This window comes from Lethenteron reissneri, chromosome 41 (assembly GCF_015708825.2).
Source record: "Lethenteron reissneri isolate LAM-NWPU_2019-01 chromosome 41, ASM1570882v1, whole genome shotgun sequence".
Classification (NCBI taxonomy): domain Eukaryota; kingdom Metazoa; phylum Chordata; class Hyperoartia; order Petromyzontiformes; family Petromyzontidae; genus Lethenteron; species Lethenteron reissneri.
Window position 1 is genome coordinate 5,371,604 of NC_083819.1, and position 72,089 is coordinate 5,443,692.

The following is a 72,089-nucleotide window of genomic DNA, read 5'->3' on the forward strand; positions in this document are numbered from 1 at the left end:
GCTCACAGGAGCATAGCAACACAGACTGGAAGGGGGACACGTAAACACCCACGCACAAAACAAACAGATGTACACCCTGACACTTGTTGTGTATTTGGCCATGGCAGCCTCACTGAGTCGCAAGACTGGTCAAGGGGAGGGTCCTGCTGCATGGGGATGTTTGACCATGGGAGGGCGACCAGAGAACCCGGGTAAAACCCACCACCGCATGGACACACGAGGCGAGCGACAATCAAAGCACCACGCCCGGCCGCCTTTGTCTCCCTAGTGGCAATGTTTACGCACCGCACCAGGTACTCGTTTCGAGGCTGAGTCCACCTAGGGGAGGCGCAGGAGCGGTTCAGATAAATCGTCGCTGGTGTCGGTCCGCGAGCGTGAATAGAACTCGGGTCGCCGGGTTCGTAGCGCAGCGCGCTCGCCTCTGCACCGCAGCTCCGCGTGGGGTGGACACACGCGTAGGTGATGGTTTGGAGTTGGCGCCGCAGGATTTGATGCATCATCCACCACTCACCCGCCCATCTATCGACCCACCTACCCACCGACTCTATCACCACCCACCGACCCGTCGATTCACCCACCCACCTACCCCCCTCCCATCGCCAACTACCACCCACACCCAAACACATTCACAACCCCTCCCCCCGCTGCCATATATACAGGACGAACACGTCCTATAACAAGGAAGAGCAACTACGCGACTCTCCGCGGGAGGTCCATGGTCGTTTGTAAAGACGCGTAGAGTGGACGGGGAGGGGATTCCCATCTCGAGCGAAAAGACGAAAAAAATAACTTTAAACGAGGGAGCCGGAGGAGGAGAAGACGACGACAACGTTGGAGGAGGAGGTGGAAGAGGAGGAAGAGGAGTGAAGTGAGCAGGGACCGGGATGAGCAAAGGCGCGATGCCCACTGGGGGACGTGACTAGAGTCATCCACGAGCAGCAGCATCATCATCAGCAGCAGCATCAGCAGCAGCAGCAACATCGGCGGCATCGGCGCTAGATTTATCATCGGCATCAGCAGAAGCATTTGCGTCGTCGTCGTCATCATCATCAGCAGCAGAAGCAGCAGCAACACATTATGCACGCGCCGTGCGTGGGAGTCGCGTCCGTGAAGATGGAGGGAGGACACGAGCCCGACTGGAGCTCCTACTACGCCGACCCGAGCGAGGTGAGGTTACCACGGCGAGGTGAAGGTGCACCTAGCTTGGCACCGACACCCCCTCGTACGCCGGAGAAAGAAAACAAATCTGAATAAACGCCCGGTTGGGAGAAGTTTTGCTGTGCGCATAAACTGCGAGCAGTGGGAGCAATTCGGAGCGGTGGCTCAGCGCACTTGTTCCCACGTGCACGGCCACCCGAGTTCGATTCCCGTAAATGGCCTGACAGCATCAGTGAGAAGTGGCAACCGAATCTTTGTTCGATCTCTCCTAGGTCGACTTAGCCTTAAACGAGTTAGGCTAGCTAGGTGTGGAGCGTGTATGCCTGAGCGCCGGGGATACAAATGCGGTCGGGCGTCGTACCTGTCCACCCGAAGCGACACTTGCGATTGGTCGCTTAATATGCGCTCGCTGACGGCACGTGCTCCAACGTTTAACTGGACTGGGCTACACGGGGAATATTTATCGTTGTATTTGTTTTACACACACACACATATATATACACGCACATATACAGCATACGTTGCCTACAGTTTATATGTGTGTATATGTAACAGCAACGTAGTGTGGAGCGGTGGCGCAGTGGTTAGCGCTCCGCGCTGTGAACCCGTGCACTTAAGTTCAATTCCCGTCCACGGCGAGCATCAGCGGGCGAGCGATATATGAACTATCAACGAGTCTTTTTAAATCTTTTATATTAAGTTCACTTGCTTGCTTGCTTGCGCGCTTACGACCGTGCAAATCTTTCGGTCGTTTTTTAACCCACTTCCCGTGATCCAATCGAGCTGATATTTTGCACACAGACTCGTTGTGCGTGACAATTTATTTTCGTGAAATTTTTTTCCATAACTTTACACTTTTTAGGAATTTTTTTTTTCATATTTCATTTAAAATACCAATGTGATAAAAATGAAACTCTTACTCAAGAAAAACAGAAATTAATAATAAAATAAAACCGATGCCACGCATATAAAGGATTTATAGTGAAAAACTTTGTTTTTACGGGTTAATTTTTTCTCTATTCACAAACCCGCATTGACCAGCGTGGTGAAGTATGGTCAAACAACCCCCCCCCCCGTACAGGGTTTAGGGCGGCCTTCATCCAGCAGTGAATTGACAGATGAGCTGTGAACTCGGGCTACTAACAGAGCGCTTGAGTTTTAATATCAATCTCAAGACGTAGTCGAAAGTAGTTGCAGCAGTGTTGACGCAGAACATAAATGATCCTTCATAATGAATATGTATACGAAGCATTGTGTAAAAACACACGCAAAACTTTGTTTCACGTGTTTAACTCGGCACCATAGTATGTGTGTGTGTATATATATATACAGAATATAATATATGTAAGTCAATGTAAAAACCCGTACATCGAGACGTGGGATTGGCCGAACATCCCCGTGCAGGACCCTCCTGTTAGTGAGGTTTTTTCCTGGATAAACGGAGATGACAGCGATATTGTCGGAGCATCCAGTCCAAATGCGTCGATCGACTAAACTCAAAGCGCACGTCGCTTTTGCTCGACTCGCGGCTGTGAGTCACGGGAAACTTCTTGGTTCACTCATAATCAACGTTTTTGGGTTTAGATCGCGTTATTTATAAATGTGTCGTAACCCTCCACCACCCGACACGGCCAATCAGCAAAAAAGTGTCACGTTGACAAAAGACAAATAGTTCACTGCTTTAGCCCACCGGTGTGTTGAAGCGTGAAACCACAACATTTACAATTTGAGTAGTACGACGTTTCGCTGGTAATTGCATCCAGCATCATCAGGCAATTCGCCAGAATGTGGGCTAAAGCAGTGAACCATTTGTCTTTTGTCAATGTGACACTTTTTTTATTGATTGGCCGTGTCGGGTGGTGGAGGGTTACGACACATTTATAAATAACGCGATCTAAACCCAAAAACGTTTATTATGAATAATATTGGTCGCGAAAGCCTACGTGTTCTTGGTTCCCTCTCTCGCGCGTTTTATCCGACGAGACGCGGAGCCAGATGACGACGATGACTCCGTTGTGAGCGTTTCTCAAAGCTGTGTTCGACGCGCGGACCACTCGTTTATAGTTTAGTTTATTCTCACACTCAGGTGAGGCGGGGCAGGCGACAGGGCCGCGGCTGCGTAGATAATTTCATAAATAAACAAAATATGTAGAGAAAAATAACAAAAAATATATAGAGTAGAGGTGGTAAGGGGCTACAGCACATTGCCAGTGCCAGAAAGGGCATCGATCCTTTGGTCATCCCGGTCCATGCTCGCTCTTACTCAGCCGATTCAAACATTCTCCCCCTCCTCCATCCCTGGTTACAAAACGAATGAACGTATCTTTCTAAATACCAGGAATATAAAATTATTCATATTCCCGAAACGTATTTTTTTTGTTTAAACACAGCTATAATATTCGTGTTTTTTTTTTTCGGTAAAGTCACGTAGAAGGGAAACAATAAAATAATAAAAATATAAAACAATACATTTTTTATTACTTTATTGTTTCCCTTCTACGTGACTTTACCGAAAGAAGCAAGAATATGAATCACTGCAGTCACGAAAGCTTTAAATCGCAGCAATAATGTTTATTTTAGGGGGAGGGTGTGGTATTTCGATCTTAGGGTTGGGGTAGTTTAATCATGGTGGTTTACCTAACTTATTTTTTTTTATTAAACATCATAAGTTAAACATTACTTTAATGTCCGAAACAAAGTTTATAAATCCATAATAGAGTTTTTTTTGGGTTAGATCGCCTACGTGTTGTTAAAACCGCAACAACCGGATACGGCCAATCAGTAAAAATACTAAATGTTGTGTGTTTACTCTCCAACACACCGGTGTTCTGAATCCGCACAAATTGGCACGTATGTTTACGTGGCAACCCTTACGAATTGTCTGTGTGCGGGTGGTGGCTGGATTAACGACACATTTACATGGACGCGATCTAACCCCCCAAAAAAAACCTCTTGTGGAAAATATTGTTCGCGAAAGCCTACAACTACTACTACTACGTGTCGTGTTAAAAAGCAATAAACATCGTGATTATTTCCGGATCAACCTGCAAATGCATCACAGCATCGCGGACCACCTGGAGGAGCGTTGCGGTCAGTGTTGGCAGTGCTACAGACAAAGCACGAACTATACGGGGTGGTGGCCGCACAAAAGTCAGGACACATAGGGTTCATCTTCTTGGTTATTTTGGGGTATCTATAAATGAATGTGTGTGTGTGTGTATATATATAGTGGGGAGCGGTAGTGTAGCGGTTAGCGCGCTGCGCTACGAACCCGGCGACACGAGTTCGATTCCCGCTCACGGCCAACACCAACACCAACAGTGACGATTATCTGAACCGGTCCCGGGCCTCCCCTAGGTCGACTCAGCCTCAATTGAGTACCTGGTGCGGTGTGTAAACATTGCCACTAGGGAGACAAAGGCGGTCGGGCGTGGTGCTGGCCACCCACCCCCTCGTGTACCGTTCCAGCCTTCATAGGTGCTCGCTTACAACACTTGCCCCAACAGTCTGTTAAAGGCTATACGGGGGATCTTTGTCTTTGTATATATGTGTATTGTTTAACTTAACCAACTCACACTGATCAGCGTGGTGGTGTATGGTCAAGTAAACTCCCACGACCCGCAACAGCGTGCAAAGGCTCTCTCATCCAGCAGTGGATTGGGCAAAAATGGTTCTAAATGTGCATTATATTTACAAATATATTTTGTTCACTGAACTATTGTTCTTTGTTTATATTCTGCCGTCTGAACGTCCGTGTCATTTATTAAGTGAACCATTGCTAATATATGTAATTAAACTAGAACCCATGTTAATAATTCTAATAATCCATTGACACTGCTGGATGAAGCATTATTTGTGCCCGTATTGGTCTTAGGGGTCGTTTAGCCATACTTCACCACGCTGGTCAATACGGGTTGGTTACATCGGTGAGGGAGGTAGGGATGAAGCAGCACGTATTTGAATATCACTCGCTAATGATGTTAGCCGTGACTGGGAATCGAACTCATAATCAGATCGCCGCTGAGTTTAAAGCGCAGTTGCGCTAACCGCTGCGCCACCGCTCCACAGCAGCAGCATCTGAGAAGTGCGTTAGGGTTGAATTGGTATTGTTTCTGGAGAGTGAATGGTGATTAAATTATAATTGTTTATAGTTCTGTAACAATACATTTTAAGAAAGAGTACCGTTAAATTCGCAAAGTGTATTAATTAACGTGGTATGCATTCGACTCATTTGAGTTGTTAAATGTTCCGTCCATTAAAGCCGTTTGATAGGTCAGGGGCGTACAATTGTAATTAGCGTGCAACATTCCTCAAATAAATGAACAGGCCTCCGTTGGTACGCCGTCTACGTGTCTGATGAGACCCGTAAACGACGAAACCGGACCAAAGGTTCCGGTGTTTAATAACAGACGCAGCAAAACAATGTTTAACACATTCTAGATTTGAAGTTTTCGTGACTGCAAGGATTCATACCATTAGTTCATTCGGTAAAGTCACGTAGGTAAAAAATTTAATTAAAATTGATAAAAATAAAATAATAAAATCACGACGTTTCGGAGGCAACACAAGTCTCCGTCATCAGGTGGGACCGTCACAGCCATATTTGCTGCATCAGATGCGTTGCCTCCGAAACGTCGTGATTTTATTATTTTATTTGTATTAATTTTATTTTCATTTTTTTACCTACATGACTTTACCGAAAGAACTAAGAGTATGAATGTTTAACGCGTCTGAGGATTTGCAACAACACCACCTGGAGAAGATTCCAGGCACGCGTTGACAACGATGGCAAACAAGTGGGAGACTCTTTGACTTTTTGAAGCTATTAACATTACATTTGTTATCATGTTACGGTGGATTATCCGTTATTTTCCATTAAAAAACGATCGTCCCAAATAAGTGTTAAAAACATTTGAATCACCCTGTATAACATCGGTGGTGCTGCTGCAGCATCGGCAGTGTTACAAAAGCACAATTAACAACAACAACCATCAATGCATTCGTCAATAACACTGGATGTGTGGTCTTAACATGGAAAATATGTAACAGGCGACGTTTCGGACAATGCCCCTTCTTCAGCAGGCCAGATAGAGCGGATAAGAGTTTTGAGACTGCACTTTACATCATGGATCCTGTTTGGTCATGTGCTATGAAGGGTTATTGCCCGAAACGTCGCCTATGGTTTATATTTCCTTTAATGGCCACACACTGTTATTGACGGATATGGCGAGTTTTTTTGCTCTGTAATATTGGTTCGAAGGGTGAATTAGGGGGATGGACTGAAACTAAACGTTCGATTTATTTCATAATTATGGGAATGATTCCTGTATATTATATTCTGTTTATCGGTCGGCGTGCATAGAAACTCATGCGTACAACTCGAATACTGCGTACAAAATGTATACTTAATTGTACATATATATATGTAACACACGTACAATACATATACGATAGGAAACAATATTTTCACAAGCCGGGAATAATAGTTGTACACCGTGCGTATGAAAATGTTACTCTCGAGCAAACGTTAAACCAAATCAAGCACAACTTAATTGTATCCTTAATTCGCTGTTAATAAAATTGTTAAGTAGCTAAAGAAGGTAATTACCAAAGGGCTCGTTAGTGTTACACATACCGTACATATGTGTGTGTGTATCCATTCCCGTTCCTAATTATTTAAAACCTAAGACCGTCACCACCATCGAGTGCGCATGGAAACTGTTGGGGCGAGGGCCGATAGGGTTAGGAACGAGTGACGTGGCCGGCGCAACGAGTACCAGCGACTCGTTTCAGGTTAAGTCGATCTAGAGGAGTGGTTCTTCTTCTTCTTAACCTTGGGGTGCGAGATGCCCTTTCTGGGGGTGCGAGACATGGGCCAGATTTTTTTTTCGAAGGTAAATAATCGAAAACAAAAGTTAGGCACGGTTACGCAATCACAACTACATTGTTTCATCAAACCCGTGAGTGTTTATTAACATTCTACATGTCGTTAACAATTGAGTACCAAAGGGGTGGCGGCTGCAGTAAAGATTAAGAACCACTGGTCTAGAGGTTCGCCTGTCTGCCACTGATGTTGTTCGTGGGAGGCAAATCGAACCCCGGTCTTCAGTAACGAAGCGTAGTGCACAAACCACTGCACCACCGCTCCCTACATACAAATACAAAGATCCTCGTGTAACCATGCAGACCATCGGACTTCAGTAACGTAGCGTAGTGCACAAACCACTGCACCACCGCTCCCTACATACAAATACAAAGATCCTCGTGTAACCATGCAGACCATCGGACTTCAGTAACGAAGCGTAATGCACAAACCACTGCACCACCGCTCCCTACATACAAATACAAAGATCCCCGTGTAACCATGCAGACCATCGGAGCAAGTACTATGATAGAGCGCCTATTATTAATAACGCACCTTTTATCGTGCAGGGGGAGCTTCATTGGGACTCAAAACTTATGTTCAAGAGAGACCTGCGTTTCTTACGCTTGGATTCCTCCAGTATTAATAAATATTCTGATTCCGATATGAGATGGAAAAACTCCGTCAACCCCACGCATACAAAGGGGAAACCGCTCAAATCTCCGCAACAGACTAACTCAAGAATACTGGCCGTCTTAAACGAAACTATACTGAACTATGTTTAAATTTTACCATCACGTGGAAATGTTTCGCAGCCAAACACTCGAAACGCGTCATGTTGATTCCGAATGTGGAGTCAAAACTCGGAGGATCCGGAGAAAAATCCACGCGACCACGGGGAGAGACATGGAAACACCAAATTTACAGCAGCAGGCGTCAGTGTCGGAATCTAACCCACAACCTCCTGTATACCAAGAGAGGTAGTTAACATCTGCGTACCGTGGTGCCAATCTTAAGGCCACCTCGCAGCCCAAGCCTGGCATGCCCAGGCAGCCTCCCGATACAAGTGATAAACATCGATTTAAAGCTTTCGTGACTGCAGGGATTCATCTTCTTGGTTCTTTCGGTAAAGTCACTTAGAATGGAAATAATAAATTAATGAAAATCAAACATAATCCACCTGAGGTCGGCTGCTTGCGTTGTGGCCGAAACGTCGTGAGAATTATTTTATTATGTTTTATTTTTATTATTTTATTATTTCCATTCTACGTGACTTTACCGAAAGAACCAAGAAGAAGTGATAAACAATCTTGATTTGAAGCTTTCGTGACTGCAGGAATCTATACTCTCTGGTTGTTTGCGGTAAAGTCACGTAGAGACGTCGTGTTTTCCTTCATTATTATTATTTCTACCTACGTGACTTTACCGAAAGAACCACAGAGTAAGTTATAAACAGGCTTGATTCTCCTGCTTATCATCATATTCTCCGACGAGATCGTGGCGCGCGTTCCAGATCATTTGATCGTTTTGGCAAATAGGTTCTCGCTAACAGGCACTTACCCCGACATTCTACGTAAGGGTACACGGTGAACGGTTGCCTTTGTGTGTTAATTATTAAGAGCGGCACGGCACGCGGGGGGGGGGGGGGGTAACACGCCATAAGCATACGCAGACAAAGATCCCCCGCGTAGCCTTATATAGACTCTGATGAGTAAGTGCTATTAGCGAGCACTTTTTGCCACACGACCAAATCGTTCCATCGCTTCGAGCCCGGCGTCCTGAGTTAGATTCCCGACCGCGCAAACCGCTTTCTGAACGAGTCCCGTGCCTCCCCTAGATAAACTCAACCTTAAATTAAGTACATTATGGGACCTCCTTTGCCAGTACCAAAATATGAGAAGAGGTTTTCCCCTTTTTTCTGGCAACAAAACAGGTGTTAAGATGTTAAAACACCAAACTGAAACCTTTTACAAGGAATCATGTCTGCATTAACCGCAATACTGGTGGTCAGATGCAAACAAAAACACACTCTGATAATATATGCATTGTCCTTGAAACTGATTGGTCCACACCAGAGACAGCTTTCTTTTGAGCCTCGTCTCAAACGGTGTTAGACCAGATGACGCCAAAAGGCGAACAGCTCAAAGACAATGCCACTCTCAGAGTAATGAGAGCTCGGGGTGAGCATCTACATCATAGGACCTCCTTTGCCAGTACCAAAATATGGCAACAAATGAAGTGCCAGGTGCACGGCGTGTACACATCAGCACTGGGGAGACAAAGGCGGCCGGACGTGGCGTTCAGCTTAGCGGGGGAGGTGGAGAATTTGGTCAGACATCACTTGCCGCTGAGGGCTGTGGGTTGGTAGCGCAGTGCGTCAACTGCTACGCCACCTCTCCCCCAAAAACGACACACAGCCATGTACTCACATATGCTAAACTCACAACGCACGATGACATAGATACCCCATAGAGCCGACACAGATTGTTTGAAGCAATCGGTTTAGCGAAGTCTCATGAAGGCCGGCACAGCACACGAGGGGTGGGTGACCAAGCACCAACGCGCACCAGGGACTCGTTTGAGGCTGAGTTGACACAAAGACAAAGATCCCCCGTATAGCCTTAACAGACTGTAGGGCCAAGTGCTGTTAGCGAGCACCTATGAAGGCACACGAGGGCATGGGGTGGCCAGAACCACACCCGCCCGGCCGCCTTTGTCACCCCAGTGACGGTGTTTACACACCGCACCAGGAACTCATTTGTGGCTGAGTTGATACACACACGCACAAAGACAAAAATGACCCGTATAGCCTTTAACAGACCGTTGGAGCAAGTGCTGTTAGTGAGCCCCTATGCCACACACGCGCACGCAGACACACACAGACACACGCGCCTCACCTGCCCGCCCGTGTCTCGCTGTTCCGTGGGGACTTGCAGGCCTACAGCACCTCCGCCGCCATGAACGCGGGTCTGGGCGGCCTCGTCTCCATGAACGGCTACCACATGGGCCACATGCACGGGGCCTTGCAGACACCGTCCTCCGTGGCGCTCCCCACATACGGCTCCCTGCAACAACAGCAGCAACAGCAGCATCATCATCATCAGCAGCAGCATCATCATCAGAGCTCCACCACGACATCCCCGCAGCTGTGCGGGGTGATGCAGCAGAGCGGTACGGCGCCCGGCGCCCTGCAAGGAGGCGGCTACGGGGGTCTCATGGGCGGCAGTGGCGTCGGCGTCGGCGGCGGCGGCGGAAGCCCCCTCGGAGGTGACCCCTACGGCGGCGAGGATTTCCTGCTGCAGGGCGCCGGCGGCGGCGCGGCGGGGGACGCGCGCGGCCCGGCGCAGGACGCGGCGTTCAAGGGCTACCGGCGGAGCTACACGCACGCCAAGCCGCCGTACTCGTACATCTCGCTCATCACCATGGCCATCCAGCAGTCGAGCGGCAAGATGCTGACGCTCAACGAGATCTACTCGTGGATCACCGACCTCTTCCCCTTCTACCGGCAGAACCAGCAGCGCTGGCAGAACTCCATCCGCCACTCGCTCTCGTTCAACGACTGCTTCGTCAAGGTGCCGCGCTCGCCCGACAAGCCGGGCAAGGGCTCCTTCTGGGCGCTCCACCCGGACTCGGGGAACATGTTCGAAAACGGCTGCTACCTGCGTCGGCAGAAGCGCTTCAAGTGCGACAAGAAAGGGACGGCGAAGACGGCCAGGAGCGCTTGCGGTGAGCAGCAGCAGCAGCAGCAAGGAGGTGAACTGCAGAGTAGCCGTGCGGAGGAGATGGAGCAACAGCAGCAGCAGCCTCGGCCAAGCTCGGCCTCAGCTCTGCACCATCACGAGGACTCGCCGCCAGCCGAGGCCATGGTCTCGTCTTCTAGCCGCCAGGACGGCGCGCTGGTCCTGCCGCCGCTACTCCAGAGCCTCCACCATCAGCAGCAGCAGCAGCATCCGCAGCAGCAGCATCATCATCATCATCAGCAGAATCATCAACAGCAACAGCAGCAGCACAGCGCAACCGATCCGGCCTCTCTGCACCTTAAGATGGACCCCAACTACTTTAGCCACCCGTTCTCAATCACCAGCCTCATTTCTTCTGGACAGCTGCATCAGCAACAGCAGCAGCAGCTGCTGCAGCAGCAACAACAGCAGCAGCAGCATCAGCAGAGGATGGATTACAAGGGCTATGAGCAGGTAGTGCATGGATTGTCCGGGTACGAGTCTGAGATGCACGCGGCCATACACGGGAAGACACTGATGGAACACACGTCCATCGGCACCACTGACCCAGCAGTCTACAGAGGTCTGTATGCCCGGCCACTCATGAATTCGTGATTATATCAGACCTCTCATCGGTGAGCGTGCATGTGTGTGTGTGCGTGATGTATCTAGCAGGGTGTCCATGAAGGTATCATCCATTTCTAAAGGTATTATCCATTCATAAAGGTGTCATCCATTTATAAAGGTGTCATCCATTCATAGAGGTATCCATTCATGAAGGTGAATCAACACCCTGCACCACCCCAATTCAAACGAGGTGTTCCATCTCAAGGGATAGTCCAGGAGAAATATTTTAAAAGGTTAATAGGATATGAACACGGCCTTTTAGTCCATCCGCTGCTGGATAAATGTCTCCCCACCCCATCATCTGTCATGGGGGGCGACGTGCGAACATACTTCACCACGCTGGTCAGTGCGGCTTGGTGAATGGGGGAGAGGGGAGGGGCGGCCGGGGTATCCCTCGTGAGTCTTGGCTGTGGCCTGGAATCGAACTCAGGTTTGCAGAGTAGAGGTTTAGAGGGAAGTTTTGGTATAGTTTTATCTACACCCACACATTTGCCTTATAGTCACTATAAAATAATGGGTGACATTTTTACGGACAGCACAATGCATACAGCACTATGAGAAACAGCCACAACTCGCACACAATAAACAGAATTCGAACGAATATTATTGATTCGTGCATGCGCAAAGATGATGAACATTGAGCCCATGATGAGCGGTGTCACGATGACTCTATCTGTGCATCAATTCACATCAATAAGCAAGGTTCCACGATAAGTGGCATGAAAAACGCGTGCGTACAACATCGAGGTGAATTCAAAGTATACCCCGAACAAGGCTACATATATAGACGAGAATAGGTGAATAGGTTGAATCGATTCATAAGCTAAAACGACGACGACGCACACACACGATCGCCATGTTCGCATGTCAAAAACGAAATCCGTGTTTCCGATCCGCACGCGCTGAACGAGACATCGACATCGGGCGGTCATGGAAGACTTAGGTCGACTGGCGGCACGGGCACATTCACGATGGCGAGGGAATGGTCGAGGCGCAGGAGAGCGATGGACGAGCCCGCCGACACGCGGTGACCACTCGCGGTGACCACTCGCGGAGACGGAGCGACGCGATGGGTCATCTCACGCGGTTAGGAAATGTGACATCACGAGAGATGGCGACGACGGCGAAGAGAGAGGCTTCCATCCAACAGTGGACAAGAATCAAGGCTGTGGTGGCTGATGGATGATGATGCGGAAGGATCCTTGCAGCCGCTAGAGGCCGCTACATTCACCGCAATGTGCACAACAACAACAAAAACCGTCAGGAACAATAATTGCGAACGAAGATTTTAATGCCGCGTTAATTCCAAGAACGTGAAACCCAGGCCGTGCAGTGTCACATAATCCCAGCCGATTGCACCCTACACGCCTCGCGTCGACAACAGCTGCCACCATTCACCACTAAGTTGTGGTGATGTCACCACGGCGCTTGTGCCAGGCTAGGTGCACTTTGAAGGCCACGTGAAGTGTTGTCGAAGGCTCGCCGGCAACGAGGTCACGGGACAGACCCAGGCGCCACGGGTTGATACACACACACACACAGATGTCAATTCGTTGTGAAATATGACGAATGCTGTCGGCAAATATTAATATACAGGACAAGCTTGCACAGAGACAGGATTTTGTTTGGTTTATTTGGTGATGCTGTTGCGTTGGTAATGGTGCACAAGCACAAACAACAACAACAACAAAAACTCAACACGTTCGGTTTCAATAACACTGAATTAAATTAATAATACGGTTATGATAGGCGACGTTTCGGGCAATGACGCTTCTTCACAGCACATAATTACAGAAGCCCCGTTGTATGAGGTGCGGTCTCCAAGTCGTATGCACTTTATCACTCCGGTCTCTGAGTATGTCCTATGACGAAGGGCCATTTCCCGAAACGTCAGACATTCTACATATTTGTTTTCCTTTCAAGGTCACATACAGTGCTGTTGACGAATGTGTGTGTGTTGATTCTCCTGTAATCTGGTGAGAGATGTTCCTGTTGATGTATGTTCGCAGGATCTGGTGGATTGTGTAATATTTGGTGACTGGTGTATTTGGTTTACGTGTATTAACACTTTGGTCCGATGGTGTTTGATGGTGTATATGTAAGTTCTGATGTATGTACACGTGTGTTGTTTAATATCAAACATACAATGATCCCCTTTATAGCCTTAACAGACTGTTGGGGCAAGTGCTGTTAGCTCGGAGCACATATGAAGGCCGGCACAACACATGAGGGGGTGGGTGGCCGACACCACGTCCGACCGCCTTTGTCTCTCTCGTGGCGATGTTTACACACCGCACCAGGTACTCATTTGAGGCTTGCGTTGACCTAGGGGAGGCCCAGTACCAGTTAAGATAATCGTCACCGGTTCGTCACCGGTGTTGGCCGTGAGTGGGAATGAAACTCTGTACACCAGGCGAGGGAGTTAACATCTGGCCAACCTTAAGGCCACCTCGCGGCCCAAGCCTATCACAGCGCGCTAACCACTCCGCTCTCTCTCGCTCCGCCACTAGGGAGACAAAGGCGGCCGGGCGTGATGCTTGCCACCCCCACCACCGCTTGTGTGCCGTTCCGGCCTTCATAGGCGCTCGCTTATAGCAACTTGCACTAACAGCAGGGTCAAGGCAAAACGGGGGGGGGGGGGGGGGTCTTTGTGTCGGAAAATGATGACGTGTCTACAAAGTGTTGGGAACGTTGTTTTGTGATGTCTTGCGTAATATGTCCGCGTGTGTTTACTGTCTGTAAATTAATGTTTCTGATTTAGGACGTATGTGTGTGTGTATGGTTACGATTTTTTGTAACTGGTGTGTTTTAATATTTATGTGAGCGTGTGTGTGTATGTTCAACACGTTTAGCGTTCATGTGCGATGCAATATATGCGTGTGATGGCATATATAAGTGGCGTGTGTCCGATTTACACGTGATTTTCTTGATGTAACTCGCACGTGTGTCTGGTGAGGCATATCCTATGACGTATCTCTGACGTATCTCTTTGCGTCACGTGTGTTGAGTGACCCATGTCTCTGCTGACCGAACGCACGCGTGCACGTGTTGTTAATATTCATTCAGTCGTGCCTCTCTGTATTATAATTCTAGGCGGGCGAGTGTGTGCGTTGTCTGTATTAACTTCAACAATGGCAAATATACAGTCCGTGTACATACATATATACAGCATTAAGACAACGTGTACATAGGCTACATACAAAACGGGCAGGGCTGCACGCGTGGTTAATTAGTGGCGTTAAAAAATGTTGGTTTCACGGGTAAGAGGGAATAATGGAGTTTGCTTCGACTTAAAAAAAAAATGCGAGTCGGGGAGAGGGCGTCACGCGACATATTTTCCAGAACTCAGCCCCGGACAGCTCCAATCGAAATTCAGCCCCGCGCACACTGATACCATAGCCTCATAGCCTCGGAGACTTTTTGGGGCAAGTGCTGTTAGCCAGTATTTGTTGAAGGCCGGGACGGCACACGAGCAGGTGGGTTGGCCAGCAGCAAGCTCGGCCGTCTTTGTCTCCCCAGTGGCGATGCTTACACATCACAGTAGATCACTCGTTTGAGGCCGAGTCGACCTAGGTGATGTTGGCCGTAAGCGAACTCGGGTCGCTCGGTTCCTAGCGCACTGTGCTGACCACTGCGCCACTGCTCCCCTATATCCAGGGCAGTCCATGGGAGGGGGGGTGCGGGTCCCAGGGTAAACCGCACCCTGTGTGCCCCCCCACCCCCAAAGCGCGGGGCCCAGGGCGGTCACCCAGATTCGCCGTACGAGAGTGACGGCTCTGCCTCTGCACACATTCCGTGTGGCTGCGAATCGCGTTTTGCGCAACAGATCTTCTGCTTCAGTTATCCACCACCACCAACCATGGGATCGTTGGTTGATGACAAGACGACCTAAAAATATTGTCGAGTTTCAATCAATCAACAATTGGCCGACGATTGAAGCGGACTAGCCAAACACGACTTGTGAATTCGGCCTTGTGCATGGATAATAAAAACGAACCAGGGCTTAAATACCCAGCCGGGTCGAGGTCGTCAGGGTTGGGCTGCCCCCGGAAAACTTTCCTTGAGAAGATGAAGCCCCGGATATTGGACACAACACAGAGAGACAACGTGTGTGCATATTCTTGATTTTTTCGGTAAAGTCAAGTAAAGAGAACCAAAAAATGAAAATAAAATATAAATAAGGATACAATTAAAATAAGAAATAGAAAGACCGCTTGTGTTGCGATCGAAACGTCGTTGGTTTTTTGCTTTAATTTTTTTCAATTTATTATTTGATTATTTTTATTTTCTCATTTTTATTTTATTTTCATTTTTTACGTCTTCTATCAACGTGACTTTACCGAAAGAACCAAGAAATATGAATTCCTGCAGTCACGAAAGTTTTCAGTCTAAAATTGAACGTGTGTGCACTTTTCTTTTGCAAGCAAGACACCGCGGTGTTGTTTTGATGCAGTCGTCGTTTCAACCCACGTGTTCCTAAAATGTAAATTATTGTTTTAAATAAAGTTATAAATGTTCACTACGTATGCATGGACACGCGCCGGCGTTATGAACGCGTGTTGTGTGAACTGACGACTCGATCCGTCACGATGAGTAACGTCATCTTCTGAAGCCGAGGGATAGGAACGCGTGCGTTACGCGAGCACACAGACACACAGGAGACGGAGCGGTGAACTTCAGCTCGTGTTGTTGTGCACGTGGCTTGGTGGATCGTTACATCGTAGGATCGTGACAGATGACGACGGCGGTGGATCGATCCATGGCTGTTGCTGTTGATCTTAGACACCAGAATTTCTGCGTGCTCAAGATCGTCGGAAGTTCTCATCAACGCTCCGCGCCTCGCCCGTCGCCCCCACTGATGTCCTCTTCTTTGAGGTGGGGGTGGTGTGGTGGGGAGTGAAAAAAATCTAGGGGGGGAGGGGGGTCTACAATTTTTTTTTAAACTGTTGGATCAACTTTTTTCCCCCAAACGTGGGGAGTGGGTCCACTTTCTCTACCTTTTTGATTCGGACCTTCTGGAAGGCTCTCACAATTTAGTTGATGGACAAACGGAACGCCGGGCTTTTATAAGAGAAAGAGCGGAGTATTGATTGGTTTCACTCAGACACAGACGTGTACCAGACATTCACACATTGACAAGGTACAGACCCCAATACACAAAAGTGAACAGACGAACACAGACACCGATCTGCAGACACACACACAGATACAGGCTCAGACGCAAACACAGACATGTGGCAGCGAACCACGGCACAAACTTGAAAACTCGGCAATAGTTTATTGCAGGTTAGCAATCACGACAAAATAAATACTGAAGTCTACAACCGACTGATTTTATGACACACACTCGCCATGTGACTGAAGACATCGATACGTACGTCACAATTAAGACGGGCGCGTGCACACCCCATGTGACCGTCAATTAAATTCGATATCATAAAATGAATACTTTTAGAGCGGTTTTCATCATCGGTCGCGATCATTGTCTGCCCTCGCTGGACTTTGATAAAAAAGCTGTTTAAATAAACATTGTGTACATATATATAAAGTATAAAAAAAACACGTGAATCGCAAACTAATGTGGACGTACAATTGGTGGTGATTAAATACATGTTTCCGGCACCTCCGATTAGCACGGTTGGCTATGTACGGTGCAAAAGAAGTTCAACATACAATGTTTTGGTTGCGGAGTGGTGGCACAGTGGTTAGCGCACTGCGCTCTGGATTCGGTGAAACCCCGAGTTTGATTCCCGCCCACGACTATCAGCAGTGGGGAGTCAAATCTGAGCCTGTCCTGGTCCTCGCCCCCCCCCTCCCCCCACACTTGCCTGCACCAACCGACACTGACCAGCGTGGTGAAGTATGGTCAAACCAATCGCATGTCACCGACATGGACAGGCCTTAATCCAGCAGTGGATGAAACAAAGGGGGCTTCACCAATAATAATTTTTTATTCATAATTAAACACTTTTTTTATCACTGGCCACCCAGCCTCCCGAGTGTTTACAATTAAATACTGTTTGACTTTACTCTTTTTGTAAAGTGTACAAAAAATTTCTGAAATAAAACATTTGCATCGTACGCTTGTAACAACACTCGAATACAGCAAATTCAACATCATCGACCCTTTTAACTCGAAGGCAAGCCCCCCCTCTCTCGCTTCACAAACATCGAATCGACCGCCAACAGCGGTGAAACGACAATTAGCCACCGCCACTTGTCGCTGTTCGGCGTCGCGGTTCGATTCGAGAAACATTCCTTTACATTCTTGCGAACTTAGCTGAAGCGGGGGTGACGTTAAATCCGCTACGTACACGCGCCGCGCAACGGATAGAAAAACACCAAATTCTTTACTGCTGCACAATATTTTTGACGCGTGCATGGATTCTTCGTTACACCTCCACACACACACGGCTAACCCACAACCGCGGCTACACCGTGCCTGAAATTCTTTGTTTGCAGCATTTAAAAACGTATGGCGGACAGGAAAATCTACTGCTCGGCCCTTAAGCTGCCAACACTGGTTTAGAGCTGGGATGATGAAGCAATAAAAAAATTGCAATCAACTAGTTTTTTTCTGTGGTCGATTAATCTGGCTACTATAATAAATAAAAAAAGGTCCCTCCCCACCATCTCCCAAACATATCCCGTCTCCTGAAGGTAAACCCACCCAACCACGAGCCACGCCTGGCGTGACGATGCCGATTTCGTACCCAAGTCGAGCCCCTCACCACCCGTCCTTCGGCACATGTTGGAATGGCGGTGAAACCTTTTCATTTTACAACCGCTATCCGATTAGCCTAGTTAATCGAAACGATAACCGGGAGAGTAATCGATTACTTAATCGGGTTACATCCCATCTCTGCACTGCGTTGTGTGCAACCTCAGCAGCAACAGACAGGTATTACCCTCCATGATGTCACACGCAGTAGGGTGGAGGATGAGAGATGATCAGAGCTAAGATTATAGACCCACTCCTCACGATGATGTTGACACAGCTCCTGATAATGCTGCTGCTGATAAAGATGCTGCTAATACTGTGCTGCTGTTGATAATTATGGCACTGCTCTTGATGACAAAGATGATACAGCTTCTAGAAGCTGGTGCTACTCCTTGCTGAGGATGATGATAGCACTGCCCTTGATGATTCTGTCCATGCTGACGGTTATCCTATAATACTGCTGCTGATGGTGGTGGGGTGACGATTCTAATGATGAAGATGCTGCTTCCTGAGGCTGCTTTTATTGCAGATGATCGCAATGATAATGCAAATACTGCTGCTTATGATAATGATGCTATTGGTGTCGATGACGATTTTGCTCAACGCAATGCTACTGCTACTGATGATTAAGACACTGCTGATTATGAAACCAATGGTACTGCTGGCATTAATAACGCCAGTTACATTGGCGTGTTAATACTCCTGCTGATGATGAATGATGCTCAGGGTCCAGCCGATGGCAGCAACGATGCCACCGCTAATGATGTTGATGCTGGTGCAGATGACATCACTGTCACGTCACGTCTGATGAGCCAGCTTTTTGCGCAGAACTCCAACCAATCTCTCCAACCTGGAGAGAGAGGAGATAAACACGCACACAAATATCCCATCAGCCTCCAGTGCGCCGCACGCTTATCTTTATGGCGCTGTTTGTTTAAAGAGTGTGTATTACGATGCCCAATTGCAATGCCAGATACGTCAACAAATTTACACATTACGGGTTCTCTGACGGTAAAAAAAAGAAATTTCAATGCCACTTAAAGAGGGAAAAACCTTTTAAAAGATTTTACACATTGTTGTTTGTGTTGTTACTGCGCGGAGAAAATCTTTTCAAGGACTTTCGTAAAGCTGCCCACACACAAACCCACACCCACTTATCGAGCGTTGCGAATGCCCGCAATGGCATGCCGTCATACCGACAGCTCGTCAAACGACGGCGAAGCGGTGCAGGCAAAAAGGATTTGGTCATCTGAAGCTCGTTCGCCATCGACACACGATCCACCGTGCCCAGCCGGAGAGCGCAGCGCGAACCGGTGGGTTTGGGGAAAATTCAGTTTGCATATTCGCAAATGAGTCTTTTTTGCTGTGGCTTGCGCCTCCCAAGTTCTGGGCAACGTCCTTGATCAATTGTGGCCAGTTTTAATAGCGTTAGTCCCGAAATAGTAGGATACTGAGAGTTAAGTTTTGTTAACATTGAATAACTCACATTCGTTAGTAACTGTGGCCTTAAAAGGAGAAAAATAAATATATTTTATAGGTGACATTTTGGGCAATGGCTTATCTTTAGAGCATATAAACCACGTTTTTTTTCATCTTTGAAGGCCACAGTGTGAGATTTTTATTTGTTGTGCTTGTGCACCCCTGCCAATGCAGAATCACCAAATTAAAATATGAACTAAACAATTTTCTATTTTACCAGGTAAGGTCCATTGAGCTATATAGCCCTTTTTCAGAAGCGACCTGGCTTCCACAAATTATATCTCAACGGAGTGGATTATCACACGGATAATTTAGCAGCCAAATACGTTAAATGTGTGTTGCTTCTAAATGTGGAGGGAAAAACCGGAAGACCCGGAGAAAAATCCACGCAACCACAGAGAGAGGGACATGCAAACTCCAAATATCAGGATCAAACCCATGACCTCCTGCACACCAGGCGAGGCAGTTAACATCTCGCCACCATGGCTGCCAACCTTAGCTGGACAGCACGTACAACAAAACATTTGAATCCACGAGAGCCGTCGCCATCGCCGGACGTTACCTCTCCGCCTTGTCGTCGGCGACGGCGCGGTCACGCTCGGCGTGCAGCAGCCGGGCCCGCAGGGCGTCACGCTCCGATTCAGCCTCCTGCAGCCGCCCGTCCGGCGGGTGTCCATGACCCCGCTCGACCTCCCCGTGCGCCGACCCCGCCGCGGCGGGACCCTTGGCCCCGTCCGGCGAGCGCGACCCGGCGCTGCCGCCGCTGTCGGAGTTGCCGTGGTTGCCGTCGTGGTTGCCGTGGTGGTTGCCGTCGTGGCTGTTATTGCCGCCGCGTCGCTCGCCAAGGCTGCCCGTCTCTTGGGACAGAGACTTGTGGAGGCTGTGTACACGTGATTGACGACGACAACAATCACGCGTTAAACTTTCGCTATTTTGTCGTACAAATTATATTCCGATTGACACCACGCGACTCGATGAGTATAGTTACTTTTGAAATTACAAAGGCGAGCGGCGCACCGAGTGTTAACCAACAGCTCCGTTATAGCAAATCATGAGATGAATTAATTTGATTCAGAACCATTGCAGGCGAGGAGCATGTAGTCATTAGGTCCACAGTACTTTTCAGTACATCATCATAATCAGCCGTTATCTATTCACTGCTGAATAAAGGCCTACCCCTCCCCCCCTCGCCCCGCAAGCCGTCAGCGTCTCTCATGGTCTCACGATTGAACAATCCATCTCTTGCACCTGCACATGAACCAATTTCATCGCTCCATCTCTGCACGGTGGACGTCCTCCCGGGCCATGTTCCCTTTGTCCACCACTTTATTGTTGGTCTTGTCCACTGGCCATCATCGTCTCTTCGAGACGTGTTCTGCCTGAGCCCCTGCACTTACTTTTACGATCCAAAAACAAGTGGGGGCTCTTACCTGCACACAAATAAAGGTCAGCTCTCTATCTCATACTGCGACCTTGTCTCGGCGTTCGGTAACCTTGATAAACACGGGAATGCGGAGCTGGGAGACTCTCCAGTTAGAGTACCGGCCATTGTGAATTAATCTTTTAAGTCTTCGGCGAACCATGGAATGTTGAACTATTATTAAACTTCTCACGCTGTACGACTCTGCTGATGAGACACAATGTCAAAATCATTCCAGAATTTTCCTTGTAAAATTTTGCACTCACAAAAGGCAGTGTGACTGATGAGATGTTTCAAATATAGATTTATTTATTTTTCCGCGGAGAGACAGATATGTGAAGGAGGCATAATGTCTGGTTTTTATTTATTTGTTAATTATGAAGAGTTTGATTTAGATACTGAACAAACCTTCCCTCCTGCAATTACAGCCATCACCACCTTTGAGGCCACAGCAAGGGCCCTTTTAGCAGCTGGATTAGAACAGCTGCCACCATCAAGATAAGGGGCTGGGGAATTAGCCACCTTATCTCAGAGCGGGTCCTTAGCCGGCTCCAGACTACCTTTTGTTGGGCACTGCCAGTCAACTGAGCTGAAGTGATTGGCTTAGTGGCCATAATGTAAACTCCCTTTGTCCCTGCCGCAGCTGCTGCCTCCAGCAACAGAAGTTAACCTCCTCTCTCCTAAGGTGGCCACTCACAGCTGCAGCCCAAACCAGGTGTGGGGAATCCATTGGCTCGTGGGCCTGGACAGGGCCCACAAATTCAGTTCAACTGCACCATGGTCACAGGAGGCCGACAACTTCGAAATGGCCCGGTGAAAACCCGAGTTTGATTCATCAGTGGCGATTTATATGCCACTGCAAGCATCTTAGCCGCTTTAATCAGGTGCAGGAGAGGGTTATTTTTAACCTGGAAACGAGACTTACGTCACTTCCATCACTACAAGGGGCCTCTTCCATTGGTAGAAGTGATGGAGGCGTATTGTATAAACGCATGGCCCACCGCTAAAGGTATTTGATAGTGCCATCGGCCCCGAGTAAAGGAATTATATGCACGGCAATTAAATACCTAGGAACGGTATAAAAATCAGCGGCGCGGTGTTGCATCCACCTGCACACTCAACGGCGACACCACTGCAGACAAAACAAAGACAAAGGCCTTAGACTGTAGGAGGAGATAATGTTCGCGAGCACCTATGAAGGCCGGCACGGCACAAGAGGGGGTGGGTGGCCAGCCTTGATGTTTTTACACACCGCACCAGGTACTGATTTGAGTGCCGAGTCGACCGAGGGGAGGCCAAGGACCGGTTTTCATAATCGTCACTGGTGTTGACCGTGAGCGCGAATCGAATCCGAGGTCGCCGGGTTCGTAGCGCAGCGCACTGGCCGCTGCGCTACCACTCCCCACAACACTGCAGACACAAGCATGGGATCACACACACACAAACATGGGACTTTCCTCCTCCGCCACAAGTACGCGAGGAGAGAGGGGCTAGTGCTCGTCGCGCCACGCGCACCTGTAGTAAACGCGCAGCGTCTGGATCTCCTCCTCCAGCTTGTCACAGCGTGACAACGCGATGTCCCTCTCCTGCTGCGTGGCCACGAGCTGAGCCTGCGGGAGGGAGGGGAGGGGGGAGGTGAGAGGGAGGAAAGGAGGGATATCAATACAAGGTGAAACAAACACTTGCGCACAACTCGCAAATGCGTACGTACACACACACACACGGTTGGCTACGTACGGTGCGAAAGTTCAACATACATACAAGCACTCACGTGTGCACACGCACATGCACACAGTGCACACACACAAGCACAGACATGCACGTACACGCACAGACATGCACGTACACGCACAGACATGCACAGACACGCGCTTACACACACGCAGACACGCGCATACACACAAACACGCTTGCTCGTACGACTGTGCCCAGGACGGGGTCGCAGGTGGCTCTACAATCGTTGTTGTAGCGGCTGCTGTGAAGAAACATGGGGCCTGGGTGTCAGGCCACAGACGAGAACGATGCAAAAAAAAAACAAGATTTCCAGCAAAATAACGAATAATAGAACAATTAAAAAAGAATACAAGTGTCAAAGTAGACGTTATTACCTAATCCGTCGCCGAGAATCGAACCTAGGTTTTCCGCAATGGCAGTTTGCGCGAACCACTGAACCCACCGCTCTCCGCGTGCACGCGAGCGCAAGCATTCACACAGAGCTACGGGGTCACTGACACAGAACACAGCGGCCACGAGCACGCCCATTCAATTGATTGAGGAGGGCACTAAGGTTGTAGCAAAGGGCAGCCCACCAACACTCAACACTTTTAGAAAACAAAAAACAACAATAACAGAGGACCCTTGGTGATCTTGTTAAGTCGAGGAGCAGGTAAATGAAAACCCAAAGTGGCCATATCCACCGCCCCCCACCACATACAAACCCTCCGCCCCTCTTCCCCCTCCCCTCCGCCCCTCCCCCCCACCCCGACCATGCCAACAGTGCAAGCCTCCCTCCCAACCGCCCACGAACCCACCGGCACACACAACAAAGACAACAATTCCCCGAAAAGCCTTAAGAGACTGTTGGGCCAAGTGTGGTTAGTGAGCAGCACCAATGAAGGCCGGCACAGCATACGAAAGGGTGGGTGGACATCACCACACCCGGCCGCCTTTGTCTCTCCAGTGGTGATGTTTACACACCGCACCAGGTACTCATTTTGAGGCTGAGTCGACATAGGAGAGGCCCTGGACCGGTTCAGATATTCGTCACTGGTGTTGGCCGTGAGCAGGAATCGAACCCGGGTCGACGGATCCGTAGCGCGGCGTGCTGACCGCTCCACTACCACTCCCCACACCCGTCTACCCACCCACCCAAAGAACAAACAAATTGTTCACCACATTCACCAATAGCACGAAACAACAAAAAAACGCACGCTACACTGACGTTTTTGGAAATGGAGTAAGTTGTAGATGGGGGATCGGAACTTTTACGCTGTGGGGCTCTGGGAAAACTGGAGGGGTGACAAATGAACAGCTTGATTGATATGAATGTTTTTTTCATCGGTGGATATTTAGAATCAAACAAACCCTTCAATCAATCATCCATAATTTACCCACTGTCGAGTAGATTACATTTATTATCCAGAACACCCCAATGTAGTGCTCCGTGAGGATTTGAAACGGTATTTTTTTCTCACGCCGATGGCCCAGGGTGTAGAGAGAGGGCACTTACCAAAATAACCGAATAAATCACGTGTGTTTGTGTCACAATCCTGACGACAGATGAGACCCTGAAGCTCAAAGCCATGGCAGAATCGGGCATGCTTTAATGAATGCTGCTGGATCACATAAGTCTCAAAGTCCACACGGCTAACAGACCAAAAGGAATTATAGTTTTACGTAGACATACAAAACGGAGGGTAACTGAATTAAGTTATTAGTCGCAAGTCAACATCACCACGACTGCAGCGCAGAATTGCACTTAAAAAGCTCATGTAATTTTTATTTTGTCAATCAGCTGGGTTTTTTTTTCTCTCCTCCCGTTGCTCTCTACTGGCTGAGCTGAGCCGGCGAGTGGGAGTGGGTGAGAGAGAGCAGACGAGAGATGGAGCAGGCGAGAAAGGGAGCGGGCTAGTCGGAGCGGGCGAGAGATGGAGCGGGCGAGAGAGGGAGCGGGGGAGAGGGAGCGGGCGAGGGGTGTCGACCTTTATGGCTCGGTCCGGGATGCCCTCGCAGGCGGAGTTGCGCTTGTTGTTGGCCAGCGACACGTTCTGTTCCTTCAACCTCCCCAGCTCCTCCTCCAGCTTTGCACACTGCGGAGGGCGGGAGGGGGGAGGGGGTGACACGGCGGGAAATCAAATACATTTCAAATGAAATGCAGCCAGGGCCGCACTCAACTTGGCCAACGCCCCAACACAGAAATAAACCTGGCCATGGTGGCACGCGCCTGTGACCTCAGCTGTGTTGGGGCAAGCCCTGGTCGACCCGCTCGTTGCTCCTCGTACAATCACGATCCTTAGCATAATGTGGACATGCTGATCATTCGAAGCAATGTCATGATTGGTATTGTTAAACGTGTTGCTTACTTTCGACACACCGCGCAATGTTAAATCTGCAATTTTAAATCTGCACCGCTCAGTAGCGTGGCTACTGAGCGTGCAGGTGGTGCAAATGCACCACGGCTTATAGTCCGGTACTAGGTTATGAAGCTTGAGGGGTGGCGGGGGAAAATTTGATTGTGGATGATGGCGAGGCTCATTTCATCCCTCGCACCAGGGCCGACGTCGGCCACGCTGTGTCACCGCGCACAACCGCGCCGAAACGCCGCACTCAATGCTCCCGGATTTTCGCACAAACATCTCAACACCTCGCCCAATTTCGCGCAGGGGGACGCAATGTTTCGCGGCGCAAATGCCGCGGCGATTCGCGCGGCGCGTGGGGGTAGGGGTGGGGGAGGGTGGGAGGGGTTGAGCGGCCGGGGCGCCAGGTGGGCGACCGCCGCAAATGGGACGGCCGCCCGGCACTTGGGTGCGACGTTTGCCGGGGGCTGTGAGCTTCGTCGCTCCGCACCGCTTACAGAAATTCACTTCCTCCTGTCAAAGTGCGACGGCCTTCGCCACCCACCCATCCTGCCCGCTCGCCCGTTCGTTCGTTCACAGAAATGGCCCACGACTCGCGAGCTGGGCGAGCTTTCATGGAGCTGCCACGATAATTGCCTGGAACCCAAATAAACAATCAGCCTCGTCCCTGTAAAGCAGGGGTGGGGAATCTACGACGCGGAGGGGAGGGGGGGGGGGTAGATACGACCCACAGTGTCGCTTCAGACGACCCGTGGCCACGTCATTTGCGGAGCTGCCGGCAAATGATGTTTAGCCGACGCTGCAAGTATCGTAGCCGCACTCATCAAGGTAGCAGAGGGCGACGTGGCAGAAGTGACCGAGATGCGTGTGTTAACGAGCGCTTGACACAAAAAAGTATTTTTCAGAGCCGTGGTCAACCCTGGGCAAGGCAGAGATTTCCCATCCCTGCTGTGAATCCTGTGATTTGGATCGGTGTTTTCTCTTAGGGTTTTAATAGTTAATCTCATTAAATCTTCGAATTAAATCCACACCTCTTGATTACAAAAACTGAAATCCTTTTTTTTTTTAAGATTGTGCTACCCAAGGACTCTTAAGATTATGGGACCATTCTCTTTGTGATAAGAGGCTAGAATGGGGCAGGACCAATATCTAACCATGGGTCCCCCGGTTTAACACACGCTAAATACTAGCCATCACAGAACATCATGGGAGAGACCCTTACATATTACCTTGACTCATCTTTGAGGGTTGACTTTTATTGAGACTTTAAAAAAACATCACTACCTACAATGGAAAGTATTCAAATCATATTCCACATTTTATGGTGCACCGAATCTGAACAGTACAAATACCTGTATTTGTTCATACACTTGTGACCTACCCTTGACCCGAAATATATTTCTTGCATCATAAAAGGCATGCAAGGGACATGAGGTGCACGCGACACTATTTGCGCTCAGTCCAAGTGGCCCCAGCTTCAGTGAGCGCCCAGTAATGATGATGACAAATCTGAGGTTTGAGTTATAAGGGGACAAGGGGGCAGGGCAGAGAGGGTGAGGAACAGAGCAGGTCAAGGAAGGGGAGCGCTTGAAAGGAGACACCAATATTGTATGTACAGTACGTTGAACTTATTTCGCACCGTACGTATCCAACCGTGTTCATCGGGGTAAGGAATGGCAAGGCATGGAAGCATCAGGGCAGGGCAGCCATGGGGAGACCAGAACAGGGATGGACATGGGATTTTGGGTAAGAGAGAGGAGATCTGGGAAGGACCGGGGAAATGAGGGCAGGATCAGAGAAAATCTGTGAGGGCATGGGAGATCAGGGAAGGCAGAGCAGAGAAGATTAGCGAAGGGCCAAGGAGATCACAGACGGAGGCAGGAAAGGTCAGGGAACAACAGGGCAATCGGACAGGAACATTGAAGATTAGAGAAGGGCCGTCGAGAAGGAGGTGTCGTGCTGGGGAGAGGAGGGCAGCACTACGAGGTTAGAGAGAAGGGCAGGGGGAGAGGAGGGCAGGGGAGGGCTGACCCGTGCGAGGGCGCCGTCCCTCTCCGCAAGCACGGCGCGCATCTCCTCAGCGGTTATTCGCCGCGAGCGCTCGCGTGCCCGGGCGATGCGCCGCACGATGATGGCGCCGTCCTGCTCGATGGCCGGACCCGAGTCGGCGCTGCCGATCCGCGCCAGCAGCTCCTCCAGCGCCTGCCAGGGGTCACCGGCGCACACGTCGTTAAGAGTCACGTCATAAATTTCGATTTAAAGCTTTCGTTACTGCAGGGATTCATCTTCTTGGTTCTTTCGGTAAAGTCACGTAGAATGGAAAATAATAAAATAATAAAAATAAAACATAATAAACAACGCAAGCAGCCGTCCTCAGGTGGAGAACAGGTCTGTCAGACTCTGTCTTCTCGACAGACCTGTTCTCCACCTGAGGACGGCTGCTTGCGTTGTGGCCGAAACGTCGTGAGAATTATTTTATTATGTTTTATTTTTATTATTTTATTATTTCCATTCTACGTGACTTTACCGAAAGAACCAAGAAGAGTCACGTCATCGTTGTCATCGTCATCATCGTCGTCACCTTGCCATCTTTAGCATTGTCATAAGCAACTTTGTCATTGCCGATGGCAGAATAAGACTATCAATATTTCGGACAGCACACCAACACGAGAGGACCTCTTTCAGTGACATAAGTGACCGAGGACGTTAAAGTTTGAAACACAGCGCTGTTTCGAGGTCAAAAATATTTCCCTCTGGTAACCTGATTAGTGTTGCCAAGATGCTTGCAGCGACATATACATATTGTGGTACGGGCCATTTCGCGCCGTGGAAGACTTCACGTGGCCAAGACCCCAAGTCGTGGGAAAGGTGTGGCTCACGGTGCCATAAATTTCCCACCGCCCGGTCTAGACACTCGGCGACTCTTTCCGAGTTAAATAAAGGGCGTTCCTATTATTATCATCATCATCATCGTCGTTATTAGTCATAGTGCGGCATTGCCCTATTACCCCAGGCGTGACCCCGAGCAAGTTTTTGCAGCACTGCGGGAATGTGCGTCGCCTCTTTGTTTACCCGCGCCCACCTACAGCGGCGAGCGGAGCGACGGAGGGGGCAATGGCGATAGAGTGCAGCGCGCCGTGCTCGCAGCACGTTGCACGGTCTGTGGCTTTTGTGTAACGTACCACATCCGAGTCCGTGAGCTCCTGGGGTTCAGACCTAGAGCAGATGCACGCAGGGGACACACGGATTGCGGGCACGTTTATTTATTTATTTAGAATATCCCCCTCCCCCGCAAAAAAGCGCCGATTTGACAAAAGAGCGGCTCCTCATATAAAAACGTGTTTATGAGAGGGCAGCCGCAGTCAATCGCAGCCCCTGCCCTGCCACCCACCTCCCAGGGCGCATGTTCACATTGACAATCTATTAGGGATGTGACTACTAAGGAGGGGGGGGGCGGTGGGATGCCGTGGTGTAACGACGCATAGATTGATCGACTAATATCGATTGTCCAGTTCACGATACTGGCATCAGGTCTCGTAGTGTACGAATCGATGCTCTCATGTTTGAAAGTGCTGCACCTAATGGGTCTGGGGTGACTTGCTCTAGTCCATAGAGGCCGCTTACATTCACCACAATGTTAATTTAGTTTCAAACGTTCAATCAAATCACGACCCTGTATCGCGACAATTCAATGAAATGTACTGATGGATTTCTTTGTCTGATGATTTGGCACAGAATGCACAAATGGAATTTCACCACCGGAAAAAAATACATAGAAAAGGGTAACAAACTTCCACCTTCTATTCTTGGAAACGGAGTTTGGAGGAAGAGGCGAGGGGTTTTGGGGGTGGACATTTTGCGGGAGGTGAAGCGATCATGGAGTGGTTTGTGCACTGCGCTACGAACCCGGCGATCCGAGTTCAATTCCCGCCCGAAGCTAACATCGGTGGCGAGTAATATCGGAACCACCTTCCACCTTCACAAACCCACGACTGACCAGCATGGTCAAGTATGATCTATCCACCCCCATCACCGACGCGGTCTGGGGGAGGCCTTTGTCCATCAGTGGAGTGACGAAAGGATAGCGATTAGGGGGTGCAACATGGCGATTCGATGAAATGTCAAGATTCACAGTGACAAGTCGCCAATCAATGATCCCAGTAACTTGCTTGTGAATGTAGCGACCAGTAGGGCTGTATCAATGATGACACTGGTGAGGGTGGAGGTAGTTGGGGAGGAGGCGGTCATGGGGGGGCAAGTGGAAGGAGATGGGGGGGGTCACAGTGGCAAGATGTCAACTACCACGCCAGGTATACAGGAGGTCGTGGGTTCAATCCTGATCCTGATGATGCCTGCATATTTGACGTTTGGATGTTCTCCCCATGGTCGTGGGGATTTTTCTCAAGATCCTTTGGTTTTCTCCTCCTCGTTTAGAGAGTATTTGACTGCTATAAATTTCCACTTGATCCGCCACTTTGCCGAGCGATCAATTGTGGCCAGGTCGCTTCTGAAAAGGAGCTATATAAGCTCCGTGGGCCTTACCTGGTAAAATAAAAATAGTTTATAGTTTAGTTTAAGTTCTCCACGGATGGAGGACCCACGAACTCTTCCGTGATGGCGACTCGCCCAACAACGCAGCAGCGGATAGAGAAAAACAGAGAGGTGGGGGGGAAAAACACAAACGCGCAGGAATGCGGGGTCTGAGCGCTCGGCAAACACTCCACACGGCAAGGTGTGTTTGCTCAACGAGGGCAGCGGCGGGCGGCAGGGCTGTGCTGCGGCAAGCCCCGAATTTGCCCCCCCCAACCCCCCCTCGCACCCCCAACCTCCACAATACCCCCCCCAGCCCCCCCCCAACCCCCCACCTTGCGCGGAGAGAAACCACAAAAAAAACGCGGCCAGACACCACCGACGCTGCGGAATGCAGCGTCGAGAGCGGCAACCCCTGGCAAACAATGGGGGCCCGGCCACTTTTTTTTTACGGCGTTGGGTGGTGGTGGCCCCACCGTCGCCGCAGCCGCTGCCGCCGCCGCGTGCTTCACCGGTGCCCACGAAAAGGCCACGCAGAGAATGAGGAGAGAAGGATGAAGAGGGAGAAGGGGGGGGGTTTACAAGGAGGCGGTGAGATGCGGGGCAAAGCGAGGGTCACACACAACTTCTAGATTTGAAGCTTTCGTGACTGCAAGGATTCATATTCTTAGGTTTTTTCGGTAAAGTTACGTAGGTAAAAAATTGAAATTAAAATTAATAAAAGTAAAATAAAAAATCACCACGTTTCGGAGGCAAGACGGAAGCTTGTGTTGCCTCCGAAACGTCGTGATTTTTTATTTTTATTTTACTTTTATTAATTTTAATTTTAATTTTTTACATACGTGACTTTACCGAAAAAACCTAAGAATATGTCACTCACAACGCTCGCTCGTCCCATGCCACCGGCCCCAATGCATCGCTTTGCGAACCTTAAATCACTCTGTGTTAGTTTGTTTAACTATATTTTAATCCTAACAAGGAGCTCGCGCAAAGGTGGGAAACGAAACGTGCGGCTCTAACCTGACGACCACGGAGGATGGGGCAGGAGAGGGAGGTCAACTAGGGGGGGGTGGGAGTGGGGGGGCCCTCTCCGTGTCCTCGGGACAAAGGTTGCCGAACGTCCGAGGGCTGCAAAAAAAAAGTTACTTCGAACAGCTCGGCGTTCCCCCATCCACCCCGACTCCACCCATAGTGCCCCCCCCTATAAAACAGATGACCTCTACTCTTATTAGGCAGACCGGCCAGTTGGACAAACACTGTTAAAACCTACAAAAGGCCTGCGGGTCACAGCGAAGTAAAACAGAAAGGAAAAGTTGACCAAAAATAGCGACTGAAACCGGGAAAATCGCCGACCTTTTCTAACGGTTTGGAAAAAATTCACCCCATCAGATCGCAGAAGCTAAGCAAGTTTGAGCCTGGATAGTACTTGGATTGGTGACTGCCTGGGAATACCGGTTACCGTACGTAGGCTTGGGCTTGCAAGGTGACCCAGATGGCAGGACAGCAATAGATTTTTGAATCTATCTGTGCGGAGCTTTGAGAATGTACCACCCCCCCTCCCCACTCTCCCCTTGTGTGCAAGGATTTTCTCGAGGTTCTCCGGTTTTTCTCCACATACTCATTAATTTACTTGGTCAAACATTCCAATGCAGACCCCCCTCTTCAACAAAGAGCGTTGAGACGCCATGAGGCTTTTGTTGGTAAATAAATAAATGGTATCTGACAACTATTTTTACCCGTGAAAGCTTGGGGAGGGAGGGGGGGGGGTCAGTGGGGTGGGGGCTGGTTTTCACCTAAAGTGTCTCTCTGGGGAAATGCAATAATGTGGGCGAGTGTTGGGTCGAGTTGAAATATGAGGTTGAGTGGATGTGAGGTTGAGTGGATGTGAGGTTGAGTGGATGCGAGGATGAGTGGATGCGAGGATGAGTGAGTGTGGTGTTGAGTGGATGTGAGGTTGGGCGAGTGTGAAGTTGGGCGAGTGTGAGGTTGGGCGAGCGTGAGGTTGGGCAGGTGACGGTGCAATTGAGCTTACAGATGAGCGACCAGGTGAGCACGAGTGTGAGAGGGCGAACGCGAGATTAAGTGAGCGAGGGAGCGTTACCGGAGGTGCTCCTCTTCCATCTGCCGCGCACGGAGGAGTGCATCGTCGCGCTCTTGCTGAGCCAAGCGCATTCGTGCCAACACCGCGGCGTCTCGCTCCCTCTGTGCCGCGTACACTTCCTGCACCAGCGCTGCCCATTAAAAAGACAAAGATCCCCCCGTATAGCCTTAACAGACTGTTGGGGCAAGTGCTGTTAGTGAACACCTATGAAGGCCGGTACAGCGCACGAGGGGGTGGGTGGCCAGCACCACGCCCGACCGCCTTTGCCTCCGTTGTGGCGATGTCTTACACACCGCACCAGGTACTTATTTGAGGTTGAATCAACCTAGGGGAGGCCCAGGACCGGTTCAGATCATCGTCACTGGGTGTTGGCCGTGAGCGGGAATCGAACCCGGGTCGCCGGGTTCGTAGCGCAGCGCGCTAACCGCTACACTACCGTGTACAACACACAGACACGCACACCACACGGACACACCACACGGACACACACAAAGCCCCCCCCTCCCCATCCTCCCCCCCACCCACCGGCCGCCCTCTCGGCGACGCGCGCCTCCTCGGCCTCCTCGCGCAGCTCCGCGTCCACGGCCATCGTCTGCAGCTCCCGCTCGGCGCGACCCAAACGCTCTTGGAGCTGCGATGACACGGGGTGGGGTGGGGTAGAGGGGGTGCGAGACACGGAGGGAGGTGGGACGACACGTCTCACTCCCCCCGGCTCCACGAGCCCTTGCTCGGACCCGGTCTATGATGGCCCAGGAAAGGGCCCTAATTGAGCCCTGCCCCGCGAAGACGATGGGGTAGCCCCTAGAGCTCAAAGCGGAGGAGCAGCAGGGGGAGGAGTGAGAGGATGGGAAGAAGGGTGATTAAGGGTGATGATAAGGGTAGGCCATAAGTGTGAGCAAGGATGAGGAGGAGGAAGAGGCTGATGGGGAAGATGCAAAGGATGAGTGATGAAGAAGATGAGGAGAAATGAAGATGGATGATGAGCAAGATGATGAGAATGACGATGATGATGAGGAACAGGAGCAGGTGAAGGATAAGGCTGACGACGATGATGATAATCATGATTAGGTGGAGAAGGGATGAGGACGATGCAGATGATGATGATGAGGAGGAGGAGGAGAAGGGGGCGGGGCACCTGCTTGTTGAGTTCCCACGCGGCCTCCAACTCGGCCAGCAGGAGCGGGACGTGCTTGTGGTGTCCTCCCGGCTCGGCCAGGGGACCAGCGTGGCTCCCGCTGCCGCCCACAGGAGACGAGGTGACCGTCACTTACGTCGAACGCTCGTTTGTTTGTTTTTCGATTTTTTTTTTTAAACCCCCCCCCACCCCCCCCGATCAGCGCGTTGGCACTCAACATTTATTGACATGTTCATTTCCAAATGGCGAAGTCAAGGTGTGTATCAAAGCTGTTTCACAAGAAAATTAAATCAGAATTGAAAGATGTGTCGTAGCCCTCTCCACCACTCGACACAGCCAGTAAGGTTTGGTCACGTAAACTAAACGCGTCAATTAGTTACTACTAACCCCAAAAACCTTTATTATGAATAATGTTGGTCGCGAAGGCCTACTACGCGTTACAGAGAATTGAAAGCTTGGCCATCGTCAATTCAAACTCGGACAGAGCAAGGTTAAAGAGGTGGGGGGGTTTTGAATGCAGATTTTAATCTCTCTACTTACTGATACTCTGTCCCTCTCTCTCTTTCTCCCCCCCATTTCTCATCCGACAAAGTGGAAGGTGAGGAGGTTCCACAGGGTAGGGGGCCACAAATGTAAAAGTGCAAGCGTCCGAGGTCCTCAAACGGACCCTGGGAACCATCGGGCATCTTGAAATTGTCTTCATTCTCACCTGAAGCACACCATTCTCCGCTTTCCCCTCTCTGCCCTGTAGAATGATCACCCCTCAATTCCACTCCGCAGGCAGAAAAACATCTCAACATTTCTTCAAAAACGGCCGCCCATTCGTATGCCGTCGACAGACGCAGTCGCATTAAAAGGCAAACAGATGTGCAGACCCTGTATCGAGATTGAAAACTAATTTCATTAGAAATACTTGTTGTGTTTAGTTTGCTGTCCTTCCCCCGCACCTCTGATTAGCACGGTCGGTTACGTGCAGTGCGAAAAAAGTTCAACATACCCTAAGAGCACGCGCTTACAGTGACCAAACAAATAAAAATCAGCACCCACAAACCACGGATTCGCATTGCCAATCCAGGAATCCCCAACTTGCAGTCAGCACCTGAAGATGGACGATCGCGCGGCGGTGACGGCAGACATGGCGGACGCCGCGTCGCCCACCGGCACTCCCGCGGAGGGCAGGCTGCGCGGATTCCGCAGGGAAAGTTTGCCTGGCGCAGCAGGACCGACGGTCACCACCGAGCCCGCCTGCCCGTTGTGGCGCGACGGGAAACCGTTGCAGCGGCTCTCTCCGCCGGACGGGGCCTCGGGGTCGTCACGGGCACTCGGTGAAGCCAGCCGAAGGAGTCGTCGTCGTGCTGGCAGGCAGCCGGGGAATCGAGTCCGGGGTGGTGGGAGACCGTTTCGCCTGCGAACGGAGAGCAATTTTGCGAACAAAAGTAGCGGGTAACTTATTCGTGAATGAAGTGCTTTTGTGTTTTTAGTCAACGACGAAGATGATGAAGATCGTTAAGCGTGACGAGGACCGCGACCCACTGCCCACCAGAGATGGAAGCACGACTTCGAAATTAATGAGTCCGGACAAAAACGCTGACCGAGATAATTTAGTCACGTTATTGGAGACGGCAGTGCACTGGGAAAAACCGAACGTGGCAATGGTGAAATGAAAACATTTCCCGGGTTCCCCGAATGACCGACCTGATAACATTGGAGGGGGGGAAAAATTACACACCCCTCACACCAACATTGAACACATGTACAACCGCTGTAGGCGACTCCGTTGTGAGAATGTCAAGGTGAAGCCGATGAGCAGAATAACAAAAGTATGCGGACCTGCAGAGAGGTTCTTGGGAGCGGCCGCGGAGGGACGGATGACGGCGCCGGTGAGAGTAGCCGGGATTCGTTAGTGCCGGAACTCGGTGAAGAAATACTGCGGTCTTCCTCCTCCTCCACATCCTCATTTTCCTCGTCCTCCTCCTCCAAAGATGAAGAACCAGAGTTGGGCCGTTTTTCCAGTGGGTCCGCTGCTCCACCACCTGGCGTTTGTGAAGGAGACCAAAGACAATTCGGCTCCATGTATCATGTACAGCCCTCTTTGTCAAACCACAGGCTGTTTGGGTGGGAATTGTCAGCGAGCCACTAAATTACAAAACACACACCATGACAGCCCTTTAGCGACTCCACTGCTAGATGCGGCCTCCCATCATGCCGTGCAGGGTCAAGGGGATTTTTTTGACCATACTTCACCATGCTGGTCAGTGAGGGTTAGCGAAGGAACGGCCCAAACACTTGCTAAACTTTCGAGGTCTGATAAGAAGATGTGATCTTTGGCACCGAAATGTTATCGAATCGATATTGCTACGACGAGGGATTTGTGGTCAGCAGGGAGTGGTGCGGGGTGGGATGCCGATCGCATGACAGACCACAGAGCCTGCGAAGTGCGAGATCCATTGCCATTGTTAAGACAAGGGAGAATATATGTTCCAACAGATTCCAGATATTAGCATTGTTTTCATTTTGTTTGAATTGGGCTTAATCCAGAAGTGGTTTAACAAAGCGCTGCAAATTACTAATTACACGACTGTTTTATATTGCTGGGGGTGGTGCAGTGCTTGACGCACCGCACTGTTAACCCGGAAATCAGAGTTCAAATCCCAAACACGGCTTAACATTGGTATCAGAAGCAATCCTGGGTACCTCCCCTCCTCCCTCTTTGTCAACGCTCGCCGACCGGCATGATAAAGTATGGTCAAACAACCCACATGGCCTACACAGTATGATTATGGAGACCTTCATCCACCAACGTAATAAAAACAAACAACACAGTATTATCTTATTTTAGCGAACTGCGCTTAAAACAATGCCCTGTTTATTGGTCACTCCTGGTAGTTTTACAGCAGTGCTGTGCTACAGCGGGTAATCCGACGGATGCCAGCACCAACTTCGTTGATGAAGCGGCATAAGGCTGCAAATGACCAATTATTATTATATACTTTTAAATGCTGGGGGGGGGGGGGGTTATTGGCAACTCGCTTAATAATTCAAACACCACTTCACCACCACCGAGCGATGACAGTAGAACCGACAACATTTTCCCCGGGCCCCGAGATGGGAGGGAAGTAAACAGCTCGCGGTAATTCGCCAAGGCTGCGCGTGCGTTTGCACCGCGCTGGTTTATAACCTGTTTGCACAGTCTGTGTAAACCCGCTGTGTGTGTGTGGCATCTCCTCTGCGGGAGGCCCTCCGGCGGCCAGCCGGCCAGCGCTTCGCCCGTCAAGCGCTTCGCCCCGTCCGTCAAGCAAACGAGAACGTCCACGTCGCGGCTTAGCGAGCGTTCTCAAGGGGCGCGTGGTCTGGCGGAAGGGCGAGGAGAGGTGGTGGTGATGGTGGTGGAAGGCCCGGAATGAGAGCTTGCGGTCCACAGTTTACAAACAAGTGTTTTGTCTTTTTCCTCATTGTTATTCCGACTGTGCGACCACTGCACATCACGAGACTAAACATTCATTTGGAAATCTCACAGAGCAGCGCAAGGTTGAGTGTTAAAGAGGATGGCCTGTGGAAGTGAGCGTCAAAGCGATCAATCCGAGGTCCCTTCAAGGACATCTGGACAATAAAAAACAAATTATTTTTTTAATTCTCAGAGCTAGAATTTAGTCCAGGATCAACATTTTTCACGAAACGTTCTTATCGTGCAGTCATTGGTGGCTGGGCTGGAGATCAACAACTCGCAACTCGTTCCACCGGTTGCATCACAGGCAAGTGGTTGGACGCAGAGGATGTTGGCCGTGCCAAGCTCGGCGCTTTGACCTCCGAGCCACCCCGACTGCAGATCCAAGCTCGAGCGCTTTGCACTTCCCGTGGAACACGAATGCCGGTGCCTCACAGTGAGGGGCACAATCCACGTTTTTGGTCAGAAACGAACCGCCTCAATAAGTGAGGGGTGCAACCGTTCTGATTATTGACCCAAATGAGTCATCGATTACTACACAGTTTGGGATAGTCCTAATTGCAGAGCAGATCATAATTCTAGAGGAAATGAGCAAAATATTCTTCGTTTTTTTTGGTAAAGTAACATGACTTTACCGAAAAAAAACCTAAAAAAAACCTTTAAAAAACCCTAAGAATATGAATCCTTGCAGTCACGAAAGCTTCAAATGTAGAAGAAATGAGTAAACCTATAACCATCATCAGCTTTGCCGCCAAGACCTGTAATACCACCACCACCACCACCTTAACAAGACCAAGACTTGTGATCAGGAAAGGCCGACGACAATGACTTTTGACCACAAACGAGCAACACATCGCAGTAACGGAGGTGTGAATAGCCGCCGTTGCTTTTAAAAATCTAAATTGCTGCGAACGCAACGACAATAATCACTACCGGGTGATCGCTCTTGTGTTTGAATCGTAACGTCGCAAGTTCGTTTTACTTCACACGGTGCGCGTATTAAAAAAAAAAATGGGTTTTGTTCGTAGCTCTCCAAAAAAAGAATGCATTGTCAAAAACAAAACTGATGACATGTGGACTTTTCCACACGGTGGAGGTTGCCAAATCGGCTTGACGAATAAAAATGTTCGCGCCAGCATGGGCGAGCCACATCACAAAAGGGCACCGACGAAACCCTTATCAGGAAACATTTTCTGGGGGCTGGCTTTGATGTGCAAGCGGCACAATGGTACCCGTCTGGTCGCTGGCTCTGACAGAAAACCGAGCGACGGTCAAAGTCCGCCATGGCACGGCGACCGACCGATCGGCCGGCCGCCCGGCCGTCCAACCGGCCTGGCCACATCCATCATCGTCGTCACACCAAAGAGTGCAACGCCGCTTTCAATCAGCGTCCTCCGCTACAACTCCGAGAAACGCGGTGACATCGGAATTCCTGCTCCCCGCATTCGCTCGCATCATTTTTTTCCCCCTCCTGTATCAATCCCCCCCCACCCCACACTCTCTCTCTACGTCTCACTCTCTCTCTCGCACGCTCGTTCACTCACTAGAACCTCTACCCGTCCGCTCTCTCCGCTTTTTTGTTTCTCGTCTTGAGCAAACAGGGAGCGTGCCCCCCCCCCACCCCACCACAGCCCCCACCCTTCCAGGGCCTGTCGCCAGGAGCTCCCATTGCCGCGGTCCCCTGCCCAGGATACCGGCATTTTCGTCAGACGCAAGACAAACGCTGGGACGGCGTTCTTAGAGAATCGTGCTCCATAGCTGCGGGCCGGCCCCCGCCCGGCGCTGTTTACTTTCCCACTCGTGCTCGGCCTTCCCCGCATTGTGCGGCCGCCGCTGGGGAGGGCCCCTTTTCTTTTCTGCTCTCGTTTTTTTTTTCTCAGCCACTTTCGCGGTGTAATGACATTAGGAGGCAAAATCTGCGAAAGGCGCCGATTCAAAAGTCACTCTTCTCGTCCATTACCATGGAAACTGTTCCCTTTGGTATTATTTGAACGCTAGTTGACTTTTCCAAACTCGAGGCACAATCGCAAACCTCGGCAGAAACTATTTATGGGCAGTGGCGGCGGCAGCGGTGGTGGCGGTGATGGTGGTGGCGGCGTCTCACGAGAGAGAGAGATTTAAACGCAGGCCGCACGACCGCCGCATGCACTCCACACAGCGCGCGGCGCTTCCAAAGTAAACGCCAAATTGCAATGCGGACCAGAACTGTTATTGTCAGATAACAGTGCGACGACAATAGCAGCTGCTACTGCCTAATTATCTATGTTGTGGAGACGAATTTCGGACAATGACTTTTTGGATTTTAGGTAAAAGTTTAGATTTTGTTTGGATTTTAGCAGCTTACATTTTATTAACGGAATTTTTTTATGGATTAATTATAATAAATTTAAAAGTTGTAAATGTTTACCGTCAAATTAAAATTTTAAGCAGAAATGTTTTTTTCTATATTTTAATATTTCAAACAAATGTGATATCACGAATCGTAAAAATGTCGTCATGTGATGGCCCTTTTGAAAGGAAAATCAAAAAAGTGCCACCATGGAAGTGACATCACAGCAAGTGACGTCATGTCCTGTGATATCATGTTTTCTGATCAACCCAAAACAAACATTTTTTCAGATGATCTGAAATTTCATATCGCAGCCATATTTTAGGATTTTTTTTTAATTCATCTGAAAATCTGGAACATGTCCCTACCACTTTAGTACATCGCAGAGGTGCAACGAAAATGCATCCACGCTTTGTCGTTTAGACTTATGGTGTACGATGGATGACGTTCAATAAAATATTTTCTCGCCACAAGCCCACGTCCAGGTCCAAACGCAGACATTCTTGCGTGGCAAATGTGGCCCCCTTTTTCATAAAGACGCAGACAACAACTGCGTGTTTGTTGTGGCTCATCCTCTCGGGTCGTTCTAATTAAGTCGGCAATTGTTTGCGCCTCAGTCGCACGTCAAAAGCACCCTACATGGGCGGAGGAGAGAGGCAAATCAACTTCAGAATCTAGCACAGCATCCAACCGCTTTCATCCACATGACCAGGTGGGCGGCAGAGCGAGCGGCTCGCAATCGGAAGGCTGCGAAGTTCGAATCCTAGTTGGGGGTTGACTCGTTCCATAATTTCTCTCTATTTAAGATCGGAAGCAACAGGAGAGCTTCACCATTCTTGCCCGAAGAAGCTGATTGTAATTATCAGCGAAACGTCGGACTACTCAAATTTTAAAATGCTGTCGATTCTCTCTTCAGCACACCGGTGGGCTAAAGAAGTCAATTAATTTGTCCTTTGAAAACGTGACACATTTTTTACTGTTTGGCCGTGTCGGGTGGTGGAGGGTTACGACACATTTATAAATAACGCGATCTGACCCAAAAACCTATATTATGAATATTGTGAATTTCTCCAGGGTTAATAAAAATGAATACCAGTTAGTGGGGAAGTCGACCATCATTGTCCCTTGGATAGATGGTGATGAACATGAAATTTCCCCGACTGGCTGTAAAAGGGGGATAAGCACCGATTCAAAGCTCACTTGAGCCGAAAATCACTTAAGAATTTGAACGCAAAGTCAACCTTTGTCTACGCCTCGCCAACGACCAGGTGGTACGAGTGGAATTTTTCTAATGAACAATACTATTTTTTTCACGTGCATATGTACATGTACAATCAAAATGATAAATGGCACAATAAACAAAACCATGCCGTTTTAATTCCAGGTGATTAATGTGCGTTATAAACAGACGTGGTTGGCAGCTGACGCGTGACTGATGCATGTAATATTTGGGCACACATTGGCTCACTGCTCTGGATTGGAAATAATGATAATAATACCTTGACAGGTCCAACTAATTAAACCCGTCTGCTTATCTCTTCAATACGCACACATAGTTGAGGCTCATGGGTGAGAAGGTAGGGCGGTAGGTAGATGGACAGATAGGTAGGTTGGTAGGTGGGCAGGTAAGTTGGTAGAGAGGTAGGCAAGTGGGTCAGAAGGTCGATAAGCATGGAGGTAGGTGGGTAAATAGATGGGCAGATAGGTCAGAAGATAGGTTGGTCGGGAGACAGGCAAGCAGATAGAAAGGCAGTGGGTCACAAGGTAGGCGAGTAGGTACTTGACAGTGGATAGGTGGAACAGTAAGTTGGTAGTTCACTAAGTAATTGGGTAGACAAGTAGGTCAGTAGGCAGTTTGATATGTAGGTAGACATTGATATATATTTTTTAAGTATCCACATGACCGCACGAGTGAACAACACCAAAACACAACTGCGGTAAAAGGTGGCGCCTCTTACTCGCTGCGCCGACGCTTCCCTCCTCATCGCCAAATGACTTCCCCATATCCGTGGTCTCCGGATCCATGCGCGAGGCCGCGATCGTCCTGCATGCATCACGACCCGGGGCACAGGGAAATTCCGCGTTAGTCTACAAACCATAACGTCCAGCAAGCGACTCTCCATCCAAGCGAACGTACCACATCGTGCAGAATCAAACGAGTTGTATCGCCACATGCCTGCTGGTTCAATTACCGCAAGGGTTGTGCATTGCTTGTACACACACACAGGTGACATATGCGGCTGGTATAGACCTCTATGCGAGTCTGTGGGTCTCTGTGCGAGTCTATGCGAGTCTAACTGCGGCGAAGTGCGATCCATCACTCACATCATCAATCATTGCTCCCCGAACCATGCTTTTGCAGGAGGTACAAACGGAATGCATCTGATGACGGGCGGGCGGGGGCAGACGGCACCCAGATTTATTATCCCCAACGTTCGAGTCCCATTGAGGCCGGCGCCGGCATCGCCAGCAGTGCCAGGCACCAACCCAGGGCACAAGGGGGGTGCTGCTGCTGCTGCTGCTGGGAAGCCGGCGTTCCGGCCGGCATTCCGGTGGATCGTGTGAAACACGCGCGGCCGCCGTGTGATCGCGCACACGGCCATTGTCCGTTGGAATCGTCTGACGGACGTGACCGCCCCTCCGACAACGACAGCAGCTGCTGCTGCCTCTTCTTGCGTACGGCACAACGGCCACGGCCAAACATACGCAGTTCGATCTTTAATTCATTCGTTAACTCCATTTAAACCGAGTCAGAGGCCGTTATCATCATCGATGTTGGCAACGATCAGTCTACTGCTGGATGAAGGCTTCTTCCCCCAAGCCATAGCCCATCGCTCCATTTCCTGAGTGGTTGCCCCCTTTTAAATATGCACCAAAACAAACATAAATTAGAGAAAGACGCAAAGTCATCTCGTGTATAAGAGCATCACCGCAAAATTAAATTTACAAATTTGGTGTTGGATTCGAGTTGGAAGCATTCATTTAATTATTAATCATAGTTATTTTTATATTCTCTATATTTTTTTAACCTGTTTAGCCTATCGCTGACACAGGAATGACAGCAAAAGCACTATTTGCTGAAGATGTCGACTGAGTTAATAGCCCTTTGCTGATGATGCATGACGATCGATCGACTGCTATTGCCAATTATGGCCAAATAACTTATTCAGATTTCTCCGACAGTAAAGCCTTCGTGTAAAGGGGCGGACCCATGGGAGCAAATACCACAGAGCTCCCTCCGAGATCCCTTCAAGTGACATCTGATCCACAGGGTGAAGTTTGTCAAATTACAAATAATGACAGATTTAGGCATAAGCTAAGCTACAGCTTTGGGTCTCACTTTTTTAAAAATAAGTTTCAAGTTTTACATAATAGGTTGAAAAGTAAAGGCAATAAGGAATAAAAAGACTCTTAAAACGGTTATTTTCATTCCAATATGACAAAAAATATACAAGCAATCCTCGATTTACGAACCCTAAGCTTGACATAACTTTAGGGCCCCAGCAAGTCATAATCCGGCCCCGATTACAAAAAAAATTCAGAGCTGGAATTTCGCAACGTAAGTGCCGAACCAAATATGATGCAATGTTCTTTTTTTGTGTCTGTGTGCGTGTGCTGTTGTTGGGCGACCGGGCTGACGCCATCAGTTCGAGACGCCCGACACTCCGGTACAAATCACGGCGGGGGGGGGCGGCCGCCACCATTTCTAACATCAATGGTGCCAGTGGCTCTGCCCTTTGACCCGCGGGCCAGCTGGCCCACCTCGCGTGTCCCTTTTCTCTTTGACTCACGGCAGAGCGAGCGCGGCGAGCTCGCGGGCGAACTGCCGGTGCGACGCGATCTCCCGCTCGGCCTTGCGCGCTGACGGCTTGGATCGAGGGCTCAGCCTCTCCCGCAGCTCCTGATTCACCTGCGCGTTCCCTGTGTGCGAGAGGCGCCCCGGGGACGGACTCGTGAACGCTCGTCCGATGAAACCACGGCATTGTACACTTCCACAAACGAAGACGAGTTATTGCTTTGCGCAAGCCATCGGGCCCCACGGCCTTCTGGGAGTGAATCAATTCAGCAGCAATGATTCAGTACAAGAAAAAAAACAGGTTTCAACATTACAATGTCTCATCAGCAGTAGTGCTTGCTTGAATCAAGTAGTTCATTGAAATCAGCGCTCCCTAAGTCGTGTGTGACACACAAAGATCCCCCCCGTATAGCTTTAATAGACTGTTGGGGCAAGTGCTGTTAGTGAGCACCTATGAAGGCCGGCACGGTAAACGAGGGGGTTGGTGGCCTGTAACACACTTGACCGCCTTTGTCTCCCTGTGGTGATGTTTACACACCACACCCGGTACTAATTTGAGGATAAGTCGACGTAGGGGAGGCTCAGGACGAGTTCAGATATTCGTCACTGATGTTGGCCGTGAGCCGGAATCAAACTCGAATCACCCAGTTCGTAGCGCAACGCGCCAACCACTACACCACCACTCCCCACTTCCACGCACACACACCTGAAAATACACACAGACACCTCCGCTTAGCACACAGTTGGCTACATACGGTGTGAAAGAAGTTCAATGTAAAAAAACAACAGTCGCCAAACGCCACTAAGTGGCGGTGACGTCACCACAGCACTGTGCCAAGTCAGCTGCACTTTGAGGCAACGTACAGACACGCACAAAGATTCCCCATTTACAGGCTGTTGGGGCAAGTGCAGTTACCGAGCACCTATGAAGGTCTGCCATGTCATGCGAAGGGGTGACGTGGCCAGAACAAGACGAATGGCTGCATATATAACCGTCACGTGCAATCTGGTTGCGAGCTTCAGTTGGCGAAATTGTATCTGAGAAACTAAAATGATCGAATGAGCATCATTCTCAGTGGCAGCGGGGGGGGGGGGGGGTGGGAAGGCGCTGCCCTTCTACTCTGTCGATCAAACGTCACTTCCAAGCGATTTCAGAAGTACCTCTGCGATATCCACTTCCACGGGCCATGCTCTGCACTGCCCTGCGAGAGATTTAAATGGAATCATTCATCTCATGACAAGACAATTATAGCACTTGGGATAACACTGGGGGGGGGGAGGTTTTTTAAATATTAAAAACAAAGATTAACTCAGCTGCTTAGCCAGTTATCTAACCAAACAACACAGCCCCCTCCGTTCAACCCTCACCCAAGACGACCGACCGCCGACTCAATAACTTCCCACCCACTCGCCCACCTGGCCTTACACTGTGCACAGGTCACCCCCTTATGACAATAGGGGCCCACCTCTAATCTTGACAAACACGAGAGTGATCCTTTATGTGGAGTGTTTGTCCAGAAAGACCTCAAATGAGTCACAGGACTCTCTCTTTCTCAGAAAGTTCACCTTTTTTTTTTCTTCCCACGACTCAGAAAAATGCTCGACACGTCTTAGGGAAGAAAAAAAGTTGCCCAACATGAACCTTACATTAACATTGGCAACATCGACAACATGGGGGGGGGCATGCCACAATCGCCCCCCCCCCCCCCAAAGCAATCGACGATCACGACTTGAGTCAAGAATCAAACTCTCTTACGACTCGTTTTTACCGTTTGGTTTGTATCGTTTCTCTCTTTGACCTCGCGCGTACCGTTTCATTTCATCCATCGCCGAATGTAACAATAGCTTACGATTGCCTTCTTTTCTGGGTTTTCCAATCAAGGGCAGGTTCATGGATAAAGAGCTACCATCATGCCATCGGACGACACTTTGCCTCTCTTCACCTCAAAGTACCACAAGTACTCAACTGGGATTGGACACAGCAATCATCACCCCCGACCGGAACACCAATGCCTCATCCAGGTCTCTTGGGTTCTGGCCTTGTTAAGGACCTCCGATCAGCACGGTTGGCTACGTATGGTACGAAAGAAGCTCAACATACATATATACAAAATAAACTTTAACTTAATAGTACAGCTTTTGGGCCTTAACTCTGACTGAATTCCTGTTGCCTACCACAACAGTGCTGTATAGGTGACACCAACTCGAACATAAGAATATAATTTGCATCAATCGTAAGCAATCCATTGCAGCACGCACTATTCTACACGTACATCGTCATAATCGTTTGCTATCGACGAATTGGCACTTGCCTCCAAAACTCTAAAGAACTTCAGGCACACCGCAGAGACAGCTGGAGCAAATTATATTAGGGGCTGCGGAGTACACAAGGGGGTGGGGAGTATGACTGTCACCACAGACACTCAGCCACCCTTGTCTTCCCAGCACCGATGCTTACACACAATCCTCACATCCTGATGCTGACCTACGCGGCTCCCAATGGGTTCGCCCCACAATATCTGCAGGAACTGATCCATGTTCATACGCCAACGATGCCCTCGCGATCTTCGGATCCTGTTCTTCTAAGTACTCCCGAGGTCAAGGCTCCGTTTCTAATGGTGATGGGGCTTTTGCCACTGTGCAAAACCCAGACTATGGAACGCTTTGCCTTTGGTAAAGCGTTCCTTTGGTTAGAGCTATTTCAATGTAATTTGTAGCTTTCGTGACTGCAGTTCTTTCGGTAAAGTCACGTGCCAATGTGTGTTCTCTCTCTATGTATCTTTGTGATATCTGTCTGCTTATATGTCTGTCTATAGTTTTCTGGTTAGATGTTTGTTGCTATTTCTTTAATACCTGATGATGATTGCTTGTGTTGCAATCGAAACGTCTTATGCTATTATTTAATTTATTATGTTATCTTTATACGTGACTTTACCGAAAGAACCAAAGAGTAGAGCTATTTCAATGTCTTGAAAACCTTTATAAATTGTCCTTCACGACCGAGTTATGACCGTTAATCCTGGTTGTTTATTTCCTGCATTCCATACACGGGGCGCATTGGGATTGACGGATGAAATGGGCATTATAAATGTACGTTGTTGTTATTATTATTAACCCACTTCCTCATTTTAGGCCAAAGCGACTGAAATGGAAGTCTAGACCAGATTCAGATACCTATCATACATAGGACCGAGTGAAAAGTACTCGGTTGGAATCTACGTAGCATTCATCGCCCCGCGCTGCAAAAATGTGCCGGGACTCTCCTGAAAGTGTTTCATGAGACTCGACGAGGCTTTCCCTTGGTAAAAAGAGAGTAAAAATTATAAAGACAGTGGAAGTTTTGACAAAATGTCTTAACCGTTGACTAACACTGCCCTCTACAGATGCAATTTGTTTTTACAATGTTACCATATGGACCTGTGTGCACGACCCAACGTTAAAAGTTTTAATACACGTTCTTAAACTGCTTCAACACAAACTGGGTGGTTTATGTACAGTCATTAAGATAATATAATGTAACATTCACAAAAGTGTCATCCACTATCAAAGAACCATGAGACACTGCAAAGACGGGGGTGAAGAAATCGGCCCACGTGCACATCTTCGAAGGATTTGTTACATCCCGAGACCGTGAGAGACAGCGAAAATCTTGGGAGAAGCCTTGATCTAGCAGTGGATTGAGCATGGCTTGAGGACAACGTCTTACCACCCTCGAAGTCTGGCCACTAGTCCTTTGTAACAATTCGAGATTCAATCAATTTGGGATCGCAACTTGTCTCAATAATCCACTATTAATCGTGTTGCGATAAAAGTAGCAACCGCCAGTGGAATCTCGACCGAGGCAATTTCATCAGATCCAACGTGTACGCGAATCGAGACTGGTTGCGGAATAGCAGCCAAATGAGAGAACACATCTACGAAGACGATCAACGTGGAGACTGAGCGTTGGGATAAGAAAAACAATATAGTTACTGATATACACAGGAAAGCCACATTGAGTCGAAGGACAAAGAGGGTTTTGCAGTGGGTCTTTTAAAGATGTCTTCAGCCATGTATGTGTGTTTATTATACCTGTGGGAAGAAAACCAGAGCACCCAAGAAAACCCACATATGCAATGGGGGGGGGGGGGGAAACTCGTTCCCCGTAAAGATGGAAATGGATTGCAATTAGTCTACTTGCTGTACTGCCTTTTCCTGAAAAAAAACAGGAAACGGCACCTCCGTAACATTCGCAACATTTGTGCGATTCACCAACCGTTGCTGCCTCTGGGCCTCGGCAAGGTAAGATAAGATAATTGGTTCTTTACCCTTCTACCTGGCAACAAAACTGACACCTTTTTTGTTGCCAGGTAGAAGGGTAAAGAACCAATTATCATATTTTTACTGGCAAATGAGGTCCCCATAAGGTAAGATAATTGTACCCTTTTTACCAGGTAAAAGGGTAAAGGTAAAGGTGTCGACATGCCGAGGGGTAAGGGTAAAGGGTAGGGTAAAAGGTAGGCTCGTTGCTTTTTTACCCTTTACCTTACCTGCTAAAGGGCAAAAGGTAGGGTAGAGTGATTGTATTGTGGTAAGGTAAAAGGTAGGGTAAAGGTAGGCTCGTTGTTTTTACACTTTTACCTTACCTTGCCGATGCCTAGCTGCCTCCGCAGCGCTGGATGTCAGGCCATGTGCATGTAGCCGCCTGCCGCCACCACCACCACCGCCCAGCTAAGGTAAAACACCGAGTGTCGTGCATGCAGCTGCGAGGTCTTGCCTTTGTAGAGGTCGAGCAGGGTGCTCTTGAGCTGCGCGTTCTGACTCTGCAGAGCGCCCGTCAGCTCCTCCTCCTCCTCCAGCGCCACGTCCCTGCACAACACGGACAGACGCTCTTGCATTGCGCGCACCGCACAATCACATCCTGGCTCGCCCCGCCGATCCCCAGCAGGTCCCGCAAAACGTCTCGAAGAAAGGGTGAGAACGGCGCGCACGCGAACGTGTGTGTGTGCGTTTGAGACGAGTGCCGCGGTGATGTCACTGCCACTTGGTGGCAAAAGGTTGTTGTTGTTGTTGTGTTTGAGACGCTGTGCTTGGCGCACTGTTCGTTCCCCAGCGATGGCAAACATCGGCGGGCGAGCGATATCGGAACCGGTCCGGGTTTTGTGATATCCGGTGCCCATACCTGGTACGGTGTGCAAACATCACATTGTGAACGTTCACTTTTCTCTGCATGGCTTTTGATTGAGCAAAGGGTATTTCCGCTTGGAAATTGCACAGTGCAGACAATGGGACGATCAACATCACGGAAACTCTCATTCATTATTGATGGGCTCCAGCGATGTGGCTCGCTGCACAATGGGCTGCTGCAGGTGCTTACCGCTACCACATCATCGCAGCTGTAAGCAGCAAAAATTGCAGGCATTATAACCTTTCACCCACACCTACCAGCAAGCACCAGCGATTCAATAAAATGTCATTGTTCAGGTTCGAGAATTGACTGAAGAATTGGTTATTTTCTGCCTCATTTTGCTGCCTCTGTGATGCAATGGTTTTCACTCTGGACTTGAAAATCCAGAGGTCAACGGTTCGACCTCTCGGTGCAGCAGTTGAAAGAATGGTGCCAGTTTCTTAAGTTGCCCTGGCCCTATCCACCTCGCAGTGTAGATGGGTAACACCACAGTTAGGTTTCATATGTTGGTGTACAATGCGGATACTCATACTTCTTACTAAATATCTGGCCAGTGTGGAACAGAAGGAATTTTCTTTTTTTACCAGATAAGGCCCAGTGAGCTACACAACTCTTAATTCTTGACTTAAAGCTTTCGTGACTGCAGGAATTCATATGCTTGGGTCTTTTCGGTAAAGTCACGTAGATAGGTTCAAAGAAAATATGATACGAAGTGAGCTGAGTACAGCTGAGGTGGTCTTACCAGTGAAAGGTTGTAAGGTCTCAAACAGAAATCGGGCTAGTTTGTAGGTGGGTGAGTCAATAGTGGAGACGATAGGACGAAGGGGTGTCCCTTCTTTATGGATTTTTGGTAAGCCATACAATCTGGGTGGTCTAGCAGCAGAGGGTTTTTTAAGGATAACCACTTGGTTGGTTCGATCAAAGATGTCGAATCAGTGATGATATTGTTGGTTTTCGTAACGAGGCGATTGATGGGATCTCTTTTAATTTTGGTATAGCTACCATCATTAAGTAGGTCCTGAATTTTGTTGTTACTTTCTTTGAACCTATCTACGTGACTTTACCGAAAGACCCAAGAATATGAATTCCTGCAGTCACGAAAGCTTGAAGTGAAGATTGAACATTATACATAGTTGCAGCTCTCGTTTCACGTGAAAGTGTTTTTCTTCTTTTTCCAATTAATGAAGTGGCACCGCATCCAAGATATCATGAGCTCATTTGCCGTACATCGCCATGGGTTCGAGGGTCACGAACGGATCGCTGCCGGTGCCACCAGGTGTCCTGGACAAGCGCGAGGAAACGCTCGCCGGGAGGACGACGAGCCAGCGACGAGGTGCATTTCAGCTGGGTAGTTGGTGGGAGTGCGGTAACATTTTAACATCTTCTTGGTTCTTTCGGTAAAGTCACGTAGAATGGAAACAATAAAAATAATAAAATAAAACATAATAAAATAATATTTTTTATTTTTATTTTTTTTGTTTCCATTCTACGTGACTTTACCGAAAGAACCAAGAAGATGAATCCCTGCAGTCACGAAAGCTTTAAATCGAAACATTTTAACAGCGGCGGCGGATAAAGGACGGTACACCGACATTTGCACAACGGCCACAGCGTGTTTACCCCGGCTGCAATTGTGCAAATTATAGTGACGGCTGAAGGCGAATGTCTACTTATAGCTGTTAAAACAATTACCTTTGTCAATTTGCACAACTGCTATAAATTGAATCTAAATTGGTATAATTTTTTTTATCAAACAGGCAATGCTTTTAAAAATTAAATATATCTTTAGGGAATACAATCAACGCCACAATGACATGATTAGCTTGATATTTTAGACAGATTCACTTAAATTAATTATTTTGTTTATGCATCGAATGATGCGTGTGAGAATCGATTATATATACGATTGGTGCTAATCGTATGATTAAAGCAATACAAATATCCACGTGTTTTTATGGAATATTAAAATGTTACATTAATTGCGTGAACCAAACTGTAGAAAACACACAGAAAAAACTAAAAACAATACAAAGATAGTAAAAAAGCCAAACTAGGCGACTGTCGAATTCAATCGCAACGCCCGAAACGTGGAGCTTCATCGTACCGCTGGGGGGGGGGGGGGGGGGGGGGGGGGGGGGGGGGAGTCCAATCAAGATGTCGAATCAGAACCTTTCTGCAATGTTACCCGCTCAATTACGCAGCCAACGAGGGCGGAGGCCAAATTCCACTTTGTCCAATTTCGCGACGAATTTAAACTTTTTCCACCGGCACACCGGTGGGAAGCGGGGAGGAAGAGGCGATGTCCATGGCCTCCGCGAGGCCCTGCGAGGGAAACAGGGCGGCGGGGACCCAGCAAGTCGTGGCGTGTCCGGCAGGAGAGTGCGGTCCACTCGTGGGCAGCCAGGCATGTGTGGAGAGAGCACGTGGTGCGAGGCTGCAACCTGTGAGCGCCACATTCCTGCCGTGCTATGACAGCAAGAGCAACAATGCGTCGGCTGCTCACGTGGCCACGCTATCCAGACTACATGAAAGCAAGGAGGCTCCCCCCGCTCCTCCGACACGGGATCCCCCACTTGGATGGGACAGCAGGCCCAACTCTACCCCTCCTAAGTACAGTCCTGACGCGGCGATGGGGAACATCCACGGATTTTCTGTCTCTCTCCTATTGGATACTGGCGAGTTGTACCCGGCTCGCATTTTTTGTCGCAATACAAAACAATTTTAAAAGGCGGCTTTCTTTAGAAATAAATACAAATAAACAACTGATCATCTTCTAGCCCTCTAAATGTGTTTTTGGGTTGTTACCGCGTCGTCGTTCGACGCTTTTGAGCAGCCACACATTGTCCCTCGATTACATATCGTTTGCCAGCTCCTGTTGGTGTTAATTTAGTCCCAGAAGCTCGCAACGGGTCGAGCGAAACGTCCGATAGTGCTGATCAACAAGTGGTACACCACCTGAAAATGCATCGGAGAGCTGAACGGTACAACTGCAAAAACCAGTGTAGATTTTTCTTTCCATTTTTTGCTCAATATTATCCCAATCGTACTCTCGGTGTCAGGTCTGAAAGCAACCCACCCACTTCAAGTTGCAATCTTTACAGCCACCTGTTTAGACTTGCCCTGTTGCGAAGACATGGGACCTAAGCCGTTTTTATGGCAGGAATAATTTTCTGTTGCATTACACCAACGTGGGTGTGACGTTGTGGGAGGGGGGGGCAAGCCTGCGATCGAGCGACATGAAGGGAAGGGCTGGTGGATCGCCGAGATGGAGCCTGAAGACGACAATGGAGCAAGTAGGTTGCCAACATATTTGCAGAGTTTGAAGTGCCATCCTCTCGCATGCGCAATATTTATCCGGACACTTAAGTTTCCTCCCATGTGCATCAAACTCACTCTACTAATGAGAAGAATTGGTCAAACATCCCAATGCAGGACCTTCATGAAAAAGTGTCTTGAATCTCAAGTCATGAATTTATGGATAAAGCTGGTTTTCTGACTGCAGTATTCTTATTATTATTCAACTCCCTCAAAAATATAACATCACCATTATCAGCCAAGATCGATCCACAGTTACACTATCAGGTTCAGGAGCCTTCCCTTTGTCCTGCTATCAAGGGTAGCGTTCACTTCTTCAGGTGTGACATATAGAACTTCCTTCTGAGGAACCGGTTGAATTCTATGGTATTTTTACTATTTTCACCACAAATTTTCCCACGATAATTTTGAGATTAATTCCATGTCATGCTGATTGATGGTTCCATCTTTCTCACAAGGGCTACAATTTGTGAATTGCAAATCACAATTACCTAGGTTTTTGCCTGTCGTGGTGAATATATCTTTCCGATGCGTATGCCTGGTCGAACAGCGCCTTGTAAGGGCATGGTGTCCAACGTTTCACTTGCTGCTTTCATGCCCTCACCGCTTGCAAAAAAAACCCTCCGAATGGCGTGTTACATACAAACGGCGTTCATCACTCCGATACAACCGCGCGAGTAAGAACACGACACCCTCCCACACATCACCAAGCAAAGCAATTTTGGCCTAACTGCCATAACAACATTGGGGTCAAATTTCTCCCAACACAAAAAAAATCAGAATGCGGAGGAGATTAAAAAAAACGGATGTCAAAATGTTTTGAGCATGCCCGGCAAACCAAGCGAGCGAGCGGCAGAGTTTGTTTACAGTTTACTCTGAGCCATTCAGACCTGTGAAAGCCCAAACACAAAACGTGAACACGGTGGCGTTAAAGTCAGTTGTACCTACACTATGTCATGTCTCGCTCGTCCACTAGGCACTCTCGAAAGCCAAGCAACAGGGCAAACGTAAATCCTACCAGTTGGCTGTGTCGGGTGGTGGCGGGTTTTAACGACACATTTATATATTTACGCGATGTAACCCCAAGAAAAACTTTTATGGATATATCCTGCTGCTATGCACGTACTATATTATGAACACATGATTGTGGTTTCATTTACGGTGGAATATAACTGCTCTGCGTGATTTAGGACGTAGACGTGCATCAGGCTCGCCCTATGACCACTGATTTGTCAGTCAGAACTCAGAAGATCCAAGCATGTTTGACTCTGGATAGTGCTTTGAATGGGTGATCCACCATGCATATAACGTGTATGCACGGTGGATGTATGCATGGTGGATGTATGAATGGTGGATGTATGAATGGTGGATGTATGCATGGTGGATGTATGCATGGTGGATGTGTGCATGGTGGATGTGTGAATGGTGGATGTGTGAATGGTGGATGTATGAATGGTGGATGTATGCATGGTGAATGTATGAATGGTGGACGTATGAATGGTGGACGTATGCATGGTGGACGTATGCATGGTGGAAGTATGCATGGTGGACGTATGCATGGTGGACGTATGAATGGTGGACGTATGAATGGTGGACGTATGCATGGTGGACGTATGCATGGTGGACGTATGCATGGTGGACGTATGCATGGTGGACGTATGCATGGTGGACGTATGAATGGTGGACGCATGAATGGTGGATGTATGAATGGTGGATGTATGGATGGTGGATATATGCATGGTGGATATATGAATGGTGGATGTATGAATGGTGGATGTATGCATGGTGGATGTATGAATGGTGGAAAGGCTACAGCGGAGCTACGTTTTGGGCAGCAGAGGAAAGTGCAGAAAAATAAATTGGTGTCCTGCACTATGCCCCCAGGTATTAGCTCCATGCCGTCACCAACTCGCACTGACCAGCGTGGAGAAGAAGTACGGTCATTTAACACCCACACGGCATGCGAAGGTTCTCTTCTAGCAGTAAAATAACAGAGGGGATGTACTCTACTGAACGTGTATTAGCCTCAAAGAGCCAATAACGTGCATGCCAGCTAAAAGCAGCCACGGTACATTGACAATCCACTGCTGGATAAAGGCCTCCCAACAACGCCTTTGATCAAAGGGGTTGGTTGACCATACTTCACCACGTTGGTCGGTACGTTGTTATGGAGGTGGGAGGGAGGCACCCATGCACACAGCACCTGGTTCAAATGTCACTCGCCACTGATGTTAGCCGTCTACGGGAAGTAGAACTCAGGTCGCCGGATTCACAGCACAGCGCGCAAACCGCTGCGCCACCGCTCCCCACCCATTTAGTTTTTTTTTAAATCCGTTACTAAGTTATTGTGGTTGAGACAACAACGCAATCGAAGCCGCAAAACCAAACACCACACGCCGACAAACAGAAGCTTCACGGAGCTGGGGGTGTGTCACCGCAGTCAGACTCGGCCTAACATTAATACATTAGCTAATGTTGGAGAGACAAAGGCGGCCGAGCAGGTGTAGTGGGGGGGGGGGCACCTTAATAGGTGCTCGCAAACTGCACCCTCCCCCCTGGATCCATCGCTCGCTCACTCACTCACAGAGAGCGGGCTCCTATCCATACTCTTTGGTTCTTTCGGTAAAGTCACGTAGAAGGGAAATAATAAAATAATAAAAAATCAAACATAATAAAATGTATTTTTTGTATTTAAAAATGTATTTTATTATGTTGTATTTTTATTATTATTTTATTATTTCCCTTCTACGTGACTTTACCGAAAGAACCATGAAGATGAATCCCTGCTGTCACGAAAACTAAAAATCGAAAAATAAACTAAATCACGACGTTTCGGGCGCAACACAAGTGCCCGTCATCAGGTGGGACAGCCACAGCAAGAAACAATTTGCTCCGTGGGCAAGAGGGAAGCTGCTTGTCACAAGCAGCCTCCCTGTTGCCCACTTCGGCAATTGTTTATTTTGGTTTCTACCTACGTGGACTTTACCGAAAGAACCAAAGAGGATGGATCCCTGCAGTCACGAGAAATTCAAATCGGGCTCCTACAGTTCCGATTGTGCCGCACCGTGTTGGCACCCACGCACGTGTTGGCACCCACGCACGTGTTGGCACCCACGCACGTGTTGGCACCCACGCACGTGTTGGCACCCACGCACGTGTTGGCACCCACGCACGTGTTGGCACCCACGCACGTGTTGGCACCCACGAACGTGTTGGCACCCACGAACGTGTTGGCACCCACGAACGTGTTGGCACCCACGAACGTGTTGGCACCCACGCACGTGTTGGCACCCACGAACGTGTTGGCACCCACGAACGTGTTGGCACCCACGCACGTGTTGGCACCCACGAACGTGTTGGCACCCACGAACGTGTTGGCACCCACGAACGTGTTGGCACCCACGAACGTGTTGGCACCCACGAACGTGTTGGCACCCACGAACGTGTTGGCACCCACGAACGTGTTGGCACCCACGCACGTGTTGGCACCCACGAACGTGTTGGCACCCACGAACGTGTTGGCACCCACGAACGTGTTGGCACCCACGAACGTGTTGGCACCCACGAACGTGTTGGCACCCACGCACGTGTTGGCACCCACGCACGTGTTGGCACCCACGAACGTGTTGGCACCCACGCACGTGTTGGCACCCACGCACGTGTTGGTTGGTACCACGCGCACGTGTTGGCACCCACGCACGTGTTGGTTGGCACCACGCACCGTGTTGGTACCACACGCACCGTGTTGGTTGGTTGGCACCACGCACCGTGTTGGTTGGTTGGTACCACGCACGTGTTGGTTGGCACCACGCACCGTGTTGGTACCACACGCACCGTGTTGGTTGGTTGGCACCACGCACCGTGTTGGTTGGTTGGTACCACGCACGTGTTGGTTGGCACCACGCACCGTGTTGGTACCACACGCACCGTGTTGGTTGGCACCACGCACCGTGTTGGTACCACACGCACCGTGTTGGTTGGTTGGCACCACGCACCGTGTTGGTTGGTTGGTACCACGCACGTGTTGGTTGGCACCACGCACCGTGTTGGGACCACCTCGGTTCGCATCGAGGTCACGGCTCTCTGGCATCGGCAGCGAGAAGCGGTCCTGGGCCTCAATGTAGTTCGGCTCAAGACATTTAAAATAAAACGACTCCTGCGGTATAACTGGCTCGAGGTGTGTGCACCAGAGGTCGCAACCGGGTACCCAATACCCGTACCCTACTCGATACCCGGCTACCCGTTTGCGACCCTGGTGCGGCCGGGTACGGGTAAGGAATCAAAACCCGTTTGCGACCTCTAGTGTGCACGTGTGTGTGTGTAGAGAAACAACACAGCAGTGGGGAGACAAAGCCGGCCGGGTGTCATCACCACCACCACCACCCCCTTAACAGATGGTCAGATAACCACCGAACACGCCAACAATAAACATTTGTAATGACATTGACACTCTGTGGGTTGGCAGCGGTTCAGGGCACAGCGCTGTGTAGCAGAGGTCGCAACCGGGTACCCGATACCCGTACCCTACCCGATACCCGGCTACCCGTACCCGGCCGGGTAAGGGTACGGGTAGCCGTTTGCGACCCTGGTGCGGCCGGGTACGGGTAGGCCGTGAGTTACTGGTGAGTAGCCGTTTGTCACTCATTTCGGGTAGGGTACGGGTAGGGAACGGGTACGGGTAGGGAACGGGTACCCGGCCGGGTACGGGTACCCATTTGCGACCCTGGTGCGGCCGGGTACGGGTACGGGTAGGCCGTGAGTCACCGTTTGTCACTCATTTCGGGTAGGGTACGGGTAGGGAACGGGTACGGGTAGGGACCGGGTACCCGTACCCGGCCGGGTACAGGTACCCATTGCGACCCTGGTGCGGCCGGGTATGGGTAAGGAATCAAAACCCGTTTGCGACCTCTGCTGTGTAGGAACCCGGCCGCCGCTGACAACCTGAGTTCGATTCTGGGCCACGGCTCCTGAACCTCAGCGGCGGAGTCATCGCCCGACCCAGCGGGGTGAAGTATGGTCAAAGCAGGCCGACACGGCGCCATCCAGCAGTGGATAGAGCGGCGGTATCCAGTGACAAAGATGGCCCGTGAAGCCTTCAGAGAATGTCGGGGCAAGTGCTGCTATGAAGGCCGGCACTGTGACACACGCGGGCGGGGGGGGTGGAGGGTGTTGGCCAGCACTACGGCCCGGCCGCCTTTGTCTCCCCAGCGGCGATGTTTGCACAGTCACCGAGGTGTCGGCCGTGGGCGGGAATCGAACTCGGCTGCTCGGCGGGTTTCGTAGCGCTGCTGCCGCCGCCGCCACTCCTCTTCACCACCACGCCACGGCCACCACCACGACCACCACCACGACCACCACCACCAGCACCACCACCACCACGACCACCAGCACCACCACGACCACCACGACCACCACCACCAGCACCACCACCACCAGCACCACCACCACCAGCACCACCACCACGACCACCACCACCACCACGGCCACCACCACGACCACCACCACCACGGCCACCACCACCACGATGACCACCACCACGATGATCACCACCACGCCACGGCCACCACCACCACCACGGCCACCACCACCACGCCGCCCGCTCGTACCTGTGGTGAAGCTCTCGTTCTAGACTCTGCAGCTTTGTCCTGGCGCGGCACACCGCCTGCTGCAGCTCCCGGCAAGGCGGGCCCATGGCGTTTAGGGGGGGGGGGCGGATTTGTTTGTTTATTTAATTTTTAATCTTCGAGTTGGTTGGCGTCACGAGCGGTTGGAGTGCGGGTTTTGTGTCGGGTTTTACGAAACGCGGTGGTTGGGGCGGTACCTGCTGGGCCACCGTACTCTTCTCTCCCACCCCCATACCCTCCCCCACACCCCCCTCCACACGCCCCTCCCCCCTCCACACGCCCCTCCCCCCTCCACACGCCCCTCCCCCCTCCACACCCCCCTCCTCCCTACACGCCCTCCCCCCCACACCCCCCTCCTCCCTACACGCCCCTCCCCCCTCCACACCCCTCCCCCCTCCACAACCCCCTCCTCCCTACACGCCCCTCCCCCCCACACCCCCCTCCTCCCTACACACCCCTCCCCCCACACACCCCTCACCCCTCCACAACCCCTCCCTCCTACACACCCCTCCCCCCCCACACCCCTCCCCCCTACACACCCCTCCCCCCTACACACCCCTCCCCCCCGCACCCCTCCCCCCTACACACCTCTCCCCCTCCAAACCCCCCCACACCCCTCCCCCTTCCACACCCCCCCACCCCCTCCCCCCCACACCCCCCTCCACACCCCCCTCCCCCCTACACGCCCCTCCCCCCTACACGCCCCTCCCCCCCACACCCCCCTCCCCCCTCCACACCCCCCTCCCCCCTACACGCCCCTCCCCCCCACACCCCCTCCACACCCCCCTCCCCCCTATACGCCCCTCCCCCCTACACGCCCCTCCCCCCCACGCCCCCCTCCCCCCCACACCCCCTCCCCCCTCCACACCCCCCTCCCCCCTCCACACCCCCCTCCCCCCTCCACACCCCCCTCCCCCCTCCACACCCCCCTCCCCCCTACACGCCCCTCCCCCCCACACCCCCCTCCCCCCTCCACACCCCCCTCCCCCCTACACGCCCCTCCCCCTACACGCCCCTCCCCCCCACACCCCCCTCCCCCTCCACACCCCCCTCCCCCCTCCACACCCCCCTCCCCCCTACACGCCCCTCCCCCCTACACGCCCCCCCCCACACCCCCCTCCACAACCCCTTCCACACCCCCCTCCCCCCTACACGCCCCTCCCCCCTACACGCCCCTCCCCCCCACACCCCCCTCCACAACCCCTTCCACACCCCCCTCCCCCCTACACCCCCCACGCCCCTCCCCCTTCCACACCCCCCCCCCCCCCCCGTGGTGACAGCATGAACAGGCCACTGGTTGTTCACGGTCAGCGCGCTGCGCTACGAACCCGGCGTCCCGAGTTCGATTCCCGCTCGTGGCCAACACCGAGCGACGATTATCTGAACCGGTGCTGGGCCTCCCCCGAGGTCGACTCAGCCTCAAATGAGTAGCTGGTGCCGTGTGTAAAATAAAACATCGCCACTGGGGAACAAAGGCGGTCGGGCGTGGTGCTGGCCACCCACCTCCTCCTGTGCCGTTACGGCCTTCATAGGTGCTCGCTAACAGCACTTGCCCCTACAGTCTGTTAATGCTATACGGGGGATCTTTGTCATGCCCTATTCGGGTGGCAGTGGTGCATCTATATTTTTCTATATTGCTTTTGGGGCCGTCCATAAATGACGTCACGCACCTGGGGGGGGGGTCAGACATTTGTGACGATGTGTGACGTGGGGCGGAGGGGGGAGGTTGAGAAATGTGACGTCACATCAAATGCGCAACTTTAAATTAGACAACGCGTTCTACTTAATTAAATATACTTTTTTCATAAATGTTTCCTCCTACAACATCAGAGTGCAGCGCCACATTAAATACGCACTACAATGACAATAGTTTAAAGCGATTTGAAGCATGTAATTTTTTTTTGGGGGGGGGGCAGAGCTTTGTGACGTCATATTTGAGGGGGGGGGGTCTGACTTTTTGTGACGTCGTGTAACGAGGGGGGGGGTCAAAAATCGTCCAAAATCGCGTGACGTCATTTATCGACGGCCTCTTTGTACAAAATTCAATGAGTATTAATGTGATGGCAATTTGGTTGGCAAGTGGCTTTTGGCTGCTGGCCATCGAGCAAAGACGGTCACCGCATCGCGCGCTTTCAGATGCGCCTGTACAGCCGTCTGGAACGCTCTTGCTTACAATATTAGGAAGCCACTGGAGCTATGGCACTTTTAAATCATCTCGATTGAAAACTAATTTCTTTAGAACTGCTTTCAGTGTTTAGTTTGTTGACCGTCCCCCACACCTCTAATTAGCACGCTTGGCTACACACGGTGTGAAAGAAGTTTAACATACAGAAAACAAAAATAATATTGACTTCATGCACAAGCACAAATAGCAATACAACACTCAACGCATGCATCAACAACACTTTCCTTAAAATATATGAGGCGACGTTTCGGGCAATGCCTCTATCTGCAAAGATAGCATATACCTACTATAAATATAATCACCGAGGGATGTCCTTAACGCTCGTGACGTCACTCCACATCGACCACCCCCCTCATTAATATTCATGAGCAGGTGACGTCCTCCAAATGTACCCCCCCACTTCTCACCAATAATCATGAGCAAGTGACGTCACTCAACATCGAACAGGCCCTCTCATTAATAATGATGAGCGGGTGACGTCACTCCGCATGGAGAACCCCCCTCATTAATAATCATGAGCAGGTGACGTCACTCCACATCGAACAGCCACCCTCATTAATAATCATGAAGAGGTGACGTCCTCCAAATGGACACCCCCCCCCCCAATCATAATCATTAGCAGCTGACGTCACTCCACATGGGGGGCAGAGGCGCCTCCTCCCCCCTCCTCGGCGTCAACTCACAACCCTCACTGCAAAGGCAGAACCCTCACGTCACGCGATCTCCGTCACGCTGTTGAGACATCGAAGTAGAAAGGACATCATGATGAATAAGGGATTATAACATTTAAATGAAATAGGTCTGTGTCACCGCGCCCTTACAAATCGCACACGCATTAATGCAATGAATATCACATCGCGGTCTGCTTTTCGCTTGCAAGTTTCATATTTACTGAAATACACCCGTCCTTGGACGGGCAAAAGGCGAGTAATATCAATATGCATGTTCTATAAACAACAAGGTCCATTCCACCTGATCTAACTTCAATTGTCAAAAGGCTAGTAATTTCAATATGCATGTTCTATAAACATTACCCCTGTCCTAACTTAAATCGGCAAAAGGCTAGTAATATCAATACGCATTTTCTATCAACAGAAAGGGCCATTACCCCTGTCCTAACTTCAATTGTCTTAATAGTCAATAGGATAAATCTTGACTTAAAGCTTTCGTGACTAATTTATTATTAAATCCTTTATATTAAGTTCACTTGCTTGCTTGCGCGCTTACGACCGTGCAAATCTTTCGGCCGTTTTTTAACCCACTTCCCGTGATCCAATCGAGCTGACATTTTGCACACAGACTCGTTGTGCGTGACAATTTAGATTTAATTTAAAATACCAATGTGATAAAAATGAAACTCTTACTCAAGAAAAACAAATGAATAATAAAATAAAACCGATGCCACGCATATAAAGGATTTATAGTGAACAACTTTGTTTTTACGGGTTAATTTTTTTTCTATCTACGTGACTTTACCGAAAGACCCAAAGCGTAGTCAATAGGATGTCTCTAAATTCACCTGTTCTCTGATCCATGCATTCCTCTTTCTTCATCTCGTGGATGATGAATATTTTCTACAGTTATATTTAAGCGTTTATTTATCCAATGTTATCCCATCGGGAGGGAGATTAAACCACAGTGCGAAAGAATTTCAACAAACATACATAGTGATGGAACTTAAACTTAGTACAGTACTTTGATGCTGATCTCTCTACAGCAAAAACATTTCGGGAATCACGTTTATTCTCTCTTCGGATAAAGGGAAGTCCCAGGTGTCACACTCGAAGAGGTAAACACTGCCCTTTACAGAATTTTAAAAAGCGTAAGGGCCTGGGGCCAGATCGAATAATCACCGTGGACTTCATCAAAAAGCGGCACCAATTATTGAACCAAAATTCGTGGATCTAACTTTACCAAATGTTCCCACAAAATATAATACCACAATTATAATTATTATGTTAAAACAAGGCGATAAAACACATATAGGACCACGGCGAAGCTAAAGATACCCCGTATAACCTTAACATACCGTGCTGTTAGCAAACACCTATCATGACCGACATAGCACACGAGGGGGTGGGTGGCCAGCACCACGCCCGGGTGCCTTTGTCTCCCGAGCCGCGATGTTTACACACCGCACCAGGTACTCAGTTTAGGCTGAATCGACCAAGGGGAGGCCCAGGACCGGTTCAGATAATCGTCACTGCTGTTGGCTTTGAGCGGGAATCCCTACCCTACCGCTACCTCCACCTATACATGCGAAGACAAAGACCCCCCGTATAGCCTTCACACACTTTTGGGGACAAGTGCGGTCAGCGAGCACCTGCACATCCATACACCAATACCCGTCATTCGCCACGAAGTGACGGTGACGTCGCCACGACGCTTGTGCCAGGCCATGTGCACCTTGAGGCCACGTGAAGTGTCGAACGCCCGCTGGCAGGAGGTCACGGGGCAGACCCAGCAGGTGCCACGGGTCGACTGACTGAGATGACCGAGATGAGTGGCTGATGCACCACCTGTGCCCCCTGCTGTGCCAACTTGCTGTGCTTTAGCCACCCACTCGCCAAACAACAACAACAACAACCGCCATTCGCCACTAAGTGGTGGTGACGTCATCACGACGCTTGTGCCAGGCCAAGTGCACCTTGAGGCCACGTGAAGTATCGAACGCCCGCTGGCAGGAGGTCACGGGGCAGACCCAGCAGGTGCCACGGGTCGACTGACTGAGATGACCGAGATGAGTGGCTGATGCACCACCTGTGCCCCCTGCTGTGCCAACTTGCTGTGCTTTAGCCACCCACTCGCCAAACAACAACAACAACCGCCATTCGCCACTAAGTGGCGGTGACGTCACCACGACGCTTGTGCCAGGCCAAGTGCACCTTGAGGCCACGTGAAGTATCGAACGCCCGCTGGCAGGAGGTCACGGGGCAGACCCAGCAGGTGCCACGGGTCGACTGACTGAGATCACCGAGATGAGTGGCTGATGCACCACCTGTGCCCCCTGCTGTGCCAACATGCTGTGCTTTAGCCACCTACTCGCCAAACACTCACACCTACACATACACACGTGAGCAGCCAGAGGCTGGGGCAGTTGTCGCACGCGGTCGCCGATAACGTGGCTTCGTTAATCCTGCGCGTCGGGGGTTCGGGGGGGGGTGGTGGAGGGGGTTGGGGGGGGGGAGATGGTGGGGGGCACTGGGGACCCGACAACAAGAACACTCATTACTCCTCCTGCGAGCAAAACAAATAATCGCGGCCGCGCACCAGCGGAGAGCCCAATAATCCCAACCCTTTTCGCGACGAGAAGCGAAAAAAAACCCCGCTTCGGCGCGCCGGCGCTCAAAGGGAAATACAAAGCCGTGGGTTTATCCGCATGGAAGGTCGAGTGCGGAGAAAATATTAAATAAAGCGACGGTGACACGAAACTCGATCCGAGCAGGCGGTGTTCTTGGGCTTACACCGTTTATTGTGCAATTGTCCTGTTTTTGGGGACAGAAATCCGCTGGAGTGCAATTTTATAATTTGAAGTATTCGACGTCCGTGCCCAGTCGCTCCCTGCACTGCGCGTGGTGAATTGAGCAGTGTGTGTGTTGGTGCGCGCGTGTGTGTGTGTGTTCAGTTAAGGAAGTCACGCTTGGGTGTGTTTGGCACCGCCTTTCCAACCGGTGGCTTACTTGGAGGAGCACATGCAGTTTGCTGACGCCTTTGCTCGGTTTGTGTATGGACGGTGGAGGGGGCAATGATGTATCATGTCACCCGTGGTCAAACAATTGAATGACTACAAACTCACCACGCTTGTGTCAATAACGCCCCATGTCTTGTAGTGAAATTAAAACCGAATATAATTAGGCTGTAGAAAATGCGTTCACGATTTCATCTGAAAAAGAAAACTCTTGAGAGTCAGGCCTAGAAATGAAATTGCGGATGATCTGAAAAATGTGACGTCTCGTGAAATCACGATATTCCATTTAGTGATACGTGAATACACCTTTGCTTAATGTTTCACAATATAAACGCGTTTATAGTAAAATATTGCTTCACTGATGGAACGTCACGTTTGAATGCGAACTTTAACGATTCATATTTGAAATAATCACGATTGTTAAAGGTAGTTCATACCTGAGGTGTGGACTCGAGTCATGTGACTTGGACTCGAGTCAGACTCGAGTCATGAATTTGATGACTTCAGACTCGACTTGGACTTGCATAACAATGACTTTGTCCCACCTCTGAGGTGTGGACTCGAGTCATGTGACTTGGACTCGAGTCAGACTCGAGTCATGAATTTGATGACTTCAGACTCGACTTGGACTTGCATAACAATGACTTTGTCCCACCTCTGGTTCATACACAATAAAATATTTTCAAAGGATATATTAACACACGTGTATTCTCGGTTCTTTCGGTAAAGTCACGTAGAAGGGAAATAATAATACAAATTATTGCTGTGGATTTCACACCTGATGATGTTTGCTTGTGTTGCAGTCGAAACGTCGTGAGAATGTTATTGTTTTATATTGTTAGAAGGGAAATAATAAAAAATAAAACGTAATAAATACAATTGTATTTTTTGTATTTAAAAATGTATTTTATTATCTTTCATTTTTATTATTTTTTATTATTTTATTATTTCTCTTATACGTGACTTTACCGAAAGAACCAAGAATATGAATCCCTGCAGTCACGAAAGCTTTAAATAAAAAACACATGTGTGTTTGCATTATGTGCAAGCGGTAGCGCACTGGTTAGCGCACTGTGCTTTGGACCAGTCGACTTGAGTTCCATTCCCGCTCACGACCAATCACAGTGGCGAATATATGAACCGGTACTGGGCCGTCCCTAGGTGGGCTCAGCTTTAAATGAGTACACGGTGTGGTGTGTAAACATCAGCACTGGGGAGACGACGGGAGGCGGCCAGGCGTGGTGTTGGCCACCCACTCTTTCGTGTGCCGTGCTCGCTTTCATATTTGCTCGCTGACAGCACTTGCTCCGACAGTTTGTTCAGGCTATACGGGGGATATTTGTCTTTGTGTGCGGAGCGGTGCTGTATTGAGCCAGCCGACCAGAGTTCCATTCCAGGTCACAGCCAACATCAGTGGAGAATAATATCTGACCTTGTGCTGGGCGACCAATCAAATTAAAACTACACTTTTTATTTTACCAGGTAATACCCACTGAGCTATGTAACTCTTTTTCCCAATCGACCTGGCCACAAATGATAGCTCAACGAAGTGGCTTATCACGTGGGAATTTATAGCAGCTAAGTAAGTACTCTAAACGCATGTTTCCTAAATGTGGAGGGAAAACCCGGAGATCCCGGAGAAAAATCCACGGGACCACGAGGAAAGCGACACCGCAAACTCCAAATATACAGCAGGCTTCAGGGTCGGGATCGAACCCACTGCCTCCTGCATATCAGGCGAGGTAGTTAACATCCCGCCACGGTGGCGCAATCAACTTCCTCACCATCTGCACTGACAAACGTGGTGGAGTCTACTGGAACAACAGAAGACGACTGGCACAGCGTGTGGGAGAGGCCGTCATCCGGCAGTAGATTGACAAAAAACCGTGTTTGGGTGGTATGTGTATGGGTGTGTTGTTTGTTTGTTGGTCACGCACCCAGTACCTTAACATTTTACGGTGACGTGATGGCAATGGCCTCATTCTCGCCCAGAGACAGCACATGAGACGGAGGCTGGGATTTGGCCTCTGTGGAGAGAGAGAGAGACTGGGAGATTGTAATCACTCCACCACAAAGTGCGCGTTCACTTCCCCCGTGCTCGTCTCGTCCATGTATTGCTCATCGCACGGTGTCCGGCCCCGTGATATAACCCTTGGTGTGCGGTGACATCGCTTTACAAGCGATCTTATATGTGTATATGTATATAAATAAAACAGTAATGATCATTCATTTTACGACTATTAAACGCAGTTGCACAAGTAGTACTGCAGCAGTGCCAATTAACTTGTAGTAGTAATACATTTTCAATGTAATGTTACAGTATGTGTATATATGGCTGACGAGATAGGGAGAATTCCGGGTGATTTGGTTATCTTCTTTCGTGTGGCAAGGTAAAAATATATGTTGAACTTCTTTCGCACCCTACGTAGCCAACCGTGCTAATCGGAGGTGCGAGGGAAGGACAACAAACTAAACACGAAAAAGCAGCTCTAAAGAAATGAGTTATCAATCTAAAAAATTACAATATTCTGTGCAGCGTGCCGAGGTTACGAAGCCATCCAAGAGCGTCCGTGGAGGCTGGGTGGAGATATCGGCGATGCTGCCCGCGAATCGGCGGTGCAGAGGGCAGTTTGGGATAATGCAAATCGATGGTCTGGCTCTGGTGACAACATCAGTGAACTCTGTTGACTCTTCTTCATTGTCCACCGAGGAAGGAGGAGATGACCGCATCTGCCATGCCCCGTGCTGCAGCAGCTCAGGGCTGTTTCCTGGACAGGGGTCGAACCCCGGGTGTTTTGTGTGGGGTCGGTTCGTGAGGGTGGTGGAAAATCGACCCCATTTAGTATGTTCGGTATGAATAGCAACGTTATATTTGGTCATATGCCAAGCTCCGATTAGCACGATTGGGTACGTACAGTGCGATAGAAGTTCAACATATACACATACAAGCTAAGATGGTTTTCGAACCTATTATAATTATAGAATTATAGGGGGGAAAACTTGACTATAAATGTCACTTTTCTATCGCCCTTCTAGATCATCGTGATCATTGACAGCAGTCACCCACTCAACCGCCTCATCGGGGCCGGGGAAGGTCCAAGTCACTCATCACCACCAGCTGTGATCTATACACGGTTGCATGGAGATCATAATATGTCTCTCTATAACTTGTGTATAATCCACGAGTTCCCCTTTCTGTTTGTCAACGTAATTGCAAGTACAGTAAATATTTCCCCATTCTTCGTTGAACACTCTCCATTAATTGCACAATTAAAATTTGTATCTGCTTATGTCCGTGTGTCTCATCCAGTTCATAGGTAATGTGCATTCGTCAATAATAATGATTAATAATAAAATATTTCCGAGGACAAACGTGTTGGAATGCTTTATAGCATGCATGCGTATTTATTCTTGTTTTCTCGGATAGTTTATCATTATCTTTTCTGACATTAATATGTGTGCGCATAGGTACTCTCGCAAACAGCACTTGCCCCAACAGTCTCTATGGCTGTATAGCAGGATCATTGTGTGTGTGTGAGAGATAGAGATAGCCGTGCTTAAGTGCTTCGCGAGCAGCAGCCTTGTGAGTTCGACTCCGAGCCTGAGTTTGAATCCAGTGCATCGCGCACTTTCCGATGCGCTTCTGCGGCCGTCTGGAACGCTCTTCCTTCCGATATCAGGAAGCCACTGGGAGCGATGTCATTTAAAACCTGAATTGAAAACTAATTTCTATAGAACAGTTTGTCGTTCCCCCGCACCACCGATTCGCACAATTGGCTACGTGCGTTGCGAAAGAGGTTCAACAGAAATACAGTTTCATAGCTCTTTTACCAGACCTCATGGAAGAGGTATGAGTACGCACACTTTACCCCACGAGACGCGACCTGTCAATGGACTGTGATGTACCGCTGTCCCACCGCTCCACCCAGAGCTCGACACTGCGTATGAAGTCAATGTCAAAACATTCCCGAGTCAGTCACTGTAAATTCCACAGTTTTATGACAGGGACCAGTTAGTTCAATGCGACAACCACTACACCAACTCTGCACCCCCCTTACATATATAGTTTACATGCTGTGTGTGTATATATATAAAATCCAACAAATAACAAGAAATTATTGTTTGTATTTAAGCCAATAGATGTTTTAATCATTCTTATGACTTAGACATTGTAAAAGCATTGCTTGCGTGACATTATTGCTTACAGATAATTATGTATAAATCATACAACGTGCATTGTGAAACTGCGGGAGGCAGTGGTGTACAAGCGCAAACAACACAGCCCCAAATACATTCTCGTCACTAACACCGCCATAACAAAACGAAAGACAAATACAATTCTAGATTTGGAGTTTTCATGACTGCAAGGATCCATACTCTTGGTTCTTTCGGTAACGTCACGTAGGTAAAAAACATAATAAATAAGAAATAAAATAAAATATAAAAATCAATAAAATTAAATCACGACGTTTCGATTGCAACACAAGCAATCATCATCAGGTGTGATCACCACAGCAAGAAAATGTATACATATATATTTATACATAAATTTATACATAAAATATATAAATGTTCTTGCTGTGGTGTTCACACCTGATGATGGTTGCTTGTGTTGCAATCGAAACGTCGTGATTTAATTTTATTTATTTTTATCTTTTATTTTATTTGTATCTATTATTTTATTTACCTACGCGACTTTACCGAAAGAACCAAGAGTACAAATACAATTGGCGACGTTTCGGACATTGCCCCAGAGGAAGAAGGACCATTTCCCGAAACGTCGGCAATTGTATAGATTTCAAAAAATTCCTTTGACGGCAACGTTATTGACGGCTGTGTTCAATTGCTGATTATAAATCATAGCGGCATGTAAGCTGTGTGTATTTAATGTTTGAGACAGTATTATAATTGCCGCACCAGCAATGACTATATGCATTCGACTGGTTTATATCGGCAGGCGTGTAAATATATCACTGAATATTAATAAGAGGCGCGATTCGATTAACAACATCGATTTAAGCAACGCTGACTGCGTAAGTAGCGGCCTCTAGCGGCCGTAGGGGGTCACGTGTTCCTCGTTCTGTCTAGTAGTGCTTTCCCAAGGTTCTTTTGCTCACTTTCATTTCACACATTTCTTGTTAATGACCATGTGTCTGCCAATATTTCACAGCAGCTACTATCAACTGATTCAATAATACATAATAATAATAAACCAGATTACACACGGCAGAGTCGTGTGGTTAGTGTTGTCCCATAACCAGCCTTTACTATCCTCTGATCCCTGTCTCAAGCCGTCACTAGCCAATCTCCACCTACTTGCTGCACCCACGAGACCACAATATTTATTGAGCTTAAGGAACTAAGATCTATAAATTACACACACCTCGAGACCCACCACGGCATCCCCCTAACAGCCGACCGAGGTTGCCGGTCTTCGCCGTTAAAATGTAACACGGCAGTGCAAACAAACGATGATCCTAGTTGTAATTATTGGCGAAACGTCGTACTCACATTGTAAATGTTGTGGATTTTCTCACCAACGCACCGGTGTGCTGTGCCAGTAACGAACTAGCATGTTCTCTTTACGTGGCCAACCTTACTCATTGGCTGTGTAGGGTGGTGGCGGGTTTAACGGCACATTTATATTTACGCGATCTAACCCCAAAAACGTGTATAGTATTATGGGATAGCAATGCCTTATAGTTAACAAAACGCCCCACGTGACCGAAAAAACGATGTAGTTATAGCCACTAGCGCACTGCTCCACGAAAGCCAACCACCCAAGTTCCATTCCCGCTCAGGCTCAACATCAATGACGACGATCTGAACCAGTCCTGTGCCTCCCCTAAGTCGACTCAGCCTCAACTGAGTACATGGGTGCGATGTGTAAATATCGTCACGAGGGAGACAAAGACCTTCACAGGTGCTCGCTTTCAGCACTTGCCCCAAACGTTCGTTAACACTATCCGGTGGGACCTTTATCTTTGTGTGTCACATATGACGCATGTGAGCGCTGATTTGAATGAGCTACTCGCTGCAAGCACGACACTGCTGATGAGACACTGTCATGTCGAAACCTTTTCCTTGGACTGAATCATTGCTTCTGAAATGATTCACTCCCAGAACACCGAGAGCCGATGTAGTTGTGTAAAACAATAACTTCGTTGTTATGTGGCGAGATATACATTTATATGGAGACACGTCTGCTTATCTGTTTTCAATTGAGATGGAACTCGCGCGTGTGTGTGTGTTGCATGTGACGTGGACATGACACTGGAGTGAAATCCTCTTGTTCCCTACGCCACGTGGCTCGCGTTGGGCAATCATCGGGCGTGTGTAGCGTGTACCTGACTCAAACTTGCTTCACTACGCTGGCGGCTGGATCGGTAAACCGGCAAACGAACAACCCGTGGTTGTGGGGGTTGTGCTTGAGAGGTAACGCAAGATGGGCACAGAATTTCAATAAAACCCCGGACCAGACTCATCTATTAATCACATTATGCGTTGTAGTACGGCTTTAAAATATTTTTGCTCATAAGTCTCTAGATAAAGATATAAATAGTTCGTAAACAATTATTGATTGTTTTTTCGCTTGTTTTTTTTTTTGCGTTGAACGGGACCCCATAGTTTAGATGGAACACTCTTACCCATAACATCTGATAACCCAGCAGCAAAATTTACTTAGCAATAATCGCCGAGATAATATTTGGTCTGGCAAGCCAGTAAATCGGCCGTTGAACTAAGATGTATTTATTCGTATCCTCCTGCTAAGGCACAGAACGAGAGTTCGGCTTAATTACTCATGGAATATTTTCCGGAACCACCCACCCAGCCCAGGGGCTGATCTCCACCTAAATATTGCCTCGCTCCGTGGAGCTGTCCCGGGCTGAGCCCGGAAAATATTTTGACAGAGCCCAACGGTGGACGTTGAGTGCGGGGGGGTTGGGGTTCGGGGCAGATATTTTTATTTTACCGGAGCTCAGCCCCGGACAGCTCCGGTTGGAATGAATCCCCCGCCTGTACGAATTAGTCACACGTGACCTGCTGCACCGGGGCCATGAGCACATGGCACGGCCATCGTGCGTGGTGGCATTGGCACAAGCGGCGGCCTGGTCAGCTGCTGCTGCTGCTGCACGGACGAACCCAGCAGCGGGAAAAACTCGGCGCTTTGCAGGTACAGGGCGTAGCGAGGAAGGAAGGACAACGTCGACGGTGATGATGATGACGACGACGACGATGATGATGACGATGAAGGTTGTGCCGGTGGAACGGGTCCAGACCGGGTCTGCCCGACTGTCCCCATGCCGGCGTGAAGAGGGCACGGGTCTCCTCCCTTCTCGGCGGCCAGGCGGCGTGCCCTCCTCTCGCGAGCACGTCGGTTCTGGAACCAGATCTTCACCTGCAACGGGCCCAGTGCGGCACAACGGAGGAGTTGCTGCACTTTCGTCCTCACAGTCATCGTGGCAGGGAGATTACACTGGTCAACAAAAAAAAAACAGTTTTTTCTGGCCTGGACTTTTGCAGCTATTTTAGAGTAATTTAAGGGTGCTCATTACAAATCTGATCTCAGATTTGCTCTATCACATCTCATTTTTATGCTATCGGCATACCCCATTTTCATTGATTTTACCCGAAATTAACTCTGTCACTTATGATTGCAAGTTGTTGCGAGTCAGTGACTGCTTTAGTGTTAAAATATGGTGCTGTATTTTTAGGATAGTGTGTTTATAATATCATGTTATGTAGATATCCACATTTATTTAATATTTTTCTTCTGCAGTTTTTATTGAAAATGCAATATTTGATATCTCAAAAACCTGATGTGATAGACAAAAACTGATTCCAGATTTGGAATCAGCACCCCAAAATTACCTTAAAACAGTTGGAATACCTTATACCAGAAAAAGTGTGTTGACCAGTGTTATCTGCTCGTAAGAAGGGTCATTGCCCGAAACGTCGCCAATTAAATAAATTTTCCTTTTTTATCCTCATCGTCTTTGCCCCGAAGATTTGTTATATGTATGCAAAAAAACTAAATTGAAGAAACTATTACAACTTTGACAGTGCTGGCCGCTTTCCGTTTTTGACCATTGTATTTATATGTATATATGTGTGTGTGTTGAACTTCTTTCGCACGGCACGTAGCCAACCGTGCGAATTGGAGGTGCGGGAAATCCTCTACCGCTCTCCTCCTCCATAACGCAAGAGAGCCATCGTTTTCTCAATAATTTTCAACAACCTGCTTAAAAAGAACAGGTGCTCAAGAAGGGCCGTTGCCTGAAACGTCACCTATGTTTTACTTTGAAGGCAGTCTTGTTTACGGATGTGTTGAGTTTATATATATATATAGAGTTGCCCAAAAGTCAGGACACATAGGATTATTTCATTTATATTAACACCGGCATTAAACGATTTTAATTGTTTATTCGCACAAAAAAGCAGTTCCAAACACAAAAAGGGAGTTCTAAAGAATTTCGATTTCAAGCTTTTGTGACTGCAGGGAATCATCTTCTTGGTTCTTTCAGTAAAGTCACGTAGAAGGGAAATAATAAAATAATAAAAATAAAACAATAAAATGAGGACGGCTGCTTGTGTTGTGGCCGAAACGTCGTGATAATTACATGTTATTATGTTTTATTTTTATTATTTCATTATTTCCCTTCTACGTGACTTTACCGAAAGAACCAAGAAGATGAGTTCTACAGAAATTCGTTTTCAGTCTGAAAAAAGGGTCACAACATTCCGTGCGTGGAGGCTCTGCCTAGAAATCTGTGTTTCAGGAAAAAATTGCTAAAAGTGTGGGGGGTGGGTGGGGGGTGGGGGGTGGTGGAATCAAACAAAGCGCGAGGAACGTGGAGGCCGTCGCTCACCCGGTTGTGTGAGAGGTAGAGCGATGCCGACAGCTCGGCCACGTCGGCTCCGCTCAGGTAGTGTGCCTCCCTGAAGCGCCACTCAAGCGCCGCGACTTGGGCCGACGAGAAGGGGACGCGGGGACTCCGGCCCGTGCGCCGATTCGCCCCGTCGGCTCGCCGCCTCACCTCTACACAAAGACAAAGACCCCGGACCACGTTATAGCCTTAACGGACCGTTGGGAGCAAGTGCTGTTAACGAGTAGCACCTATGAAGGTCGCCACGGCACACAATGGGGGGGGGGGTGTGGGTGGTCAATACCACGCCCGGCCGCCTTTGTCTCCCTAGCGGCAATGTTTTTACACACTGCACAAGGTACTCATTTGAGGCTGAGTCGACCAGGACCAGTTCAGATCATTGTCACTGGTGTTGGCCGTCAGCGGGAATCGAACTCGGTTCGTCGGGTTCGTAGCGTAGCGCGCTAACCACTGCGCCACCGCTCCCCCCCCCCTCCCGCACCTGAAAAGGTCACCTTCTCACCTCTACATACACACACGTGGATGGGAAGTGATGTGGGTATGTGCGTAGGTAGGTAAGTATGGTAATTCCTCGCTCCAACCGCCGCCACCGCACATACATGACACACACGTGGGTGGGTATATGGCATGGAAGGCTGGTGGGCAAGGGAGTGGTAATTAGTATGTTGGGTGGTAGGTTGGTGATTAGGTAGGTGGGTTTCTCGGTGAGGAGGTGGTATGAAGTGCGGGTGGGTATGTGAGTGGCTGTCGGGGTGGGTAGGATGGTGGGTATGTAACTGGATGGTTTGAATAACTGTTATGAGGATGGGTGAATAACAATCAA

The 72,089-nt window shown here is 49.3% G+C and overlaps 2 protein-coding genes across 3 annotated transcripts; one reads left to right on the forward strand and one right to left on the reverse strand.

The window, feature by feature from the left end:
• Window positions 1-692: 692 nt before the first annotated feature.
• On the forward strand, window positions 693-13,979 carry LOC133352588 (forkhead box protein A2-like). Its single transcript, XM_061568328.1, has 2 exons — window positions 693-1,167; window positions 9,958-13,979. Exons 1-2 carry the CDS (start codon window positions 1,078-1,080, stop codon window positions 11,353-11,355), a joined length of 1,488 nt encoding a protein of 495 aa, XP_061424312.1. The 5' UTR covers window positions 693-1,077; the 3' UTR covers window positions 11,356-13,979.
• Window positions 13,980-16,625: 2,646 nt separating this feature from the next.
• On the reverse strand, window positions 16,626-42,524 carry LOC133352614 (mirror-image polydactyly gene 1 protein-like). Of its 2 annotated transcripts, none has more exons than XM_061568366.1 (13): window positions 42,395-42,524; window positions 40,562-40,647; window positions 34,660-34,862; window positions 33,929-34,234; window positions 32,830-32,929; window positions 32,220-32,325; window positions 31,695-31,824; window positions 28,246-28,279; window positions 27,095-27,265; window positions 24,689-24,796; window positions 22,503-22,597; window positions 20,130-20,447; window positions 16,626-18,938 (listed from the first exon to the last, which is right to left on the reverse strand). In XM_061568366.1, the coding sequence occupies exons 2-13, from the start codon at window positions 40,586-40,588 to the stop codon at window positions 18,887-18,889; spliced, it is 1,650 nt and encodes a 549-aa protein (XP_061424350.1). In that variant the 5' UTR covers window positions 40,589-40,647; window positions 42,395-42,524; the 3' UTR covers window positions 16,626-18,886. The 2 variants fall into 2 exon arrangements, 1 of the variants encoding a protein (XP_061424350.1); XR_009756282.1 differs by lacking the exon at window positions 16,626-18,938 and adding an exon at window positions 20,816-20,963 and having other exon boundaries at window positions 20,314-20,447.
• Between the last annotated feature and the right edge of the window lie 29,565 nt (window positions 42,525-72,089).

Bases quoted from the DNA above. Each gene is read 5' to 3' on its own strand.
- LOC133352614 (XM_061568366.1), bottom strand. From the start codon at position 40,588: ATGAGGAGGGAAGCGTCGGCGCAGCGA. The intron at 34,235-34,659 runs GTCCGCATACTT...CTCCGTTCGCAG, and splicing joins TCCCAAGAACCTCTCTGCAG to GCGAAACGGTCTCCCACCAC. The intron at 24,797-27,094 runs GTCAGCCCTCCC...CGCCCTCCGCAG, and splicing joins GGGACGGCGCCCTCGCACGG to TGTGCAAAGCTGGAGGAGGA.
- LOC133352588 (XM_061568328.1), top strand. From the start codon at position 1,078: ATGCACGCGCCGTGCGTGGGAGTCGCGTCCGTGAAGATGGAGGGAGGA. The intron at 1,168-9,957 runs GTGAGGTTACCA...GGGGACTTGCAG, and splicing joins ACTACGCCGACCCGAGCGAG to GCCTACAGCACCTCCGCCGC.